At 39.9% G+C, this 72,089-nt stretch overlaps 1 protein-coding gene across 2 annotated transcripts; it reads right to left on the bottom strand.

The window, feature by feature from the left end:
• Positions 1-26,840: 26,840 nt before the first annotated feature.
• TTK (TTK protein kinase) lies at positions 26,841-56,819 on the bottom strand. 2 transcript variants are annotated; one of them, XM_082758089.1, is made up of 24 exons: positions 56,329-56,437; positions 55,481-55,685; positions 54,524-54,697; positions 53,585-53,732; positions 53,255-53,477; positions 49,494-49,600; positions 44,634-44,777; positions 43,129-43,234; positions 42,954-43,029; positions 42,782-42,876; positions 41,698-41,797; positions 40,914-41,010; positions 39,265-39,446; positions 39,008-39,141; positions 37,648-37,774; positions 35,627-35,719; positions 34,833-34,990; positions 34,598-34,749; positions 32,989-33,113; positions 32,633-32,716; positions 30,045-30,221; positions 29,247-29,337; positions 28,888-28,982; positions 26,841-27,461 (listed from the first exon to the last, which is right to left on the bottom strand). In XM_082758089.1, exons 4-24 carry the CDS (start codon positions 53,730-53,732, stop codon positions 27,372-27,374), a joined length of 2,604 nt encoding a protein of 867 aa, XP_082614215.1. In that variant the 5' UTR covers positions 54,524-54,697; positions 55,481-55,685; positions 56,329-56,437; the 3' UTR covers positions 26,841-27,371. The 2 variants fall into 2 exon arrangements, with proteins under 2 accessions (XP_082614215.1, XP_082614216.1); XM_082758090.1 differs by lacking the exons at positions 55,481-55,685; positions 56,329-56,437 and adding an exon at positions 56,779-56,819.
• Positions 56,820-72,089: the final 15,270 nt, after the last annotated feature.

A 72,089-nucleotide genomic window follows, 5' to 3' on the forward strand; every position in this document is an offset into this window, starting at 1 on the left:
AGACAACAAACGACATCAACTTGAAAGTAAAATTGCCGAGGTTTCCTAGATCACATCTCCCTCCCGCTGCCCAGACAGAGCCCTCCGTTGCAAAGGAGGGGAAGCCATTTACTCTTTAAGAATTGCTCCCAGCTCACCTAAAGGGCTCCACACATTTGCTTTCTAGGTGCAAAGTGCCTCCCTGCCCTGCTTGTGGGGACACGCTGGCCTTGGACATGGCACAGGGCGTTAGGCTGTCCATGCGTATTCTGCTCATATTTTAGGAGCTCTTTGCAGAGATGCTGTCGTATAGCTCAAGGGCATGGTGCAAAGCACTGAGACTTGGGGTAGAATTACAAGGGCGCTCAGTGGGACTGACTGTGTGGTGTGCCAGAGGGCCTGTTATGGAGTTACACCTGATGGTTAATATTTGCCACCCGCTATCACTGCTCAATGGGAAATGCAGTGTGTTTTTTATATGCTTCAAGAGAAGAGGTGAATGAAGTGTCCTGATTACCATAATCCAGTGACTGCCGGGCAAGGTTATCTTTATTTTCTACACAGTTATTGATTGGGAGGGACTGCAGGCTGACCTGGCTCAGGGAAGGACCTCCTGCAGTAAGGCTTTATTACCAGCCTGGAGTACTTCACACAGAATCACAGAATTTCTAGGTTGGACGAGACCTCAAGATCATCGAGTCCAACCTCTGACCTAACACTAACCAGTCCTCCACTAAACCATATCCCTAAGCTCTACATCTAAACATCTTTTAAAGACCTCCAGGGATGGTGACTCCACCACTTCCCTGGGCAGCCTGTTCCAATGTCTAACAACCCTTTCGGTAAAGAAGTTCTTCCTAACATCCAACTTAAAACTCCCCTGGCGCAACTTAAGCCCATTCCCCCTTGTCCTGTCACCCAGCACATGGGAGAATAGACCAACCCCCACCTCGCTACAGCCTCCTTTAAGGCATCTGTAAAGAGCAATAAGGTCACCCCTGAGCCTCCTCTTCTCCAGGCTGAACAAGCCCAGCTCCCTCAGCCGCTCCTCGTAGGACTTGTTCTCCAGGCCCCTCACCAGCTTCGTCGCCCTTCTCTGAACCCGCTCAAGCACCTCGATGTCCTTCTTGTAGCGAGGGGCCCAAAACTGAACACAGTACTCGAGGTGCGGCCTCACCAGAGCTGAGTACAGGGGGACGATCACCTCCCTAGCCCTGCTGGTCACACTGTTCCTGATACAAGCCAGGATGCCGTTGGCCTTCTTGGCCACCTGAGCACACTGCTGGCTCATATTCAGCTGACTATCCACCAATACTCCAAGGTCCTTCTCCGCCAGGCAGCTCTCCAACCATTCCTCTCCCAGCCTGTAGCTCTGCTTGGGGTTATTGCGCCCCAGGTGCAGGACCCGGCACTTGGCCTTGTTGAACTTCATGCAGTTGACCTCAGCCCATCGGTGCAGCCTATCCAGATCCTCCTGCAGAGCCTTCCTACCCTCCAGCAGATCGACACACGCACCTAACTTGGTGTCATCTGCACATTTACTGAGGGTGCATTCAATGCCCTCGTCCAGATCATTGATGAAGATATTAAAGAGGACCGGCCCCAGCACCGAGCCCTGGGGGACACCACTAGTAACCGGTCTCCAGCTGGATCTGACTCCATTCACCATGACTCTTTGGGCCCGGCTATCCAGCCAGTTTCTAACCCAACGAAGCGTGCGCCAGTCCAAGCCAAGAGCAGCCAGTTTCTTGAGGAGAATGCTGTGGGAGACGGTGTCAAAAGCCTTGCTGAAGTCAAGGTAGACCACATCCACAGCCTTTCCCTCATCCAACAAGCGCATCACTTGGTCATAGAAGGAGATCAGGTTCGTCAAGCAGGACCTGCCTTTCATAAACCCATGCTGACCGGGCCTGATCGCCTGCTTGCCATGCAAGTGCTGCGTGATGACTCTCAGGAGGATCTGCTCCATGAGCTTCCCTGGCACTGAGGTCAAACTGACAGGCCTGTAGTTTTTCTGGGTTTGGCTTTTTTTTGGCAAAAAAGCCAAAAAGATGTATTTACGAGTTAGTTTTACGTGCTGGCATTATTTCCTTGTCTGGTCTTGCATTCAGGGCAAGATCTATCTGGGGGGGAACGTGTAATGCCGTGCAAGGTTGTTTGGTGGTATGAGCGACAACATGACTTTAAAATTTTGAGCTGTTTGTATAGAAGCAAAGAACAGAAGAGTACACTATCCCCGAGGGCAACATAGAAACTACCCGTTGCTTCTCAGGTTTAAAAGTTAAAAGGTGTAAGCAGCTGTTTGAGTACCATACTGACGTATACATGAACATTTTCCTCTCTAATGTCCAAGCTGGAGTGCAACATTTTTCATCATGCTCTCAGATCAGGATTCTGATTCTAACAATGGTTCCTAGTGCAAATTTCCAGAGAAGGGGGAAGCAAACCATTCCTGACTGCTTTGAATGAGATGGAGAGAGCAAACAAACGTAGACAAAGAAGATAAACCTATAGGAATGTTTTCAGATAATTGCCACTGTCCAAAAGCTTTAGAGTGCTTGATTCCTTCAAAGTTCATTACTGAAAACTCCGGCAGCATCACTGAATTTGAAGGAGTAAGATAGACTTGCACCATCGCAGAGCCTCAGCCACAGTTTAAATGGGCACTGCCTCTAACTTCACAAGAATGAAAGAGAAGAGGTCATCTTTCTACCTTGTCAGCTACTGGCAGACCTAGAGAAAGAAAAAACAAGAGTTGTTAACATTAGGACGTAATGCTTTTTTTTAGGACATCTCACCAAATGTGTAATATTGAATAGTAACCGGACAACAAATGAAAGGGAAGAAGAAGGAGTAGAAGGTACTTGCATGGCCATAATTTCCATGGCAATTGACAACAACCACAATGCGCAATGATTTCTAAGTGCCTTACACCATTGACCCTTGAGGCACAAAAACGGGATTCCCACATTAGGTAAGGGGAGTACAATCCTTCTCAGAACACGAGAGTCTGAGGCCCGCGACTGAGTACTGAAAATCTTAAGGCTAGGATGTTCACATACCAGAAAGGAAACTCACATTTTAGCACTAAACAACTACCTTTCGAGGCAGGCTGGGAACCGGTTCTTTTTAACCCAGGGTCCATTTCAGCATCTTCAAAGCTAAAGAAATGGTTGACTGCTCTGTTGAATTGTGCTCCAGGCAGAAAGACTCACATTCCTATTAACAGAAAGAGCTTAATACCTTGCTTCTATCCTAAAGATGAGTTTTGGATTCAAACGTATCATCTGACAATGATCTCCAGAAGCCTAGTGTTTGTTTTCAGTCTGACCATCAAAAGTTAAACCAAACTGCCCAGATGTAATTGCAAAATCCAAGGATGGAGGATTATATGCAGGCTGACTTCACAGGCAGAAAACAACTGATAAGAGACAATATGACATCTGACTGTAGTTAACCCTTAATTGGGATCCAACAACAGCATGTGTGTGCTAAACATGATGTTTCAAACACAAACACACATGTAATCTCATCTTGTTTATGCAATAAGTAAAATTAATGTAAAACATTAATCTTTGATCTAATTTGATGATGTTTATATTATAAAACTACTCTGCAGTCAGTGCCATTTGATACCAAACCTCAAGTAGGATTGCTTTTTGTCTTTATTTCACCCTCCGTGAAACCAGGCCCTTATTAATCCCATTTGCGAAGACAGCAAAGTTTAAGAAGATGAAAAGCCATGATTTACACATACCTATATTTAAGCACAAACAGTCCTCTTTGATCAGGTTATAGCATATGCTTTGCTGTGTTTTAGACAAGTCTTGAGAGAAAGCCCAGGGGCAGCTTTCCCCAGCTATCATCACCTATGGCTGATCCCTTGCTGCACCTCTCTCCAGTGGTGTAATTTTGATTTCCCTGCTTATGTTCATAACAGACAGAGAGAGAAGAAAAATGGGAAGCAATCCATTTATTTCCACCTAAATTTATTCACAAAGTCCTTCACACCTTCATCCCTATCTTTCACCCTATGGAGAGATTTCAGTCAGGTTGAATAAGCCTACAGGTAGGTAGAAATATTCCTCTCCACGCCCTGAAAAAAAAAAAAAAAAAAAAAAAAAAAAAAAAAAAAAAACTTTTTGAACCATTATATAGTTCTTTCTTACATCCTGATGGATGGGAACCACTTTCTTTTAATACATATGACAATCTGCATTAAAATGATGTCCCAGAAATATTCCTGAGGTATGTGGCCACAGATCTTAACTCTGAACCCTCTGCAGAACATCAGCATGACCAACAGTGCCAAACCTCCCAACCTGGTCACCAGCCTCGCTCAGTAAAGCTAAAGTCTCGGAGGATTTATGCACAGCAGAAAATATTTAGGGAGCAAGCAACTGATCCAATGACAACAGGCGTTCATTCTCCACATCCCGTTAGACTCACGTCACTCAGCCAAACTGGCAAAAAACATTTAAAAATTTGCTTTGCATATCATTGAATTTAAGCATGAGCAGCCCTGTTGACTCAAGCTGGCTCTACTGAATTAACTAAAGCCTTTTATCCGTCTGAAATTTCATCTGCTGCAGAGGAGCACAGGAAGAGAAGAGTCACTGAGAAAAATAAGGTCCTCGGTGAGGACACAAATAAGAGCAAACAAAAGCAACGTCACCCTCACATTTTAGACTGCTGAATTTGTGTTTAATTAAGCATTTTGTGTACAATTTGTGTACAAGAATTTGTGTACAATTAAGCATAGCACACAGAAAGTGAAGCAGAGGCTCGGAGAGGCCCTGCAGCTTGTCATATGGGCAGCAGTAGGTTTGAGATTCAAAATCATTTCTCCTCATGCTTCACCTCACAGCCTGCCAGCTGGGGCCCTTAGGAGTCACAGAGTGAGCCCAGAACCAAAGCTCTTCACCTTCTCTGTAGCAGGGATCCTGGTACTGCGGCTTTATGTCTTTGGGAGCCTGTTCCTGTGCTGACAAGCCTGAAGTGGCCCAGCCTCTGAAATACAGACAGAAATACTCCTGGGGCACAACCTTAAGGCCTGCAGCACTTGCCAGAGAAGCACACACCTCCTCCGCGTTCCTCCAAAGTAACAGGCTTAAACCTAAGTGCCCCTCGGGAGGTTTCCCTGGGCAGGGCTCCTGCTGTGCTTTCGGGCCTCGCTCCCTGGTCAGCAGTGTCCATAGCAGGAGCCAACTCTTCCTCTGTTTTGGTCAGACGCTAGTTCAAGCCGTTGTCAAAAATCAGATTCTCCCAAAAAAGCAGCACACAGCCATCCATTGGCATTACCCAGCCCGCCCTCCCTTGAGTGACAAAGCACAGAAGCCTCCTTGCTGAGCAAGGCCAGGGCAGCCAAGGACACTGACCACGGGACCTGCTCAGGAGCTCTGCTGCTTTTGGGAACCGTGTGACACCAAGCAGATTCACTCAGCCACGCAAAGGTGTCCTTCCCCTTTATTTGGCACAGGTGAGGCCGCACCTCTAGTACTGTGTTCAGTTTTGTGGCCCTCACTACAAGAAGGACATCGAGGTGCTTGAGCAGGTCCAGAGAAGGGCGACGAAGCTGGTGAGGGGCCTGGAGAACAAGTCCTACGAGGAGCGGCTGAGGGAGCTGGGCTTGTTCAGCCTGGAGAAGAGGAGGCTCAGGGGCGACCTTATCGTTCTTTGTAAGTACATTAAAGGAGGCTGTAGAGAGGTGGGCATTGGTCTGTTCTCCCACGTTCCTGGTGACAGGATGACGGGGAATGAGCTAAAGTTGAGCCAGGGGAGGTTTAGGTTGGGTATTAGGAAGAACTTCTTTACCAAAAGGGTTGTTAGACAGTGGATTGGGCTGCCCAGGGAAGTGGAGTCACCATCCCTGGAGGTCTTTAAAAGACGTTTAGATGTAGAGCTTAGGGATATAGTTAAGTGGAGGACTGGTTAGTGTTAGGTCAGGGGTTGGATTCAGTGATCTTGGAGGTTTCTTCCAACCTAGGTGATTCTGTGATTCTCTTATAGGAGACTGCCTTTGTGCTCAAATCTGGACCTTCCACTGTCTGCAGTGATATTATGGAGGGCTGTAAAGGGAGGGCAATGTGGGCATGAAACTGTGGCACAGCAGCAGCCTTCAGCTTTCAGGCCCAGTAACTGGCAGCCAGTCCCTCTTCAGATAAGTATTTCCTGTTGTTGTCACAGCACTGGCTCTCCAAGAAAAGAGCTCAGAGCTAAAACACTCCTTATTTTGTCTCTTTTTAGGTCTGTCAATTGACAACTCTCATCACCCTACCAGGAGTAACTGGAAGGACTGGTGATATATATACCATATAGATAGTTTTGTGCACTAAGGCACAATGCCAATAATCCAGGGAAAGAAAAAAGAGGTCAGAAATAGGTGATTTCACTAGATGGCTTTTTTTTTTTTTTAATATATATATATATTTTAATAAATTTCCTTAAAAACAAAAACAAAACAAAACAAAAAACCTCAGGGTACAGTCCACCCACTTAAAGTTTTTACTATCAGCAATACTATGGTGCCCTCAAGTGGCTGCAAGCACTGTGATATGTGCTATAAACCGAGGTTTCCTCATGACCATGGTACGTGCTGCATGGCCTACAACCAGGGCCTGTGAGCACAGCTCCTGGGGGCCCGCCCTAAGAGCCCTCTGCGAGGCCAGAGGAATAAAGGCGTTTCAGCATTCAAAGCGTGCCAGACCCAAAAGTCTAATCAAATCTCTAATTTATGGTTTAATGTAGTAGAGGCATGTTTGGAAAAAATATAGCAAAAATGTTTTCGTCTGTCAAATGGCATTTCTTTTCTCACTTTAATAGATGCTCCTTCCCTCTCCCCTTAACTTCCCAGCACTGGTCAGCTAGAACTTTCTATAATAAAGGTTTTCAAAGTAATTATTGAATTTAGGGACACAACAACAACAACAAAAAAAAAGATTGCAGCATTACCTTTCTGATGTTTCTAAGGGGTAAAGGAAAATCAAGGGGCTTCTGAGCCCCAACCACAGGCCAAATACCATGGGACTTGATTCCCCTTCCAGATGCAGTACCGTTTTCCTTCCTCTGGAAATCAGCAATTGATGCCGAATTGCCCAACGTTGGTCCTTGCTGATGTGCTGTCGCCAGCCTGCTCTGCCAGCCGTTGTGCAATCCTTGTTTTGTTCCCCCACCAGAAGACCTCTCAGTCATGACTCCAGCAGACAGGGCTCACAAACACTTCTCCACCCAACCCTGGTGTTCTGCAAGAGCCTGTCCTTTCCCACCCACCAAACCCGGAAAACCACCAGGGAACTGCTGAAACACAGGGTCACAGAGGTGCCACCACAGGTTACAAACTCTCGTCCCCTTCTTCCAGTCCTCCAGAGATCAGGACAAGGACAAGATGGTTCAAGAGTGGTCATACTGGTCAAGACCTTCATACTAGCAAGTCAGGCCAGTGACACGACTGGTGAGCTGGTTTGCTGCCAGCTGTGCTATTTCACTGATGGCAAGCTACCTACCAAATATTTTGCCAGACAGCAGACACAGCCATTGAGCCAGAGGAGCATCTCTCCATACCCTTTGTGAGGTCCATCTCATGTAAGGGGGAATGAATGGGTAATTAAGATAACCTAGGCACTGGGTGAAGCAGATCCGTGAGACCAGTAACACAAATATCGCAGCAGAACATAGAACAGAAAACAGCAAGAACTTAAAGGTAGTTAACAATGAACTAGACACAGGAGTTAACAGCACACTAGAAAAGACACAGATCCCATTTATGGCTTCCTCCTTCCCATTTTCAGTTTAGGAATGTACCATGCTCTTTGTCACATCAAAGAGTTACAGGGGCAGCACGAGCTCTAGCAAACACCCCTAAAGAAAACAGGGAAGATCTCAGGAGGGTGGAATAGAAATACAAAGACTCTTAACACCCAGTTGACATAATTTTAAAACAAATCCCTCATTTTTAACTCAAAGATCACACGATGAGCCTCACTGAGCTTCGTGCTCAGAGGTCATAGGGCAAGCAACACCACCACTAGAGAGGACTTGAGTCATGGTGGGCACGGTAGATTTTAAATTAGCTTATCATAGCAGCTAAGTTACCTCAGCTATATGCTGCACAGGCAGAGGGAGGTCTGTTAGAAGAACAACACAGGTGTGGATGCACATTCACACGCCTGCTCAGTTCACTGCTCATCACAGCCCTTTCTACAGAGCTGCTCCCAGGCAGGCAGTCCCAGCCTGTCCTGGCACCCAGGGCTCTTTCTCCCCAGGGGCAGGGCTTAGCAGTAGTCCTTGCTGGATTTCACGAGGTTCCTGTTGGCCCATTCCTCCAGCCTGCCTAGGAAAGGCAGCCCTGCCCTTAAGCAGCTGTCATCTCCAGGCTTAATGAGGGCGCCTTGCATCGCCTCCTCCTCCAGGCCGTTCATGAAGATGCTGAACAGGATGCACCCCAGCACCTGGAGGCCAGCACCAGTGGAGAACTACAGGAGGCTGCGAATTTAAAACAACCCCTACTCTGTGAGCCCACTCATCAAACCCATGTTTCACCCATCTGGATGTCCATCCACCCAGCCCCTCACTTCCTGCTTCAGACTGTGGGAAGCAGTGTCAAAAGCCTTGCTAAAATGAAGATAAATGCTGCTCCCCTCTTGTCCACAGATCCAGTCATCACATCATTGAAGGCAATCAGGTTAGTGTACCATGACTTAATGTGCTGAGCAGCTTTGGGAAGAATTGGCAATATAAGACTAGAGCTACAGCAAACTATATCTATTAGAAGGAGCATTCCTAGGTACACAGAGAAATCGTGATAAGTAGGAGTCAATCAAAGCCACAGCTGTCTAGGCAGGAAGGATTACAGAATTCCTTACAACAGTAAGTCAACTACAGAAATTGGCACCTAATTTAGTTCTGAATTATCTGCTTCAGAGCATTCTTATGCAAAAGCACCCATTGCACTGATGGAAGTATTAGTAAAGATAGTGGGGAACTTGGAGTTAAAGTTTATTACAGCAAATGTGAGGTCTTGGAGTGCACAGGTACTGTACTCTTAAACTACCAGCACATAACTCCAAACAAGGAGCTGATCATATCCACATATGGCACCAGGCACCACCAGCCCTCAGTGTATTTGAGCAGAAATGGCAGGTCTGTACATATTATAGTCAGGACAGATTTTAAATCTGCTTAAGGGAGTCCAGCACTGCCCAGCTCTGGGCAAAAATTTATTTGCAATCAGTGGCCTCAAGAAGTGTGCCTCTCAGATACTGCTGAAACCTTGTTTGCTTGAAGTCATCACGTATAATTTGCGAATCAAATGCCAACTTGGGGGAGATGTCATAGTAGTCCAGAGCCAGTGGTGTGTAGGGTTAGGTATTCCACAGCTCAGAGAACAATTACTGGGACTAACTCAGAACAAAACCATACCACGAAAGAAAAAAAGTTAAAGGATTAAGATCAACCTCTTACTGGTATATGAGGGAACTGCAGGTACAAGTAGAAACCTGTTTAAAAGAACCTAGCCTCAGACTAACAAAACTAATTCAAGATATAGAGAGATATCTAAAGGAAGGCTAAAGGACATTTCATGAAGTGGTGGATGGAGTATATGGCCAAGTCCTGCTAGTCACATACCAGAACACAGGCCCATCCAAAAAGGAGAGTGGACTGGTACCACAGCTTACACAAGTTTAGCAAGCAAACTGGCAGCAAGCATCCATCCCAGCCCCGCCTGAAACAACTTCCCCAGGGCAGATCTGTGGCCATGCCACATCATCAGTGCAAGGAGGGCACTGATTTGTGATCAGACAGAGCTCCTCAGGCTTCTTCCTTCCTTGTCAACGAGCAGGTGACATTCAAGCCTGCCACCCCAGGCTGTTCATTCTAGCAAGGAACAGAAGAGATTTATCAGGACCTTAGTGCCAAAATCATTTTGGATACAAGTGGTCAGAGTGGTTTTTACTACAGTAGTAAAGCTGACCCTGAAGGAAGATGTGGACAGAAACTAAGTATTATGAGGTACTATATCATTACAGGAGGTTGGCAGCCTAGGAAAGAAATCAGAAGAAACAATGTTGTAGTGACAACCTGGAAGTGACATTTCTCTTTACCAAATCACCCCAAAATCTGCAAAATCAGAAGCCAGTTGGGTTTCCTTTTAGAAAAGGACAGAAGGGCTCCACAATTTTATTTGAGAAATAGCAAGTGATCATAGGTTAAAATAAAGTGGCAGGACAAAAAACGAAAGTAGATGTAACAATATTATACCTACTTCTGATGTCTTCTGATTTTTGAAGTCTGAAAGGGCATGAACTCCAATCATAAAAAATGAAAACCTTTAAAAAATGTACATTTCTCAAAAAATTATTCCTCATCTAAAAATGTAAGACTGACTTTGCAAAACTTTGCAAATGCTATTAAAACAAATAGCGTGTTCTGTCATACAGAAAAGACAACAGAAAGATAAAGATTGCCAAATTTACGTGTAACTTCAGAAGAAGTCTTGGTTTTATTACCTTTTTTTCTTACCTTCTTTGTCTTTGTTTTCAGTGAGGACCACATCATCTTCACAGATGGTCACTAAAATTGGACACAGTATTACAGAACTCCATCTCTTTTGGGACTTGGAAGGACAACTTCATATGAACTGAAGGGAAGGTGTCAATCCCAATCGCAGAAGCATCACTGCACACTTGCCCCAGGCTGCTCTTTTCTTAGCATCCACTGTTGGTCAGAGACCAGATTTAGGCTACAAGCACCTTGGTTCTGACCTCACAGGCTTATGGAGTTGTGAAAGGACCAGCCTATGAAATTGCAGACAAGGTACTTTCATCTTAAAGTGAATCTTAAAGTGAAAGCAGTTGAAGATATAAAGAACTGCTGATCTATGCAAGACTTATCTCAAAGTATGCCCAGATGCATTGCAATGTGTAATGATAATGATGTACATGGAAAATGACACACAAACAGTTTAAGGAAGACAATTTCTTTCCTTCTGACAGTCAGATCAGGTTATATAGCATTTATCTTGACACAAAGCTTCTGGCACAACAGCCTCTTACTGGTGGAAATAGGAAAAGGTGAGGGCAGTCTGTGAACCATTGAGACAGATGACAACATGCAGTACTAACACTAGTACTAGGTATATTTGGATACCGTGCTGTTGCTCTGGGAGAAATCTGAACTCTCTAAGGAGCTCTGTGAAAAGCTAAAACAATTTCAAAAGGCGGAAAAGGCTCTTCAAAGGTGAAGAATGACAGCTAGTACTTTCATTAATTACAAGACCAGCATTATAATGAAGTTTATTGCTGCATCTGCTTTATACCATCCATTCAAGGGCAATAATTCAGCTCTAGGTGGTTATCTTCACAGATGGGACTAAAGTGAGTTGCCATAAATTCAAGAACACAAGGTATGTCAAGCACCTATAACCAAAGTCAAAAATCTCACCTGAGAGCTTAGCAGTAGACAATGAGAAGAAAGTTCTCTCAGACATTTTTGGTTAGTTGTCAATGATAACTACTTAAGACAACAAAAGGGAAACAGCCAAGGGATTTGTACTCTGAAAAGTATTCCTTGAAAACAAGATATTAGTATTTTCTTCTAAAAGGTTCCCGTTCTGACCTCTGGAATGCAGCTTTATTTTCCATTTATCTTTCTTGACTGTGGCTAAACAGGATGTGCAAAAGGGCAAAGACAGGTTATTGGGTGGTTATTAGTTTTCTACTTAGAGTAGTAGCTTAAGAGGAAGATAGGATATCTGGAAGACGTACGAAGAACGGCTGAGGTCACTGGGCCTGTTCAGCCTAGAGAAGAGGAGGCTGAGGGGAGACCTCATCACAGTCTACAACTTCCTCGTAGGGGGGTGTCGAGAGGCAGGAGACCTTTTCTCCATTAACACTAGTGACAGGACCCGCGGGAACGGGGTTAAGCTGAGGCAGGGGAAATTTAGGCTTGACATCAGGAGGGGGTTCTTCACAGAGAGGGTGGTTGCACACTGGAACAGGCTCCCCAGGGAAGTGGTCACTGCACCGAGCCTGTCTGAATTTAAGAAGAGATTGGACTGTGCACTTAGGCACATGGTCTGAACTTTTGGGTAGACCTGTGCGGTGTCAAGAGTTGGACTTGATGATCCTTAAGGGTCCCTTCCAACTCAGGATATTCTATGATTCTATGATATTTTGGTTAAGACAAATGAGCAAGACTCTACTTATAATTGCAGTATACTGCAAGCATGGAGATGAATAAGCTGTTACAGAAGGTGTGCTTGGGATTGTACCTTTGGATGCACAATGCACTCATGCATTAGCAATGTTTATGGATTAACACATTACACAACCAGTCTTTATGCACATCCCTCCTGGGAAAACACAGGTTTCCAGACAGTCAAAAACAGGACGTCCAATATCCAGGAAAAATTATTTTTCCTTAGTCTTACATGAATCAGAACCTCCCCAAACATAAAAATATCCTTGACCAGTAGTTGAAAGGACAAGGGAACCCCATGAACCCCAAGTAATCAGGCACAAAGGGTTCTACAAATGCTGTAGGACAAGCTCCAGGACACGTAGCCCTCATGCTAGGACCTAAGGCAGGAGCCCATCCAAATTATACCATTATATCAAGCACACATCAAATAACAAAACACAAGAACTTGAAGGGAACACTCTGAACTCCTTGAACTGGTGTTTCCCCATGAAACCACGGCTGGAAAGCTTCCAGCTATTGCCCTGTAAGAGTGAATAAGTACATCCATATAGCAAAGCATGAGGCAACGTGCTGTGGGAAGGCTGAGCACATGGGGAACCGTGAAAGGAAGGGCTGGGCAAACAAGTTTTGTAGGACTGGTTGTAGACCTGCCCATGCAGGAAAAAATAAGTGTGCCAAACTGCTTATTGGAACAGGGCCACCTGTAGCGACCGAAGCTGCTGGCAGGAGTTGCTGCCAGCATTGCTAACAGGGTATGTGCAAAACGTTACCTGGTGCCAACTATGTCAGTACGTGGTTACAAGCGGAGTCAGGAGAGCTACAGTGCATACACGGGACCTACAGGTGAACTTTTATTCACCACACCAAACCTGTAAGAACTGAGCCCTGCCACAGAACATGGTACTTAATTTCCTTCAGCCTTGCTCCCATCTCACATCAGAGCAAAAAAAAAAAAAAAAAAAAAAAAAAAAAAAAATATATATATATATATATATATATATATATATATATATATATATAAAGAATATATTTGTCCTGTTCCTAGCTTCCAGGTGAGCTTGTAGAAGTATGGCTTTAAATGTATGGTTTATGATCTCAGCAGGGAAGCAATCAAACTGGCATGACAACTTGAGGCACTAACTCAGAAGCTGAAGGTGGGATGTAAGATAACATTGTACAGATATGGCCAAGCCATTGCTGGCATACAAAACGCCTGCTAAAACATGTTTGTTTTTCAGATGACACCGATGCACCTGATCACATGCATTTGAATATTGCTTATGAAAATTGTCATGTTGACAGGCACAGAGATTGAAAATCAAGTATCTAGTACCCCAAAAGCCCCAACTACAGGGCTCCATTTAACTCCAAATTTAGCTCAAAATGTTGCCAAATTAGGTCAGAGCAAGAGCCCGCAGTCAGATAGGCTCTTTCCATCAGTGAAGCCCTACAGCAAGGCAAGCGATTCCATCTCTGGCAAGGCATCCCAGGTGCTTTGGAACAGAGGTTTACAGGGAAATCCCAAGGCAAAGATTGCATCTACGCAATTCTATTCAGTGCCAAGGATCATCCTAACCTCCTTGAATGTGTCTAATCTTTTTAAGCATGCTTATGCATTGGGTTTCCACAATAGCCTCATTTTAAAAGTAATTGCATTTTGCATATTAAATCCCAGTATTTTCCATTTTTCCTTTTACATGTTTAAAAAAATTGACTGATCATATCATTAAGTGCCTCCTAGTGTACCCCTAAGCCTACACAATGCTCGTCTTTCTTCTCCACCATCCTGTCAACAATCTATCTGCTCTTTAATGCTAAGATCACTTGGCTATATGGATTACCACAGCTCCTTGACCCACTTTATTGCAATCTTTAGGTAAGAATGACTCACCACTCATTTGATAGTTTTGTCCTACCTCTTCATCTCTTGGATGGGACTAAGCAACCTGACCTAGTGGAAGGCATCACTGCCAACGCCAGGGGGTTGGACTAGATGTTCTTTAGAGGTCCCTTCCAACCCAGAATCAAGAAATGGTTTATCTGTGATCCATGAGCAGACCTTTCTCCTTCTTGGCATATTAACTTCTTTGAGACATTAAAGGACCTTGCTTTTGGAAAATCTAAATATATTGTACCTGAGTATCACATACTCAGACTCATTGCATAGAAGAAAAATGCTTACAGCTCTTAGTTCTTTCCAAAATGTTCCTTAGCATTCACCCAGGGGTCCCCCAATTCTGCTCTGTAATTTTCTCCGTAATTTTCTCTGTAATTTTCTGTAATTTTATTACTGAAATCTTGTTAGTCTACTTACTTGTTAGTCTAATCCTCAGTCTCCACATTTTTTGAAGACCAGTATTGCATTTATTGCCTTCTATTTCAGCAGTCCTAAAGCTAATTTAAGAAACTCACATAGTACAATTTCTAGCACAGATGTTGCAAACTCCTTTAGAACTCCTTCAAATGGCCAGGAACTGGACAAGTTAGTGCCTTGAGAAAGCTGCTCTTGGCACAGCAACTCCAAATGGTAATCTCTTACAAATAAATGTTTTGACATTAAAGCTTCTGAGTTCCTCTCCATTGAATACTAAAACAGATAATTTACTTCTGTCGTCCTTTTCATCCTGGAAAAGGATAAGCAACAAGAGCAGCAACAGAGGCATTCCCAAACTCATAGCAACATGCCAAAACCCAAGGTTTCTTTGAAATTTTCTTTGAAATTTTCTTTGAATTGTGGAGAATTCAAAGAATTACGATCTCTGGAGATCATCTGGTCCAACCTCCTTGCTCAGGAGCACATCCAGGTGGGTTTTGAGCATCTCCAGAGGAGGCTCCACAACCTCTTGGCAGCCTGTTCCAGAGCTTTGTCACCCTTACAGTAAAGCTTTTCATATCCAGACAGAACTTCATTTCAGTTTGTGCCGACTGCTTCTCATTTTATCCCTGGGCACCACTGAAAAGAGTCCAGCCCCATCCTCAACAGGTATTTAGGTATCCCCTTCAGACATATATAAAAATTAATAAGATGCTCTCTCAGCTTTCTCTTCTCCAGGCTAAATAGGCTCAGTTCTCTCAGCATTTCCTCACAAGAGATGCTCCAGTCCCCTAATCATTTTCATCTCTCTGCTGGACTTGCTCCAGATCTCTCTCCTGTACTGGGGAGCCCACAGCTGGACACAATAAGTTTTCAGCTGCTCTCCCTAAAACCAATTCTTTGTTAGTATTTGCATTTTGCATTGCCTAATACACATCACTGCAGTTAGGAAATGTCTTCACCTTCAGTGCTAGACCTCTGCTAAGACCCCTAAATCAGACTTAGGCAGGATTTAGGAAGACATTCGCTTTTGAGTCAGGTACCCAAGTTCAGCTCCTCTCATTCCTGAGGTCCCGTAGTGTCTGTGAGGACCTTTATCCATAAAACTCACTGGCAGCCTATGGTACCACTACTGCATGTGCCAACAGGCATCACGGTCTCAAGACAAGGCAGCAGCTGCCTGCCTTTTACACAAGCCACAGGAATTTGGAAATCCCATCTCAGCAGCCAGGTTCATTGAAGTGCCCAGGCAGTCACACGGAGCAGAGGGCAGCCGCAGCAGTTCCGATTTGCCTTGCAGCGCGGCAGTGGGCGCGTTCATCAAAGCAAACACGTAGGTTGCAGGCCTTCCCTTCCCCTGCCTGAGGGGTAGATTTTGGTCAGTGCCTCCCGTCGGATGGCTTTGGAGTCCTTCCAGGGTACGGCAGCTCCTGCAGTGCCCAGCGCTCTTCTTCTGCCACGGGAGGAACATCCCCGCCTTCTGCTGCCTGGAGCTGTGCATCCAGAAAGCAGAGACCTATTATATGAGCATCCAAACACACCACGTGGATAACCAGCTTCGTGCCCTGTTGCGAATGCTTCCAAGCACAGTGCTGTTCTGCAACAGCAGCATTAAGAGCTCGCTCCTTCCCACAAGAAACCAAACGCAACAAGCGGTGTACGAACTCGTGGCAACTGTCGCGTCAAGGGGTGTAGCTGATTAACCGTTACGGGCCCGGTCAGATTCAGGTTACTGAACCAGTCGGACATTCACCAAAAACACATTAACCGTCTGGGGGTCCAGTTAGATTCAGAACACTGAACTATCACGGATAACCACCCTCACCCTCATTGCACTCAATGAGAGTTATCACAATGCAATCAAGTATGGTTTATTACAGCAACAGATAATCAGGTTCTTTTGGATTGCCGGCGATAGTGACTGTCTGCAAAAGCAAGTTAGTATGCATAAAATACACAGGTGTTACAGGTGTTATAGGTGTTATAGGTGTTATAGATGTTACAGGTGTTTCAGGTGTTATAGATGTTACAGATGTTATAGATGTTACAGGTGTTACAGGTGTTTACAGATGTTACAGGTGCGCAGCCTAGAAATAAACGCATTAAAAGGATCAAAGACTCTATAGAGGTTTATAAGCAAGTATTCAGATCTCACCCAAAGGCGTCCCAATGGGGGGGGAAGAGAGGCTCAGCCCGTCGACTGATCCCAAGAGTCAGGAGGTCCTAAGGATGTTGTCCTCGGGATGGTATCTCCCCTGACGGTGGTATCTTCCCTAACATCCCCTTTCTCTTGGGCCAATTTATATTATTTTCTATCTTTTAGGTGGAGCTTGAGTGGCTCTAGTCAAGCATATCTTAGTTATGATTGGTGTAAAGTTTTCCCGTCTCCGTTTAAAGTAATAGGCTCCAAGGAATTCAGAGCGCATGCTCAGTGAGGGGTGGTCGCACCTTGGAGGCGGGTAGCTTTTGGGATGGAGGTGTGTTTTGGTATTATAATGATATTATAATGAGCAAAAAGTACACTAGGGTACAGCATTTGTCAAAACATGACAGGTCTTTGGCTTAGGGTGGCAAAAAGTGCAGCTTTGTGCACAAGAACAATCGAGGCCCCACCTGATTACAGAGCCTAGCCGTGGTGTCTCCACTCCACTCTATGCTCCGTGCTGTTCCTTAGAGCTAGCACACCAAGTTTCCCCAGCGCGATAGCGTCTAAGGCTGGGAGCCTAGGGAACGCTCAGATAAAGCAGTTATGCCCTACCCTGAAAGCCTCTTCAATGCTGTACCTTTTCCTTAAAAATGTGAATGTTAGTTTTATTTTCCTAGTTACTTCAGGCATTTACACCACATAATCCAGCCCATGACTATAGTCACTCAAGCTTCACAACAGTTGGAATATGTCGGGGATATCACATACATTCTCGGATTGAGGTTTATCGAGTGTATGTACATTGTGTAGAGATGCTAAACTCTGGTTTATGATGAAACGCTTAACATACAAGCTAATTGTCAGTATAAAACATAATACAGTGAGTATTAGCAGAACAATAACAGGGTGAAGCATCTTGTTGAAGATTCCCTTGGCAGCTGGCGACCATCCAAACAAAGTGTCCCACCAACGGTGTCTCTCATCTCTCTGCACTCTTTCCATCACTCGATGTATTTCTTGTGCATCATGATGGACAGTAATCAGAGTCTTTCGTCCATTTTCTCGGACCTGTGTCATCAGCTGCTTCGGGTCCTCATGTACCAGCAATTTCTTCACCAAGGTAAGGTTCATTCCAATAGGAGTAGGCAGCAGTTCATGAAGCAGAATATAATTAGATGCAATAAGTTGATAAGAAGTGACAGGAGCTGAGTATTTAAAATCACATCCTAGAATTTTGGTAAAATTGCAAACACAAACATTAGAGTGATTACTGATATCTACCACTGCATTATCTATGACTATAGAATCACAATGAGTTCTCATGCAAACACAACCTTTCCCAATATATACAAGTACAGTTTCAAGGGTTTCATTAGGATGTATCTCAAAGTGGCAAATATTTTGCTCAATGTCAAGACAAATGTCTTGGGATTCCAGCGTGTTACTTTCACAGATGAAACCTTTTTGTTCACGCACAATGCATGCTTTTACATCAATTGTTTGCCACTTTCCTCCCTTTTGATGGGCCCATACTTTATGCTCTTTAGGATAAAGTATGGTTCCATTATGATTGAGTCCTAATGCAATGATTGGATATACATTGTATACGGTGGCATTACTTACAGTAAGTATAAAGGCAACAATTTTATCATTTTCTGCATAATGGGTAAAGTTGACTAATTGCCACTATGCTTGAAATTCTTTTTCAAATTCTGAAGCATTATCCCAAATCAATTTTTGAATTTCAGTGGGCAAAGTTCCTCCTTCTCCCTCTCTAATAATAGCTGCTGCTACAGATTGTATCCATAACTGTGCTTGGATACAGCTCAAGGCAAGGGAGGTATTGCCTTGGGCTTTTCCAAGGGCATTTACAATTAATTGATGATCATTTTCCTCAATTTGTTCCCAATGGGGTAAAATATCTGATAGAAGCCATTGATTTGCTCCTAAAGCCAATAAGGATGATTTTATTGGTTGTTCCAGTTTCCTTAGGTCATCTGTAGTAGCAGTTACTCTACTCATTAAAACCTCAGCATCAATGCTATTTAATACACCTAATCCTGTCCCTAATAACCCAGTTGCATCCCGTGGCCCTCTTTTAGGGACCAACTAGGGTCAAAGAGAATTTGTTGTTGAATTATGTAAGGGCCTGTATTGAAGATGGAAGGAGTTAGACCAATGGGAGGCTGAGTCGGTTCGTTTTCAAATATCTGCGGAGGCAGAGGCTTCTTATCCTTTGTAGTCGATGATGTTTCTGTATTAACCATGAATTCAAATAATATTTCTGTGCCTCTGTAACCCCAAAGACAGTACATAATTATAGGTTTGGTGAAAGTAAAATTGTACCAGAATTTTGTGGTCTAGTAGAATCAGTGTATACTGTCTTAATTTCAGTCAGCCGATTATAAGTGGATCGGTTAGTTATTCGGCAACCAATTTGTATTGTCTGTCCAGACATAGCTTGAAGTTCAGCCATTCTTAGAGAATCATTCCAACTCCATTCATCTTTTGAAAATATTTTGTTTCCATGTAGAACTAAAGTAGAGAGATTTAGGTCCTTTCTGTTTTGAGATGTTCCAGTGACTGTGCTATACTGTGACAATACATGGTTAGATGCCATGGTGAAACACCTCAGCTCCATGCACAGCCACAGTAGCTAAGTTTCCTTTAAGGTCTGTAATTGCATCAAGGTCAGGGTAAAGCATGGCATTATTAATCCAAACTGTTGATTCGTCATCTTCCAGCTGTCCATATACAGTTTGCTCAGGGTTCCTGTGAACACAAAAGAAAATAAAATATGCTCGGTTGTATTCAACCGGCAGGGTTAGAAAGAGGGTGAAATAGCAATCTTTGATTTCCCATGCATAGAAATATTTGGGAGTAGTTAGCACTATTACTACTGTTAGACACACAGAGGGCTTTCACTATCTCTGCCATGTTTGGAACTGCAGCAGTCAAAGGTATAGTGTTAGCATTCAACTGTCTGTAATCCACTGTAAAATGCCATTGCCTGGTTGGTTCCTTTACTGGCCACACTGGTGAATTATAAGGTGAATGGGTCCTTTTAATAATGCCTCTTTTTTCCAATTCTGTTACCACCCCGTCAATCCCCGTAAATACTGCTGCTGACAACAGATATTGCCGATCATTAATGATTTTAGCGGGGAATAAGGGTATGGATGTTTGTAACAGGCTCAGTCTCATGGTGCCTGAATCTCTTTGATGTGTCGCGAAACTCCACACAGTTCCATCAGGGAGTTTCCACATGCAACCATGCAGTATGTCAAATCCTAAAATATTAGTATATGCAGCACCAACTAATACTTCTATCCTGGTTAATTTTTGTTCCTCTGGCAACCAGAGTGAAATTTTTGCAGTGGGGCATTGTTTTTCCACACCATTGATTCCCGTGAATTTAACCCTGCGTTGAACAGGTGTTATGCTCAGGGTTTGTGCTGTCTCGTGTAATTACTGACATTTGGGTCCTGGTATCAATAAGAAAATTTACTAATATTTTTGGGGGTTCAACAGGAATGGCAATTATAAGGTCAGAGTGCTCATTAGAGAGCCATTGAATTGCTAATACCCGCTGAGCAGGGTGGCTCACTGCCCTCCCCGGGGACAAGAGTTTTTTTGCCGACACCACAACTCACCTCGTTCCCTATTAGGTTTCAACCTCTCTTTGAATTTGGGATATCTGGGATTTTTAGTGTGGATTTGGCGGACTCGCTGAGAGTGGTCTTGGGATTTAACACTGGATGAATTAATCCAGCCTATTTGGCATCCGTATTTATCTATGTCTTGTACCAATTCACTCCAGGTGGGAATAGGGGAGTTAGGATTTCGCCTGCAACCACTATCATCATCCCTACAAGCAGCTAGTATGTGATCTTGGGTGTTTTCTACAAACATCTTAAGACAATCAGGGAGTCCACGGATGAGAGGGGTTAATTGAACCAGGTCAATAGGAGCTAACATTGGGGAATTCCTTAATTTCTCTCTTTCATATATTGCCTGAATGCAGGCTGCTTTCTGTACTGCTACAGCCAAGTCAGCTCCTGGTGTGGTGGTTAAAAATACTCCAGGTCTCCAAAAGCCTCCTACTTCTTCCTTACACAACATCATTCGATCTCCTCCTTTAAGAGAAACTCGACACACATACTCAACTTCTGATTCCCCTGACCGCCTTGAGATTTTAACCAACTCTGCTGGTGACAACGGAATCGTTCGCACAGTAGTACAGATTTCATCATTATCATCAACAGTAGCCTCAGTCTTAACCAAAGGTCTCAAGGAAATCGATTGAGGTTCAGAATCAGAAATCTCTTCAACACCATCATCACTGTCAGACCAGAAATCACTGTCCCAGCTTTCAGGTTCTACAATATGCAGCACTCCACGAATCTGCTTGACCGGAGCGCAAGGCTGTACTTTATTTAACAGATGACTAACCCTCTCCAGCAATTGTTTAAGATGATTATTTTCACTCACAAGTTTATCATTTTCAGTCACAAGTTTGTCATTCTCAATGGAAAGTTTATTATTTTCATCCAAAAGTTTATCCACTCTGATTCCTAATGTTTTTCCCGTCTCCCTTTCAAAGGCCAATGATGACTTCAACACCTCATACTCTGATTTCAAAGCTGTATGTTCCGCATCAGAGATCAGTTTGGGAGCAGGAGTTTCCTTAGCTTTTTGCCGAGCACAAGACAAACAGGCTCCTAACACAGCACAAATTGCACCTTTACCCTTTCTTTGACCAATCATTCGTGAAGCCTGACAACGCTCAATGCACTCTACAACTTTCTCCTCATCTTTCCAAAACTTTTGGGAAAACTCCTTCCCTGCCTGGGAAGGGGCACATTTGTATTTTTGCAGACATTTATCCATAGCAATCCTGCCGACTACGCCAATTTTACTGTCGCGTCAAGGGGTGTAGCTGATTAACCGTTACGGGCCCGGTCAGATTCAGGTTACTGAACCAGTCGGACATTCACCAAAAACACATTAACCGTCTGGGGGTCCAGTTAGATTCAGAACACTGAACTATCATGGATAACCACCCTCACCCTCGTTGCACTCAATGAGAGTTATCACAATGCAATCAAGTATGGTTTATTACAGCAACAGATAATCAGGTTCTTTTGGATTGCCGGTGATAGTGACTGTCTGCAAAAGCAAGTTAGTATGCATAAAATACACAGGTGTTACAGGTGTTATAGGTGTTATAGGTGTTATAGATGTTACAGGTGTTTCAGGTGTTATAGATGTTACAGATGTTATAGATGTTACAGGTGTTACAGGTGTTTACAGATGTTACAGGTGCGCAGCCTAGAAATAAACGCATTAAAAGGATCAAAGACTCTATAGAGGTTTATAAGCAAGTATTCAGATCTCACCCAAAGGCGTCCCAATGGGGGGGGAAGAGAGGCTCAGCCCGTCGACTGATCCCAAGAGTCAGGAGGTCCTAAGGATGTTGTCCTCGGGATGGTATCTCCCCTGACGGTGGTATCTTCCCTAACATCCCCTTTCTCTTGGGCCAATTTATATTATTTTCTATCTTTTAGGTGGAGCTTGAGTGGCTCTAGTCAAGCATATCTTAGTTATGATTGGTGTAAAGTTTTCCCGTCTCCGTTTAAAGTAATAGGCTCCAAGGAATTCAGAGCGCATGCTCAGTGAGGGGTGGTCGCACCTTGGAGGCGGGTAGCTTTTGGGATGGAGGTGTGTTTTGGTATTATAATGATATTATAATGAGCAAAAAGTACACTAGGGTACAGCATTTGTCAAAACATGACAGGTCTTTGGCTTAGGGTGGCAAAAAGTGCAGCTTTGTGCACAAGAACAATCGAGGCCCCACCTGATTACAGAGCCTAGCCGTGGTGTCTCCACTCCACTCTATGCTCCGTGCTGTTCCTTAGAGCTAGCACACCAAGTTTCCCCAGCGCGATAGCGTCTAAGGCTGGGAGCCTAGGGAACGCTCAGATAAAGCAGTTATGCCCTACCCTGAAAGCCTCTTCAATGCTGTACCTTTTCCTTAAAAATGTGAATGTTAGTTTTATTTTCCTAGTTACTTCAGGCATTTACACCACAGCAACAAAAACTCTGCCAAACCAAAAGCAGACAAAACAGAGTGCAAAGAGCAAAGACTCAAATAATTTGTCCAAAACCACACAGGAAGCAAGTATTAATGCCAAGAACCCAAATTGTATTTCCTTACATATACTCACTACTTAACTAGATGGTTTTCAACAACTACATTAGGAAGAAAAAACTTGACAAAGCAGGTATTCAGTTTCCTTGCACTTACCACGTAACATCCATGTCTTTACAATGCAGTAAGAGTCAAGGCCAACAGACTGATGCTGTTGAAGCATTGAACTCTTCCTTGCATTTGTTAAGGGTTCACAACAGTAGCACCACTATTCCTCCTCAAGCCAGTCATCTCTTCCATTGCAAAAGCTGCCCGATTTTAGCAATTCATCTGATTAGAGCTGGCGTCTTAGAGTTGCATCACTGTTTAGCTGTGACTATTTCACCTGCTAAGGCAAGGAATCAAGGTGAAGAGTCAGATTTTTATCTTGGGTTTCATTTCAGCAACTCCCATGAAAGTGTATGGGCAGGCTGTATAAAGCCCTCTGTTTCAGTACAGCTGTACAGTTCTATATCCTGCAAGTAATCACACCACACTGTTTGTTCCATTCCTTATACCCCTTATCTTGCAAGAAGATTTATCTCTTAATTGCTTTATGTGGAGCAAGCGAACAAATAAAGGCATACTCCGCAAGCTTACTGACAGACTGATCTTGGCAGGTGGGCACAGGTAACTGAGCTTGGAAGTGATACATGCATTCAGCAGGAAGGGAATTCTTGCGTTAACCATTTATATTTAGCTGGAACGGGATCTCTTAGCCATTAGTGTCTAAGATATGAACATAAGACGTTACATTTCTTCTTATTCTTGCTGCTGAGAACCTGTGCAAACCAAGGGAACAGCAAGGCCATGAGAGCACAGACAACAGAAGAAAGCAGCAGTTAGTTTTCAGCACTAACTGTATTACAACTTTTACCTGTAAGGATCATCCTTCCATCCTCAAAGAAGTGACCAGGACAAAACGAGGTTTCAGAGTTGAAATATATTCAAACAACTTCAACTGTTCAACTTTTAATTTAGTACTGACTGCTGTACTCAAGATTAGTTATTTACTTAGCATGAAACTACTATCAGGTGCTTAAAAAAAAAAGAACCAATCCATAAGAAACCACAATCTAATTAATAGTCATTTGCATTTGACCACTTACCTTCAAATCAAGCCACATCCCTATCTGTACTCTCTACCATTAAGGATTTAACCATTCCCTTCCCTCCCAGCTACACATTTGTTAGCATGAGCAGCATGCCTTGGCCAGAGCTAGAAGATAAACAGAAGCCTGAGCCACCCAGGGCCACAGGGACAGATGCAGCTCGTTCCTTAGAAAGGTGTTCTGAGAGCAGGGAGTCACGCAAGAGAACAGCCTTTTTCTCCAAAATACTTTGAGAGGATTCCATTTTGTGCATTGGCACTCCAGGAAAGTCTATCAGATTAGAGCCTTCTGAATTTACACATTAATCCTTTTAAGTATAGTTAAAATTCCAAGCCTAAAGAAAAGCTGTCTCAGCAATTCAGGCTGAAGAATTTATGAATTTATGAATGCTAAGTGCATTCATAAATTCAAACTGCACTTCTGTAGTTAGGCATTTCTTAGTGTTAGCTGCTGAATGAAGGTTTGTGGTTGGTTTTTTTTGTTTGTTTGTTTGTTTTTGACCACAGTATTAGATTTAAAGGTTACTAAAGTACCCAAACCCAATTGAACAAAACTACAGAAAGGAACTTATGTAAGTGCTCTCATTTACCCTTTTACTCTTTATAAAGCTACAGTGTCTCAATATTAGCAGATAGAGCACTATTATCCATGTATCCAGGAACCCTGACTACAAACATACTCTGATCTGGTTTAGCCAATTCTCTCCTCATTCTGTACACACACACTGTCATGGAACGGTGGCCTTGAGACTCGGTGACAGTAATGCACAAGGGGCTTTGTAATCTTGAGAAGCTCTAGGCAGCAACTTCTGTTGAACACTTAAGATGTTTTTTGCCCTTTAAAATTATTCATGCATAGCTATTCTGTGCTTCACACACTTGAAGATCCCAACAAAATCAAAGAGAATCTGAAAAAAAATCTTTAGCAGTCATGGAATGAGACAGAAGATTGCAAAAAGTATGCACTACAAGAGAGAAGATAGGGCACAGCTTCTCTGTATGTCCAATATTAATCAGCAGATAAGCAAAACAGTGAAAAGTCTAGCAATTATAATAGAACAGTTACACGGAAATATCTCAAGGTCTGTAATCTGGGAGACATTTTAGTAACAGCTCCTCACACAAAAGGAGGATTCTACAGAGTAAAAGTTCTCCCCAGTGAGGCTGATACATATTTTGTCTCTTTTCCTGTAGAAGGGAAATGTTTCAGTTCCCACACTACAAGTAGCTTCCCAAACTGCCTAGAAGATGAAAGGTGTAGAATACTGACTTCTTCCTTCAGTAGCTTCAAGCTTTGTCACTCTGAACTTTTTATGTAAGAGGAACAGAGTACAATTAACAGATGTACTCATGCTTGAAATAACATGCTGAACTTCCACAGGAGTACAGAAATCTGGGATAAAAAAAATCAGAACAGGACCATTACGAGGAACAAACCTAACATTTTTCCCCTGGAAACATGGGATAATTGCCCCCTCCAGCAAAAGACGAGTTGAGACTACATTAATCTGTTTCACATCCTGACAATTAGATCAAGAAACTTAGGTTTATCGTTCCAAGTTTACCCTTACAAGAAATGAGGGATTCCTTTGAGATGTGCTATTCCCATGTTATCACCCAAGTGACAGCACATGTTCAGCTTCAGCCCAGACCAGGCTGAGGTGAGAAGGGCCACTCTTAGGAGAGGTTCCAAATTATTCTCCCCATGTAACCCACAGAATCCCTACTGAACTGAAACAAAGGAGGGCAGATGCTGAACAGCCCCAGGAACACCACACCCCAGAATAATTAATGCTCTTTTACGAGTACTCGCTGCCCTGTTGCAGCAGGATGGTCTTAACTGGCATAGGAAGCTGGTGAGGGCTTGGTTTTGTAACAGACATTTTTGTAACAGACTTTAAGCAGAGGCCTGAAAGTTACAGAAACCATATTCTTCATTCGGGATTTTTTAAATTATAGAATTTTGATAATTATTTGCTGCAGCTTAGTTTTTGTTCCTCTAAATCTTGAGTCATAAAAGTGAAAGCTGTGGAAATCAGCTAGTAAGGTATCAGGAAAACCTGATGTTCCACAATCCAAAAGAAAACAAATCAGGTCCATGTGTCCAGACAATCTGAAGAAAAATACTCAGAATGGTGTGCAAACATTTAAATGCATGCTTGTAATGAGACAGCCTCCCTCCTGCCCCTCAATTTAGGCTGTTGTAAAGCATTATATCAAGACATCTTTTCTCCAGTGACTTACACAAAGTTAAACACTGAATATAAAAGCTAAGATTTTTTTTTCAAGTATTTCAATTCTCATCTAAAGTCAAGTAAACATGAATTCAGTAATTAACATGCAGAAATCAAGGAATTCAGTAATTAATCAATAAAAGCTTCCCTAGTACTGACCTTCCACTTTTCACATTACTGTTCAAAGGGTGTAACTCTTGATTCCCAAAAGTTATCACAGAGAACTTCAAAAATAAAGCCATGATCTTCATATGCAGAACTTACAAAAGAAAATGCAAGAACTAATCCAAAAGTGCTTGATCAAGAAGAGAACCTGACAAACTCCGTCTTTTAAAGGCATCCAAGGAGAACATGGCAGCTGTTGTGAAAATGAAGCCCATACCCCCAGTTTGAAACTATTAAATATCTTAATGTCTTTCAGTTAGTTAAAATTCACTCTTGCACCAGAAAAGCAACTCAGTGACAGCAGTCTGATCAAGCCGCTAATAACCATGTGCAAAAACCAGTTCAGTATACTTCAGTGCTTAGTGTTAATACCTCCAAAATTCAAAGAAAGTGATTTCTGACCATTGTGAATCCTGACAGATTTCAAAATTTGAAAGCATACTGGATTTGCAACACAGTAATATTTTTAACAAAACCTATTTTATTCATATTATTCTTTAGTACAGTACTGATGCTTCCACCATGCCATTTATCCACCAGAGCAACAGCTCAAGTACTGTGTGACAGTCACCTACCAGACTTGTAACTGATTGTTCATCTAAACAGTGCTTATTCCCTTAGTTATGGTCAGACCTGGACACAAGAGGCATTTATTTAGTGGCAAAAGATAGAACAGCACAAAACCCTGCGTTGACATCATAGGAGATACTTTAAGGCAGTTGCAGGTTTTACATGTCCACCAACTGGTGTTTTAGGAAGTTTCTTCTTTTACTTTCAGGGGATGAGAAGCTTGAAGAGTCTTGTCCAAGTTTGTTATCCAGACACTGTAGTGCTTTGTAACAAAGACCACAATCACCAGCTAGGAATTCTCATTGTTCTATCCAAGTAGCATACAGATTTATTGTACATACATTTTTACATTTACATTTAAGAATGTGAACTTCTGCTGAGTGTCCTTTTAAAAAAAAAGCTAGCAGCACAAAACATTCTTTTGAACAGACCAGATAATCTGTTGCATCCTGAGCATCAGTACATCACTTTGTTGTCCATGATTTTTGACTCCCAGGTTTTGCAAACGCTGATACATCGAGATTTTTACCACTGTTGCATTGTTCATATAAAGTCTGAAAGTTAATGAGAACACAGGTATTCAGGTAAGCACAGCTATTTCACAAACAGACAAATTAAATCTTTTTTTAACAAATGTTATCACTTGAAGTAACTTACCACACCTGAAGTGTTATGAACTCTGTACTAGAACTTACTAGAAATGAGCCAATAAAGATATACTGAAGATAATGCTTAATCATACCAGTTGTAATGCAAAGTAGTGCCTAAAACACATGCTGACTTAACAGCATAAGCAAAGGTACAGAGCTTCTGAAGTCCGCAGAAAATAAACAAGATTTTACTCCATTAACTGTCTGATGTAGAAATAGCAGCATGGAAGAGGTATTTGCATAGTCGGTGTAAGCAAGCAGGTTTTATATCAGGAAATCAAGAAAACTAGTGGCCACAAACATAGCCACAACACAATGGTGTTAAAAGGATAATTTGTTTACACCCATGAAACACTCAGGCCTGACTAGCAGTGATCCATGAATGGAAGAACCATCTATAGCTACAAAAAAAAAAAACTTCTATAAGGCACAAACTTCTATAAGGCACCCAAGGACTTGAAATAAGACCTCATTCCTGTCCTTACTTCTGCCTTTCATACAAAGATCACAAGTTTGTGGATATCTCTAACAAACAGGGAATTCAGGTAGGACAAGTGAAAGATTCCATACCCTTACTACCTGCATAAAGGAAGATTAAATGTAAGCCATCTAGAATTACACAAGTGATCTTCCAGTGGAAAAAGGATCCTTGCTTCAGTTTTTCTAGTTAAGACAGTTTTCCTTAAATATAGGAAGTATTTACACTTCAGATTCACTTCACACATGCTGCACTTTCTTTATGAATACTGGACTTGCTTTCCTATCCACAAAAGCAGCTTTGCATTCCATCTCAACTTATTCTGAGTTTGACCAATACCACCTCTTCTGATCCCAAGTCTAGAGGCTAGGATCATAATACCTCAGAGATGCTAATTTACATATACAGAAGTAGCAACAGTTCAACTCCCAGAAATTACACTGGGTTCCAAAAGCTTGCACAACAGACAGATCAATTTAAGTCATTTCTCCATAGCATGACTCTCCCCGCAGTTTCTGACTTTGCCAGCTTAAAGGCAAAGCAGCACAGTAAGGACTGTTCTGGAGAGGGCCAGAGTTGTGGATGCTAAAAATGGAGATGTACAGATTTACTGGAAGGTGTGGGGAAGGAGAGTTAGCCAAGATTACCACCACCTTTTCAACCAACCCCTCCTATTCCAGGAGAGAAGGAGAGTTCCTGAACACTTGCAAACAAAAGTACTACTCTGTGCTGTTTTCGCAGCAGTTGTTAAAAGTCCAGCATATTTATCCCTTCCGCTGTCACCACCAAACATTTCGCTTTTTCTGCATCAAGATGTACGACCATACAAAATAGAAAAGCAAATTTACTTACCCTAGCAGCTCTGGAAATAGAGTTAGGAGAATTTAAGCCAACAAGTTGGCCAAGGATACGCTTTACTTCTTCTGTTCCTTTTGCACTTGGAACACCTACAGTTAATTTGAAGTTATATTAAAAGTTGTATACAGTTACATAAAATTAATAGCAAAATTTCTAAGAATCATGCAGGTCAGTTTTGAAATTAACAGTTTAAAGATGAAAATGTTTAAATGTAATTTAAGTAAAGTCTATTCCACATTATACATGGTATTAAAATATATTGTTATTCTAGTAATTGGAAGGTAAATATATAACAAAGTATTTTTTCTTAAACAGAATTATGTTATTTCATAGAAAATAATTTAAAGATGTACCTGTTTGACTGTGGGTTTGAATTTGGACATAGGGATGTACCAGCAACTCTGAAACTGATATTCTCTGTTTAGGATTTCTTATTAAACAGCACTGCAAATGAAAAAAAGAGGAAGAACTTGGTTTTGTCTACCAACAGGTTTCCTAAGAATTAAAATTGTGGATAATTAAAGACACAGTGGGTGTATATCAGAACTTCTTACTACCAAACCACTGATTTGGAAAGACTAATAACTAAGTACTAGAACAGATGACCCTAATTACCTTCATTAGCAATTATCTTCACAGAGTAAAGTTTAGCATCCTGTTTCACTTTGGCAAAAACATTGGAAGAGGTAAAGATCAGAACCTACAATATTTTTCTTCTGAAAAGTCAGAGGATGAATGTTTCTGGATTTCAGTTTGCTCCCTCCTGAGCAACACAATTAAGGCTCTTGAGTAAAGGGGCAAAAAAACAGCTAAGTTTCAAATGCAGTCAAACATGCATGGTGAGGGAAGGGGGTTGAGAGTACAAATACTACTTTATTACTTGGGGTGGTTCAGCCAAAGGAGTTAGACTGCTTTCAGTGTTCACTTACTTGCTACTTATCTGAAAATAGACATTTACTACAGAAACCACGAGATAGCTCTAGTTTTAGTAAGTCTTTTGTAACAAGGGCTGTTACTACAATCGGCACTGAACATTTATTTGCAAGACAAGTTCCTCAAATACAACTCATTTATTCAATTTAAAGAAAATATGCTTTATTTAAAGGTGCCATTTTATGAATCAAAATTAATCTTCAGGGACAATTAATTACCTTTAGCACATCTTGAAGATCTTTCTCAGCAATATCTGGGAATTCTATTTCATGATGAGGATCAACAATAGCATACAGTTTTTTACGTGTATTTGTTATATGCTGAAATGGAGTCTTTCCATACGTCATACAATACAAAATGCATCCCAATGACCACACATCACTTTTTGGACTTATCTAATAAAAAAGAAAAAAACCCACAAGATTTCTTCCTCACAGAACAGTCAGTCCATCATGCAAGTATACAGTCATTTTACTTAACAGCAGTTCTTTTACACTGAATAACAAATCTTGGCAGCTACCACACAATTGCCAGCAGTGTACCACTAATACTGTGCTATAACGTGGCTTCTTTCACTTATATTCAATTAATTTAAAAAATTATATTTCAACTTCAACAACTTAAAACAAAAGCCCTTAATAAGTTGATTATCAGGATTCTATTTGGGTTTACCCGCAAAGCCAAAATCAAAGTATACTGAATTAATTCAATTCACAAACTAGTAAGACATATGTATGCATGTCCTGCTCTTCTAGGCTTAAGGGATTCAGTCCATATTTCAACCACCACACCTGGGATGTTCTTTACAGGAGCATTTCTACTCCTCTTACTAAAACTGAAGCACTCCTAAGAAAAGAACGTAAGGTTGAGGGGCAGGTAGAAGAGAAGGGATGTGGGGAAGGAGACTGTCTGATTTAGCAGCACAAAAGATTTTTGCTAAAGTGAGCTGAGCTCCAGAACAACCCTGAACTTCACGTACAAATTTCTAAAAATTTACAGGTAAATTTTAAAAGGCAAAGGCTATCAACCTTAATAAAACTAGTTGTTTTATAAACTTTCATTTATAGAACATTGTTCTAGATTTAGAAAGATGAGATTGTGTTTCCCTACATATTTCTATTCAACTGTACTACATAAAAATACTTGCTCTCTTGCTCTAGCTGTTAAAAAGTCGCAACCTGAGATTGTATGTATGCATGTACATGACTTCTTGTTTTGTGGTTTTTTAAATTTCCACAAAATTATGTGCTCTTTAATTGAAATTTGACTGTCAATGTGAAATTGCTTTCCTCAAGTATTCTTAGCATTCACATTCCAAAGCCCTGAAGTTAAATATGAAGTACTAAAGTATGCAGTACTCTAATACAGACAAGTCAACAGGATATACAGAACTGAGCAATAGGTCCCCCAAAATACTAGACTGTCGTATCTTTTAAAATGCCTCATTAGGTATCACTCATCTCCTGCCAAACTGCCACTCAACTCACAGGTATTACTGCATCTTGAATCCTGTATCACTGTCATACCTTCTTGTTTAAGCAAATATGTGCTTTATAGCACAGAAGTTTCCTTGCTTTCATGAAGAGATTTCAAAGCAGGAGTTATTTGTGCAGAATGCTAAAATGTAGCTGTGGAGAAGCTAGCAATAGCATATTGAGCTCCACCAATTTTGGGCTATTTTTGGAATAAAGCCAAAACAGAAGGCTATGAGCAGCACAAAAGGCAGTGTGAGTAAGGAGTGATTGTCTTAATTGATCTTGTGGGACACCCTGCCAGAAACATCCACCTAAAAGCTTTAGCCTAGTGTTATTTCACTGGAAAGAATTTGTCAGAGGTATAACACACATTTCTAACACCTGCTGCATCAAGACAGCCAAGTATCAATATTCAGATAAAATGCTAAAATCTTCAGCTACATACTACACTGCTTGTCCTTTCAGAAACACCAGTGCTCACATTAGCTTTCTGACACCAGGATATGGAATAGCTGAGGTTTCTAATTTATCACACACAGGAGCAAAAGCAGAGACGCATCTCCACATGCAGATTGCAACAGAGGAAACTGTGTTAGAGACAATTGGTTCTCTAACAGAACATTTTAAGCTGTAAAGCAGGAAAAGGAAAGAAGCCTCAGGCACTTTTATCGGTGTTCTTTCAAGGTTAGGTACAAGGAATCATTCCAAAATGAATCAATAAAAGCACTGAACACATCACTAAGCCAAAGATAAAGTATATGGAAACCTAGGTGCAAAAAAAATCCACAGCCAAAAATATGAAGAATTAACAGAATAAATAGTCATTTTTAAAAAAGCTTCTGCACTGCAAGTGGTTTTAGTAGCTGTCAGAAAACAAAGCCATCAATAAATTAAACTCAAACCTCAGAACACAGAGCACAATAAATCAAACCACAAAGTTTGATTAAGATCTATTATCACCAATGAATGCCATTCACATCAATAACATAGGAAGACTGGGTGGTTCTGTGTGGAGCCAGGAGTTGGACTCCTTGTGGATGCCTTCCAATTTGGGATATTCCGTGAATCTATGAAGTCTGTATCTGTCCTGTATTCTATATCTGTCCTGTATTCAATTTCTATCAATTCAGCACTTTTCTAAACGTTATCTGTAAAATGCTTCTAGGTAGTTGAGAATAAATACCTAACCTTCAACCTCTGCCTACCACCATGCTGAAACAGATTTCTTCATGTTCTAGTTTCAGCAGAATTTTGAAAAAAAAGTCTTAAGACATACGCCTGAGTTACTTCTTAACATAAGGACAGCAAGAGGAAAAAAGACCATATGTTACCTTAGACTGAGACTTCCCATTTTCTCCATAGGAAGATGACATATCTTGTATTGCTTCAGGAGGCATGTAATTCATTGTGCCAACCTAGTCAAAGTAGAAAAATATTTCTTACTGTACATGAAGCATGCACTTAATTTTCTTACTTGCTAAGTTAGATTTTGGTCTTAAAGTACTGAAAAGCATCCTGAAAGTTTGTCTGTGAAGGCTACTGTTACTCTGTTCAACTAAAACATTGAAAACCCCATATATATTCATTAACTTTAAAGCATGAATTGAAGTTGCTATATTAACATGATCAACAAATACTACAGCAGTGTACAGGGAGATGGCACATCAATTTTCCTTCAGTATTTCACCTGAGAGTCTTTAACGATGCTTGTCACATCTGGCTGCATTTGGTTCGCAATGCCAAAGTCAATCAGCTTTAACATTCCATCAACTATCAGAAAGTTTGCTGGTTTCAGATCACTGTGAATAATACCTGTCAAATAGAGTTTAAAGTCAATCCAAGGTGCTCCTAGTATGGTTATTTATTACCCACACCTTTGCACAGAGAATAACCTCTACCTGGCTAAAACTAAATTGTTCTTTGCAGATTTCATTTAGTAACAAATCTGGGTATCTTTTATCAATGGTTAGACTTGCATAAGTTCATAGTTTGACGTATTACTTATCCAATTCTGCAGTAATCCTGAAATAACTCCATAAGACTCAAGTTGCACAGTTTCTCTCAGTTAGGGATAGGCCCTCCAGCTTATGCTGTTTGTGCATAGCCATGCACATAGATGCTGAAAAAGTCAGCATTCTAGCTTCAGATTCTTGGAGCTTTCTTTTTCCAGTGACATGGACAGCAGCTGTCTTGCAACCTTCATTTCTCCCACTAAGAAACTAAAATAGTACACTACTTGTTTTACAGTAATAGCTTGAATCCAGATGTAAAATATACAGAAAAATCAGGAAAGTAGACTGAAAAAAATCTGAAAAGTAGTGAAAACAGAAAATAGTGAAAGCAGAAATCTGAGAAACCAAGACAAAAACCAGGAACAGAAACAAAATGGGGATGAAAAAGAATAGGTTTCAGTCCTACAGCCTGCATCATATCTACAGACATGAAAACACAGATGGAAAAAAAATATTTCTTTGTAGTTGTGTTGTTGCTCATTAGGCACACTGACATACTGAACTGTTGTGGATCAGTTCAGAGGTGTTATATTTCATTTTTTTTTCCTTAAATAATTAGCTAAGCAGGTACTTGAAGGAAAAAAAGACAAGGAGACTGCTTAGTCCAACGTTCTCTGCTTCCTTGATTTCAAAAGGTACCATTCACTGAGGTTTACCTATGACGCGTCTTTCACAAACCCTGATGACATCATGAATTTTGATCATTCTTATCCATAAAGTCAACTTATCCCTCTTTATATTTTGTAAAGTCTCCACTACATTACACAAACAGAATACAGATGCATACACTTCAGTTATATGGTTAAGGATGAAAGGAAGCATCAAAACATACAAGAGATGAAAAAGCTGAAACATATCAGAAGTGAAAAATAAGAGGTGAAAGCTGAAACATTGTGTTTAAATAAAGATGACAAATCTGTGCAGAAGCTGTCATTAGCATCAAAGCTTCTTTGGATAGGATAAGTAGTCTGAATTTCAGTTTAATGAAGAAAAAAGTGTCAGGAGCATATAATGTAGTGCAATACAGAATAGATGATTTTCTGGCTGTTGCAAAGAAATAGCAAGTTTTTAGTAACAGCAATACTCAAAGATCCCTTTGATCTACCTAAAGTGAGTCTACCCTGATATTGAGACATTCATCTTTTGTTTCATTATCACAACACAGTAAATACTGTCTTCAAAGATCACTAGGCTTACGCCAAAGCAGAGCAGTATCACCTCCAAAATTCAAACATTATCTCTGCCATATAACCCATACAAATACCTAGAATTATTTAAGAGTACCATGCTCATGAATGGTGTGAACAGCTTCCAACATGTTTTTCCAATAGCTCTTCCTTTCCAATGGATCAATGTTTTTTTTCTTTTTCAGCCAGCTATTGAGATCGATATTTCCACACTCCATTACCATGTAGATATGGTCATCAGTAATCTCACTAAAACAAAAATAAACGTTAAAATTCAAGGCAGCTTTTTTGTATCAAGCAGTATTGATTTAATAAAATATGAATTTACTCACTAGTTATAAAGACGAATTATCTTATCACTATGCTGCTGCAGTTTGCTCAAATGAGCAATTTCATTCTTATAGCTGTCAACAGTCTGTTGATCAGCTTCTTCTAGGTTCACATATTTGACTGCATACAGCTGCTTCTTTTCATTCAGTACTTGAAACACCTGCAAAACAGTTAAATCAGTGTTAGGATTGAATGAAGTTACTTTATGGTCCTTCATTTCAACAGAGCCAGAGTGCCAAAGGAAAAGCGTACCTTTTCAAAAGGAAGAAGCAACACAGCAAACTTAAGAAATTCCTACCTGTTTACTGAAATTGAGGCTTTTGAAGTCAGCCATAACTGTTCTTCATGATGATTTGAAGTAAGAAGCCATCAGTTACAACAGAAACAACCACCAAATCATCTTGGTACCACACTGTATTTTAGTAGTTATATTTGATTACAAACCTGAAGTGTTCCAAAGATAAATACGCGGAATAACACCTCTCAGTGATAAGGTTTTAACCTGCCACTGCCCATTCATTTCAGTACACCAAGATGATTTGGAGATTAGACCACAACACAAAAGGCTGAGAACATTGGGTCCATGCGAAAGGCTAAAGGGAATCACTGTTGACTTCAGCTAATTAAAACGAAGGCAAGAAAAAGAACTCTTGAACAATCCAAGCATGGAAGGCAATAAATAAACACTGCTAACTTCAGTGAAAATTCCAGTTAGATACCAGAAGACTTTTTCACCATGCATGTAACTACTAGTGCATAAGTGAGTGACTAGGTCTATAAGGATAATAGATCTTACCTTACTTGAGCCTCCACTACCTATTTGCTTCAATATTGTATAAACTTTTCCTTTGATGGCAATGCATTCATGTGCAGGTATAGAAGCTGAAACCTGTGTATATACAGAAGAGTTAAAAAGAAAGAAGTTATTGGTGCAGCAGAACTTGGTAGCGCTCTACTTCTGTCAAGTTACTATGATTTGTAACTATCAAGTTTTACTATGATTACTAAGTTTGCATTGATCAGGTAGACCAAGACAAGTGCACAAAAGCCAAACCTTAAATCTGTTCGTATACTAAGAGCAAAAGATCACCACAGCAGAAATATTTGTATAATGGCCATCACAAGCTTACTAGGAAGCAAGATTTCACAAGCTTGTCTATCAACACATTGAGTATAAGGCCTCGAAAAAGCCTTAGAAAACTTTCTAGACTGCAGAATAAGTGTCATACTAAAATCACTGTACTCCTGAAAACCAAATGCAATTATCTTTGCTCAAGAGTAATTCTACCAAGAGTTACTATTTAAGTCCACCACACTTGCAGAAGTATTGCCTTTTTTGTTTCACATTTTCATTTTAGACCACCCACCTAACTAGGATTACCTAGTGTATTAAGAAACACATCTGCAGGGAAAACATGCTATACCCATGCTCCACAGCAATTTCCAGGGAAGTGGAACCTAAACTGTCTCTTAAGCACTCATACAATCCAAATTAGGAAACATCTGTTTGCCCAGTGCCAGAATAAAGCATGGTTATGATCACCACAGGAAGAAGTCAGTGGTAATGTTGATAGTGTGATTTTATTGAGCACAGTAATGCTCTTAAGATTGAAGACACTTGCTGTACCAGGACAGATAGGAAAACCTGAGGCCACAAATCCTATTCCCCAGGACAGCCTAACCAGGCTACAGTCTGAAATGACACTGTACCTCCCTCTTCCTGCACAAGAGAGACTGGCTTCAAAGCAACTGAAGGAACTGCAGGGACAGAGCTAGCCTGATTATGGCCCACGATAATGGGCCGGGCTGATATCTTTTCTAGATACAACTTACTCATTCTAGATTGAGAGGTCAGTAGCTGAAATGTACACAACTGCACTGAAGATCCAGAACCAAGTACTTTACCCAAGGTTGGAGACTGTCCTCAGTGTCTTGCAGTTTACATTCCCCTTTTGGGCACCAACATCCTGCCTTCCTTTATAAATCCACAAGGATAGAAAGTGATCACAATCTAGATCACCTAGAGTACTGGTGGCCAAGGCCATTTCTGGGAAATGGTTTCAAAAACCCTTGCAGGTAAGAAGGGCTTACAACCTACTCTCACTAGACGAACTGTAAATACTCAGGTATTCTGGATAGAATAGCCATTTTTCCCATGTAGATCCATCATTTTTATGCCAGCTAAAGGAGCCATGTGTTTTGCCCCTGCTGTAGCTATACCAAGCTGTAAAAACAGCCACAAAATTAAACATTAAATCCTCTGGGGGACTAGGCTTAAACTTCCTACCATTCTGCCTATAACTGGAAAGATTCCTATCAAGATGTGCAACCCACAGGTACTCTATTTTAATACTATTTCATGCCAATATAAATGCAGAGTTTGAAATCTAGCAAAAGGAAAAATAATGTAATTCTTCACTGTCTTTCCTCCCACAAATGTTTATGGTTTCTGACACACACCGCTTTTGGGGTACTCCACTGTAGTGGGTAGTATAGCAGAACAAACTAGTGATTCTAGCTCCTACCCCTGTCATGAAGTCAGGTCTGCAATAAAAGGTTTATATTTGAGAGAAGTACTTCAGGATTTTGACACAACTGAATTGTTTTTTTAAGAGCTGACTTATTTCACTGAAATTCAGGCATACATATGAAGACAGTTACTTGCAGAATAAGCTAAAGACACTGATTTCCATTACTCACCCACAAATATGAGTACCAATTTTTAGTGTAAATATATATATAGACACACCCTAAAAGAAGTTTCCAATGACAATACATGCTGAACAGTTTAGGTGCATAAGAGCCTAAAATTGTTACCTGCAAGCCCATCTGATTTTGAAATGTAGTTGCTGGAGTATGTGGTAGGAAATATGGGAGCTGGCTGTAAGGAGTAGAAATTTGGTATCCTGGTGAAAAGTTGTTCTTTACAACTGGCGTTCTGAAACTGAAAAGAAGTCATTGTGAAGAATATCTGCATCTAGTTGTACTTTTTGAAGTGAAATTTTCTAACACTCAAGAAGCAATGAAGATTTCGGCTTAAAGTTAAACCTAATCTACCAGCAAATTCCCAAGCCTCTGCTGTATTTGCCAATTAGCATTAAGACCTCTTCAACTTTTACTTACAAGTCCTTATAACTATAACAGGAAACATAGGTGGCTCTCCCTATAAGCTTGACAATGAAAGCACCATACAACTGGAAGGACTGCTTGTAGGACATTATGAGAATTCGCATTCTTTAGCTGAGCTAAAGAATTTGCATTCTTTAGATGAGCTACTGCTCTTTCTTCAAGACATTTTTGGATGAAACTTTAAGCTAAAGTGAGACAAGCTTCATTACAGTCATGAGAATGAGAGGTTTATCTACTTCATGCTATTAGACAGCATAGAACTTATATTTAATAAAACTGAAGATTGCAAGAAAACCTTGACACTTTTTGATTTGTTCCCTTAGTGTCTACCATATATATAATTATATTACAAGATACACTTTTCCCATTGTTTCACTCATTAAAGGCACAGGATGAATCATATGCCTCACTACTAAGTACTTAAAAACATACAGATGGTTCCAGGTCTGTTTGAACCTCGAATGCAAAGCCATTAATTTCTCAAATGCTTTGTAGGTTTTTACAATACTAATTTAGGGATTCAGCAGTGTGAATTTATTTGAAGTAACCTAGGCCAAAACATCATTTCGGTATTTACAGACTCAAAATTGACACAATCAAAATTGGCACAAGTTAAGATCAGAACTGAAAAATAACTTTGTGTACCTAGCACTTATTATGTAGGGAATAAAGTGACAAACTTCATTTTTCAGTAGTTCATTACAGCCAAAGCACAGCTCTTACTGAACACAAAAGTACTCAATTCCACTTACTTGCTATCACCATCATACATACTGTGTACAGTGAGTTTGATTTCCAAAAGTTTCCATATTATCAAAGTGTGGAAGAATGAACAATCTATTTGAGGATTACTTTTTACCAAGCTACATCATGAAATGATGTGCTTCACTTGCTACAAACATTCCAACTTCACACCAAGAGTTGGAAGCAACCAGGAGTCCCTTTTGCTATCTAAGCAAGAAACTTTAAAAAACTATTAAAAATCACTGAAGTAGTTGCAGAGATAGAACTGCAGTCTATAATTACAAAGCTCCAAGTAGCAGCTTACCACTCCATGTAATCAGATGTGGTGCTTGGTGTTCCACAAACATACAATGGATCATTCTTCTTAGAAGCAGTATCTGGTGGTGACAGTCTTCTTGAAATGGGATGAAGAGATTGTTCAAGACTTGACCGTTTTTCCTAAAAAAACAAAACAAAAAAAAAAAAACAAGGAGCCACACAAGGAGCCACAATGAAGACTTTTTCCCCAATATGTGAAGTCTGCTGCAACTAGAAAACCACTACATGTTCTTGTTACTTTACCTCTCTATAAGAGCTTTTCTGCATCACTTCTTGAGTTGGCCATTTGTTTCTGGAGTTAACACAGTTCAGTTTTATTTGATCCAATTGCTTTCTGTAGTTTTCAGCAGAACTGAATTCTTGCTGTTGACTCTCTACGCTCATTGGCTCTGGTTTCTTCAATTCTTGATTCTGGACTTTATTTTCTGAATAAATCGGATAATTAAAAAGACAACATTCAGTATTTGAAGTTATTTCTGACAGATTTACCTCAGTTTCTGAAGTTTCACTTCATTTTTCTACATCACAATAAATGAGTACCATTGACTTACCAGAAGCTGACACCTTCCACAGCAATAGTTACTTAAGGCATTAGTGCAGTCTTCAGGGTTGATAATTCAACTCAATGTAGTAACATGGTAACTTTAAAGTGTTAGGGTACTACTACAACAGTAACACAAATAGAACTGTTTTCATCACCAATACACAGAGGAAGACCATATTTATCAGTTGTGCTACAACACCCTGGGACATCCTGAGCAGGTTTATAAAGTGTTTAAGATAAGCTTGTTGCAATACTTCAAATTAGAAGTCTGTTGCCTGTGACAACAGGCAACCTATAATCCAGCGTGATTACTGAAGCCAAAGGCACAAAGGGACAAGGCACACAGTTTCAGATCCTTTTGCAGAGATAACAGGACACTGAACTGCAGCAAAGCAGGCTGCAAATAGCACAGCTTAAGAGTGTTTTCTTCACCTGCTTGTGAAGAGACTACAACCTAACAGGTAAAACCAAAAGTAAGGCAAAAAAAGCCTGACCAAAGCATAAGTAATTCAGACAGCACAATCTTGATAGAGATATTATCTTATGTATAAAGAACAGCAGATAAAAACACCTGGAGTTTCACATACTAATTGGTAAACAGGATAGAAAGCAGAAAGTGCTGAAAGCAACAGATGACATAGACATTCTGTGTTCACAGGAAATGGTGGAGGGTGCTTTGGACTTTTTCCCCCCTCTCAAAGCAGATGACTGAGGCTGTTTCTTTTAAGCTTACTTCAGACAAAATAGTTTCAACAAACTGCAGCAAAAGAAATTAGAGCTATATCATCTAGAGGGTAAGCTACGAGCACATACTAAAAGTCACAGGAGAAGCAAGAAGCAAACTACTGTAATTTGAGTGTCCCAAAGAAAACTAAACAGATGACACTCCAGAAACATTAATCCTTCGTTTGAATTGCTCTCAGCCAACATACACTTTTCCTGTATAAGCAATCATTAACCGATATGCTGGCAGCCTTGTTCTTCACTCAGGCAAGTCTTAATTTGAAACATCACATTGGTGCAATTTCAGTACCAATTTACATTATGTATATCATAAGAGCTAAGGACATTGTGAATTAGCTCTAACCATCATCATTTTACACCAAACCCAGCCCTACACACACAGGATGGCTACATTTGACTTTTGAAGTTCTTGCAAAATTTTTTTTAATTACTTCCACAGGCACCCAAAAGGCAAATTTTAATTAAATGATTAAACGCTCCTGAATTCCAGGCTGAACAGTTTTCACTTCTGAAGAATATTTGCTTTATCAATGCATTTTTAAAATGCAGAACAGTAAATTTTCAATGCTTATTCTACTTCAAAATATCATACGCTAATAGTTACCTTCTCTTTTTGTCACAGGATTTGTATCCATTTTGTTCTTGAGAGTTACAGTTGAATTGGTAGCAACTTCTAAGCTGTTCTCATCCAACATCTGCAACTGTACAGAATTTCTCTTGTAAGGACTTGGAAAGAAAGCATCTTGAAGAAAGTCAAGAGATCCCAAGCATAATGCCCAAACAACATTCTTATAATTAATGACTTGAATACCTCAGAATAAGTACATTTCAGAAAGTAGTGCATGGTACACATAATTATTACTGATCCTATTTTAAAATCCATTAATACACTGGATTTTCATCACAGATTTTATTAGAAAATATTGAGGTCTTTGTTCTCGTTTCCTTTCTGAAGGAACAGGACATGAAAATGCAAGGCAGAGCTCAAAATTATTAGAGGCCATGATTTACAGACCACTTAATGGACTTCACACAATGAACTTCATGAAAATAAATACTTCTGATGACAAAACTCATGACTATAGCTGACAAGTCCTCTAGCAGAGAGGCAGTCTTATACCCTTCTTTATAAATCATCTGACAGGTTTTTAACACACCTCCCATTACCTCTTCCATCAGATTTATTGTGCAGAGAAAGCTTTTTTAGTGTCTGATCATGGTTTTCCAGCCTGAAAGCCACAACGTATCTGTTCGCAACTGATTGCTTAGAGCAATTCTATCTTATTACTTTAATAAGCTGAAAAAAGCATTATTGTTGTCCCTTCTAACATCATAGGACATCCATGTAGGTTTCCTTATATCTAATTCAAAAAAAATACTTCAGTTACCTTTAAGTCTCCGAAGTCATATGAATCACCCCCACTAGATTTTGATTCAGATAGTGGAAAAGGTGGAATCAGGGCGGTACATTTGGAGCTGGATAATTGCCTATTGAAATAACATTGTTAGTTACACTACAGGCCAACATATGATTGCCTTTTTTCAGCCATATAAATAGATGAAGTTGTGGGAAGACTTAGGACTACAAGTTAAAAGATTAGCACATCTACTCTGATAGAGAAGTGACAAACCACAAGTCTGTAGCAATGCTACCATTATCCCATGAAGTGAAGTGACAGATTTTTGTTGTTCTCCATTGAAAACAACAATAAGCAGCAGCTAGGATTCTAAACAGTTCACTTCAAATTCAGTTTTGAAGTATTTACAGAATAATATTATGTGAAGTATCTTACCCACTGCTTTCACAGTTTCAGAATGTGCTTTAATTTACTTTTGAGAGGCTGAATAAGCAGTTTACTCTTTGGTTACATATTTGTCTCAACATAAGTTCAATTTCTATGTGGATTTAATCACACTAATAAGAGGAAGGATGTTAACATAACAGACTTGATTAGAGGGGGGGAAAGCAATTTTCCCCCCTTTTACTTTCAAGCTATGCTAAGCTCAGAGCATGTAGCAAAGTGCTGTTTAAAATGGCAGATCCTTCCACTGCTGAACAGCTATTCACATTAGAATCAGCATAACTACCTTTCTTTAATCTCCATTGTTATGAAAGGTTGTTTATAACATTGGTTAAAAGCGAGGATTTACAAATATTTCGGAAGCTAGGAATGTCTCCATTTGTGTATTCACTTCCTAAAATAGAAATATTTTCAACAAAAAAATATTTTTGCCTTAGTCTCTACCTCCTTTGGAGGCTATTCATTTGCTAGAACAAAGTTGATCTTTCCATACTCTTATACAAATAATCTCAGTAGTAAGGTAGGAAGGTTAATGCAATACCTCTTGCAGTTATGACTTGTCAGTCATCTTTAGACTAATTTTAACATTAACACCTGATATTTACATTGTCCAATAAAAACCATTCTACTGAAAAAAATTAAAACCTGTTGTAACACCCAATAATCATACCTCTTCATAACGCTAGCTGTAAGTGGGACATCTGTCTTCACAGCATCATCAGCATCAGCTACTAGTTTAACAGGAACCCTCCCAAAAGGACAGGCCTAAGAGCAAATTGGAAGTTATCAGATGTGTAAAGAATGAAAAGCTTAAGATTTCAGAAAATTGTTGCATGTTCTACCTGGTTATATTTGTTCAGTGGTCTTAATGGATTGTGGAAGTTAACTGTACCATCAAGTTCTTGTGATTTCTCTTCCCTAAGGCAACAAAAAATAACAGTAGTATGTGTGGTTTTCTTTTTTTAAATGAAATTTGAAGAAATTAAAAAAAAAAAAAAAAAAAAATCAAGCCATTACCCAAGCAGAGTTCTAATAACACTAGAAGAATTTTCAGCCGAATTTCTTTTTATAATTCTGTGATTTCCAGGTATGCTCTGAAGTCCAGACTCCTGTACACTTGATACTGTAGGTAAATTAGTTAGAATTATTCAGATAGTACTACAGATGGCATTTATTTCTAAAAAACATTCTTTCATAACAACTTGAGTAATACATATATTTGCAGTAACCACAATAACCTAGTATCAATATTACAACACGGTTTTCTACTGACCTAGGCAGACATTTCCTACAATTATAGAACAATTCCGATGTTAAGAAAAGACTTACAATCAGAAGAAGCTATCTAGGGCAGGCACAAAATGGTCTGCAACAGCTACAAAAAATACATTAAGCTGCTTGTTTTCTTATACAACTTAGTTATATGTAGTTGTAAACTATATTTAAACATGAAAATGGAGATTCCATATATCCAAAGACCATCTAAGCAATTTAAGTTTCAGCGCAAACCCCTCAATCTTATGCAGAAGGACGAAAATAAGTACCAAAACAGTGGTTTTAGTACAACACAGGAGTGAGGTAGAAACACTGGCTTTAAGAGCAAGCTGAACACCTAAAGCTACATTCCGAGAATAAACCTGAACTCCAAATATTTCACTCCGTACATTTCTAGAAACCACTTACATCAATATACTAAACTACTCAAATATTTAAAAGATAAGTACCATAACACAGAATATAGTTCTCAAAGTTTTTGTTTAATATTCACGTTGACCACTTCTTTGACTTTGCAGTTTATCAGTCCACTACCATCACCTCCATAACATCCCCCACACGAACTTTTCCATATACAAAGGTTTTCTTGCCCAAGCTTACCAATGGATTCACATTCAGTTGGTGACCTGCAATACTTAGAAGCTGTCTCAAACTGTAATTCCTTCAGTCTTGTACTATTCAGGACCTACTTTTAGTACTGACTTTTTCCCCCCCAATTAAATGTTTGATTGCACTCAGCATGTCAAAGACCTTATACTGCTGTATATGAAAGAGAAGGGGAGAAGTAATTTAACCGAAGTCTGTAGACTTGCAGTTTTTGTATTTGCATTATTACACTATAACTGCATATCTCTCTTGTCAAAAGCTTCCTGAACAATCTTATGAGGCTATGAAGAAATGCATTTACGTAGTATTTCTGTTTTCAAACAAACAGCTTTCAAAAGCAGCTCTTTATATGAAAAGATGAAACAGAACTAAATGACTTCTCCATTACAAACCAAAAATGCCCAGTGACAGTCAGGAACATCCTTTGCAGAATTACAGTTTGCCTTCGTATGGCTCCTGAGAAGAGCTGGAACCATGTAAGGAAGGAATAAGATGGAGAATACGTAGAGAGACAACTGGTCACTAGGCAATAACAGATTTTGAGTTTGTATCTAGGAAGGACAAACAGTGGAATATATATTTTTTGATTTAGCATTACAACATGCATAAACTCAATTACAATTGTAAAAGTTTGCAATTACCTGCAAAGTTCTCTTTCTCCTCATCTGAAAGCAACTGCTGTTTTTGTGAATTCAAGTTTTGTAGAGCCATTTCCAACATTTCTAGTGGAACAGCAGAGCACTCCACAGCTTTTTGAAGGAGCTGCTTACACTTCTTCACATGCCCTAGGTAGCAAGGACCACAGAATTAAAACTCAAGCAAATAAAAGCAATTTTACTGTGGTAACACTTTTTTTTTTTGGAAGACATGATCATGCTCATGCTGCTTTATAGTCACTTTCCATCATTCTCTGAAGCCGTTGGATATCTAAGGGGGAAGAGCATAATGAACATTTTCAGGATACTGCCTGGAAGCAGTTAAACAGATCACATAAGCTAGTTTTTCCACACGAAATTGAGCACGGAGTCACAAAACGTTTTGACTTCATGTAACTACATTCTTAGCAGTTGCTTAGTGTTATAAGAACCACAAGGAAATAACACATCACTAGGTTTTTTTCCCCTGTATCACAAGCAAGGAAAGAAGAGTTTTACAAATTTGCATTTACATCTGACCAGATACCAAATTTGTTATGCATTATAAAACACCTTTAATGCACTTTGTAGGAATCAAGGTTAAAGCAGCTGTTAAACCAAACATTGTCACTCTAGAAGGCACTACAATTAAGGAAGTGTGAAAAAGGACAGTGACTTTGCCTGCTTTTGCTTCACTTTTGACTGGGTGCGTTAACAAGAGTTTTGTACGTTACTACTTGCCATAAGCAGAGATGAGAGAACTGGTGGGGCTATGGTTTAACAAGACACTCAAAACATTCAGTTTGCATATATAAGCTTATACACACAGCTATGAAAAATAAGTCAAATAAGGAGAAAAATATACTGTGACCAAAATATTTCCCTTGATTTCTGTTCAGCGAGTACCAAACTGAAGCAGCACTGTTGCAGTTATTAACATTCAGCTGTATATTAAAGTTCCAAAAATCCTTCCTCCTCATTTCCAGAACAGCAAAATGTGAAGCTCTTACAGGTGCCCCACGTCTACTTAAAAGATACAGATAGATAATATTTGAAAGCTCCATGTCTTTAGCACTCACAACTCCACCGGTAACTGAAGGTGGATGTATTACTGAAAGTGGATGTCAATCTTGCCTGAAAGGCTTGAGGAGGAAACTAGATTTAAGCATAGGTTCCTAATATATTTTTAGAACAATCTGTGATGCTAGACACAGGAGCAAGGAAACGCCAAAATAAACTTCACTATGATTTCATTTAGATCTATGTTGTGCATACCCATTATTTCTTGGTTTTTAACCAAGATCAAAACCCACTTATCCCTCAAATTCTTAGCAAGAAATAGAGCTTTTTTTCCCAGCATTTAAGAACCTATAGCTAGCATTCTACCTATGGCTACAGTTAATAACCACAGTCCTTTAAAGTGACTTGTTATTCAAAAGGAGAGTAATTTTCTCCTGGCATTAAGTGCCTCATTGAATAATAAACATGACAGACACCTACATGAAAAGGCTGCTCCATTCTCCTTATTAGATGGGGGAACCCAGGCACAGAAGTAAAGCCAAATGCATCTCAGTCTGTCTACTTCACAAAAAAGCCTGGACGATCCACACCTAGGCACAACGTTTCATATACCCAAACGCAGAGTTTTAATGGCCATGAACTCTAAGCAATTCACAGCAAATCTTACTTCAAGTAGCACTATGCAAGGCACAGGAGGAAAAGAGCTCCTCATCCTATTTAAATGAAGTTTTTACTCATTTAAACAAAAAAGAATATCACCTTTATTATTCTTTCAGGTTATGAGTTACAAGCAAATCAATATTATTTCATCAACCATAATTTCAGGATTGTCACCAGAGTTTTCACTCACATTTTTGCCCAAAACAGAGAAGCAAATGTATAATTTTTCATCCTAACATAAAAGGAAAGACAAATCAATCCAGAAACAATTGGCATGCTTGCCAATGCACTGCTTAAACAGCTTTGTTGAGGAGGCAGAGCACTACACTCCTTTTTCCTTTAGCTATAGCTGGACAAGCTCTATGAAAAAAGGAACCACGCTCTTAAAAAAACAATACAAGATTCACATGTTGCAGCAGTCCTCTGTGAAGTAGGGAAACTAATGCTCTATTCACATCACCAAATGTGGAATTGACCAGCTCAGGGATACAAATCAGAGACTACATGAGAGATAAAACAAAGCCAATCATAAACGGTTTATTCCTTTGGGATTAAGGATTGCATTTCAGGTTTCTACACTTTGACAGCAAGTAGCCAGCTATGGCTTGAGCATGTTCCATAGTTACAGAGTAATTAAATTACCAAGTGATTGTGATAGGATTAATTTAGTCATTGTAATCACTAACAACATTTCTACACTTTTAGTTACACAATGGGCTTTATGATTATTGCATTTATTTAATAATCTTTGTTATTGAAGTACTACCGGTTTACCTTTATTAACATCCAATGCTCATAAGACAAATCATTAGTGTTTTGTGTTTTGTTTTTTTTTTTTTTTTTTTTTTTTTTTTAAAGTACTGTTTTGAAAGTTCAACATAAGCTGACATTAGAGCAATAGATGGTCAGATAACTGACTCATCTAAAAAACTGGAATTTCAAGTCAGATATACAAATTTGTCATCTATCTTCTGGAGCCCCCAGCACAAGAAGGATGTGGACCTGTTAGAGCAGGTCCAGAGTAGGGCCACAAAGATGGTCAAGGAGCTGGAGCACCTCTCCTATGAAGAAAGGCTGAGAGAGCTGGGGATGTTCAGCCAAGAGATAAGAAGGCTCTGAGTTGACCTCATGTTAGCTTTTCAATACTTAAAGGAGACATAAAAAGGATGGAGAAGGACTCTTTACTCAGGTAGATGATGGTAGGACAAGGGGGAATGGTTTTAAACTAAAAGAGAAGAGATTTAGATTAGAGGTTAGGAGGAATGTTTTTCATTCAGAAGCTGGTGAAGCACTGGAGCAAGTTGCCCAGAGAGGTTGTGGATGCCCCATCCCTGGAGGTGTTCAAGGCCAGGTTTGGATGGGGTCCTGAGCAACCTGATCTAGTGGGAGGTGTCCCTGCCCATGGCAGGGGGGTTGGAACTGGGTGATCTTTGAGGTCCCTTCCAACCCAGGCCATTCTATGATTCTAGTAGAAGTAATGTTTGGTATTCCTCTATTAGTTATGTGGCATGAATTTGAGGGAAATTTAAAACAGCCTTCCTGTTGCATTACAGGTATACTTACCAGTAGTTAAGAAAACACAAAATGCAAGAAGCTTACTTCACTACTACTTTAACAACACAGGACACATTTTGAACAACTAAACTGCATCCTAAAATACTGTAAAGCAAGAAAATACTGGACTAAAATCTATTCTCCATGGACAATTATCCTGCCTAAACAAGAAGCAAGCATAAAAAAGGAATATCTAGTGAGAGGGATTTAGGATCCAAAATACAGAACAGCTTAAGCTTCTTCATTTAGGGTAGTTAATTTTGGGAATAATTCCTGATACGAGGCAGTATACAACAGTTTACATGATACTGACAAAAGCTATGAAGAAAAAACAAAACAAACTTAAGATGTATCCACCAAGGCTTCTTTCAAAGAAGATGGTGTAGATCCTGAAATCATCTGAAACAAAGTATTTTTTTTCCAACTGTGCTTGCTTGACCCTGACCAACAACTGGGCATTCACTCATTCCTCACTCCCAAAGGGATGGGCAAAAAAGGGAGAGCAAAAGCAAGAGAGAAATCATTGGTCAGGATAAAGTGTTTAATGAGTGAAAGAAAAAGAGATGAACAGAAAAAGTCATGCAAAGCAATCATCACCTCCTACAAGCAGGCTGGTGCCCAGCCAGTTTCCAAGCAACTGCTACCATGGAAGAGCAAGCCACCAGCTTTTTACTGCTGAGCATGATGTTGCCTGACACAGCATACCACCAAGTTCTGGTCGGCTGTCCTCTTGTCCACCCTCAGCATACTGAGTATGTTAGTATGGGAGGCACAGATGGAGAGAAAAAACTTTGGAAACATGCAGTGTTAAAACACTGGTGTAATCAACACTTTTAAACAATAACAAATCAAAAACATAGCACTTAGACACAAATAACTCCACCCAGGCCAAATGCAGTACACCAAGGAACAGGATGAATGAATTAATCTCAAAAGTCTGATCTCAGGGACAGACAGTTCAGGCATACCTTGAAGTGAACCAGATATGAAGAGATGTTACTCTCATATCAGAACAGCTTGCCTAAAACATGGCTCAGCATCTGTGACTGTCAAGAGATTAGTCTACTACAATTATGAACCAACATCATTCATCCCTGCTGTCCCAGCAGGAAAGGTCAACAGTGGAACAGGAAACAAAAGAATTTAAACCCAATTGCCAGCTACTTAAGAACCTGAGTGACAGAAGGGAAATTTAATTTGACCAGATTGCGTTTATAGTTTAGCATATCATAATTTTAAAAAGAATCAACAGTTGCTTTTTGGAGTGAGAAAATCTCTTCTACAAGCAAGCTGAAGATACCCAAAAGGGAAATTACCACTCAGCTTTGACCATAATTTTTCACCCCACCAAGAGACTCACTCACACCTGCCAATAAAATCTATGCTGAAAAAATCACTGCTAGTGTTCATCTTGTTTGACAGATTTCTAAAAAGAGAAAAAAATAAGAACTGCACATATTTTCATTAACAGTGAAGATGCATTCTAATTAAATCTCAATCATAAAAGAAAATCCTGGTTTTTCATGTTATGATTTGTTACTCCATTTCCTCACAGAACATGTAACACAGCAAAAGTTTAAAAAAACACAACTTAAAACCAAAGAACAGCAACACCGAAGTTTTTCTACACACCTTGTGATAGCTCAAACTGTGCAAAAGCCACATGCACAAAAGCAAATTTCTTGCAATTCAGTCTGGCCAGATGAAATTGGTCCCGTGCCTCCTCTGGATCTTGAAGGCTGTAAAGACAGCACAAGGCTAGTTAAAGACTGAAGAACCTGACTAACAAAGATCAAGTTCCATGTGTTTGGAGATTGCTTCAGGTAATTCTGGAAAAGCAATCCATATATAGCCAAAGTTCTTCTTTTCCTCAGAACCATTAATAAGTACAGGTAAGTAAACAATCTTTATAAAACTAATAACTGAAAGAAATAAAACTGAACTTTTCCAGAAACTATAATATGCTCAAATCTGAAAAGAAAGGCTGTAGACTCATTTTGAGGAACAGTATTAGCAATGACAAAGAATACATAGCTATTTTCCCCTCAAAATACTCCGTAACACCTTCCAAGCCACATGCTGATGCTATCTAGAGAACCATCTCTGGATTTTGTTAGTCCATTAGCATTATTTTAGATGCATCCAATCCCACTAAGGAGGCTGCAAAGGGAGGTGGGGGTGTATTTACTTCAGAATTTGCATGGAAAAAAAAAAGTCTGCCATCAAAAATACAAGATAAGTAGTATTCCAGATTATCTGAGTATCCAAATGATTCCACGTTACATTAGTCAGCAAACTCTACAATCAAGAAATAGACATTTATTCCAAAATTTCAACCTGGTTCAAAGTAAAGGAGTACTTAAAAACATGGATGGAGAAAAACAACAAATGAAATAACAGCTTAAAAACACATCATAAAGCTAGAACGAACATACTTTGAGCAGAAGTCTGTAGAATGGTAGTTGTATTAAAAATTAGCAAAGCCTCCATTGGAGTTTAGGCATGTTACTACTGCCTAGTATGTTTAATACACTGAGCTCTGATCCAGAGCAATGGAACAGGTACAGAACCACCCATTCACAGGCAAAGCCAGAGGTAAGACAAATCAGCCTTGAACACGCTAATACCCTTTCACAAACCCATGTCAAAGGTTGTGTCTGGGGGAAGCAGCACAGACTTAGATAGCAATAAGCTGAACAGGACCTACCATTAGCAACACTGACCAAGTGCCACTCACTTGGTGGCACTGTATTACAGCCAGAAGGCAGGCCTGGTATGGTTAATGCCATGTACAATCAATTCACAGGTGCAGCTGTTTTCACTTTTGCCTGTTTCAGAGTACATTCAATGCTTTTTCAAACAACCTCTGCATTATAATAAGTCAAAAGGTTTTAGTATGGTCAGGCTACAGCAAGAAAAGAGTCTGTGCTAAGCCAGGCCCAGTACCAAGAATGATAAAACCCACTTTTAATCAGAAGAACCCAGTGCTGGTGCATAGACACTGAGGTCTCATTGTTGGTCGCTGCCTGCTCCTAAAGTTTGTGATGCTCTTGTGTCTGGCTTTTGCTGTTAGGTGGAATATTTGCAAGAACAGCAAATCAGAATATTACCAAGGGGCACCTTTCTTCTCCCAAAGGCACCACCATCAGAGCACCTATGTATCAAAGAGTTACTTTATTCACAGTAGCTAAGAAAAATCAGAAACATTTTAGGAAGTCATAAGGTTCTTTAACAGGAACTAGAAAAGATCACAGAAACTAGACAGTACTAGGCAAACTGACAGCCAGGAACAGGGGAATCTGAAACACCAGGGAAATCTCAGACACAAAGGAAACCGCAAGCACTGAGCAAACATTGACATCCTACACTCAAATAACCACTCATTGAATAACTCCATCACCAGGAATTGTGGACAAGCAACACCAGCTGCATGGTTGGGTTTGTCTGCTTTTGTTTTTAAACCTGATTAGTCAATCTCATGTTCTGGTGAGATTACACATGTAGTTCATACACAGCTTCATATAAATTTATACATTTATAATTTAAATGTAAAATAAAATTTACTCTTAATAGTATATGCCAATCTCAGTTATTATAAGCTAATGCTTTCTCATTAAGTAAGAATTGGATAATCTATGGAAGTAATTTTCAAGTGGGAGAACAATCATTTATGGAGACAATTCCAGCAAGATTCCATTGGGATTAATGCCAGATTTTAGCAGTTTTTTTTTTTTAAAAAAAAAAAAAAAAAAAAAAAGAGGGAGAGGGTCCCCAGTCAGGAAACATGACTGACTATTCACCAATTGAAAGATGAAGCAGAAAAATTGAGAGTAGACCCGAACTCCTCATCACTCTAGGTAGGTTCCCTAGTAATGTTGGTTATCAAAGCAGAGGGTATTCTAGTGTAGCTATTGACAGGGCATTTTAATAGCAAAATAAGATCCTAGCTACTCCCAGGAAGGCATCCCCAAATACTGTAGCAGTGAGTCAGCTAGCACATTCCAATGAGTTGCTGAAACTAAAAATGTTAATATGCATTCTAGCTTAACAGGCTACTGCCTGTGCCTTCAGCTTTGCTTTTTGCAATACAACACACAGAACATTGAAGTTCCAGTATCTGTACCTTCAAAGTCACTTTTTAAATATGAAGTGGAAAGAGGTACAAGAGTTTTAAAGTCATTAGGAAGGTAGGGAAATATTTCTAAAGTTAAACCCCTGCTGTACATGAGACATATGTGGCTTGGTAATAGGATCCAATCAACGTTTTGGAAAGGAAGTTACAGAAACTGAGCCCGAAGCCTCTATCATATACCTTCTGCTCTGATAAAAAGCAACTAACCATCAAAGAACACCATCTCTCTGTATCTTTCAAAACAGGTCTTTCCCAAATAGATGCTTTACTCCCAACATTTAGACAAAGAACACCATTTTCAAGACACTATGGATTCAACAGGTCATTATTCACTCCTCACTTTTTCTCAACAGTAGATTCAGCAGATTACTAAAACCATGCAATGGAAGTAACTACTAATGCATTAAAACCCATGCAGATGACTGTACAGATAAAGAAGTAGAGCTTATTATACTGTAAGTTTAAGCCACCTGCCAAAAGGGACCAAATAGGTGAATACACAACAAACAAGAAGTACTACTAGCTATATTCACTAGCTATATTTCAAGTGACAAAACTCCTTACCAAAAAAGGTCTATCCATATGTAATAATCCTGCCCCAAATTACACCTGAAAACACCTGAATGTACTGTTTAAAACTGCACCAGACAAGGCAATAAACTACAATCAGAACTAACTTCATAAATCATGAAAGTACTGAATGATATTCTAAGACTTACTTCCTACCCTAAGGCAGGTGTTTAATGTAGCTGGGATGTGGCTTCCATAGCAAGAAAGAAAGAAACCTTGACAAGGAGACACTACTGGAGTTTGGCAAGATGAATTAGATTATAAGAAGCTGTCTACCTCACAGCCACAGCAAGACAGTTACAAGAGTCCAGGGAAATAATCCTAGCTTAAAAGGTACAGTTTAATACACAGATTATAGTTACCAAAGATTGAAGTCATATCAGATTTCATCCATATAGGTTTGAGATTAAGTATAAATCTGAAATAAGGAGAAAGAGGGGTTTCGTGCTATCTTCCCTTTTACCAGAAGTGCCAACATCCCTAAATCAAATAGCTCTGAAGAATTTTTTTTGAGTATAAATGCAAGTACTACAGAGACTAAGGAAGCTGAATAGCCAAAGCTGCTCAGCTTCAAGTAGCTGTTAAAAAAAATCTGTTGCAGAAACCACTAACACAAGACCTGCTACCATCATTCAAGTTCAGAAGTCATCATTCAGAGTTCTTACATTGACAAATGAAAATTCACACTTACGCTTTCAACTCAGCAAATCTCACAAGGATGCGAGCATACTTCTCGTTTTCACTATGCTTTTCTGCAGGTAACGCAGTTACTGCTTGACTGTAGCGACCAATGAGTCTGTTCAGCGTACTAACATCCATATGAGGAACACCCTTTTTCTCCAGCCTAAGCAAAAAAGACAGCCAATCTTCTGGGTTATTTGTCATCATTATTTGATTAACTGTTCCAGAGTTATCTGAAAGAAAAATAACAAAATATATTGATTAAAACTACAACCAACATGAATTAAAAAAAACACTTTAAAAACTTTCGCTCAAGACAAAGATCAACCAAAACACATACCTGTTGTATCAGCTGATATTTTAGTGCAGTTAAGTTCATCTGTGATATTGTCTTCATTTCTGTATTTGTTTTTCAGGTCTCTAACTCTATTCATGATTGAAGCAATTCGTGGCAATCCCCTTTCACTTAGATCCTCCTCCTCCTCCATCTAGAGGCAAGAAACCAGTGAAATTTTAGAACTGTTGCAGTTGACCTTAATTGGAACTTCCATGGTAGAGTCCCTCATATATGTTTTGCAGATTGAGACTCAACCAGGATAAATAGCAAATATTAATACTTTGTCAATTTAGTTATACAAGTAAACTTGTGTTAAAGACATGCACATAATATCTTTGCAGAAAAGCAAGAACACAAAGTTCTAAAATGAACCCTTCCTTTCTTTATAAAAAGAAGTGTTTTCAGTGGTCAGAGAAGAACAGAAAGAAGCATCCCCCAGAAATGTAAACAGAAAGAATTGTGAAAGCTTGAGACAGCATGCTAAAATCACCACCATCTAAAAAATCAAATTTTCACTGAGCCCAGACTAAGAGAACCCTCCCCTCCTTTTTCTTTAACAGTAAAGTACATTGAACAGAAAACTGCCGTCAGGGCTTATTTGCAGCTTCCTTTAATACCCATTCCTCTCCACACTGCATAGAGAAGAATTATCTTTCACTGTCCTGAGACCACCTCTGTACACTATCACATCTTTTGGGGGATCACATTGCTAAAACTGACATAAGTGATTACTGTAACAAAGAGTGTTTACATGCTGGTATTTACTTCACAGGGAGAAAGATCATCTCTTCATAAGGAAGATTTTGGTACCTATTGCAGTTTTGCCCTTGATTAATACAGTAGAGGTAGCTACAGAAACTCAGATCTCCTTATAGGTGAGAATATCCTTTTATGATCATATTTAAGGACAGATCTTACATCTCAACAATGTGTCAAACTTACATTTCTGGTATGTGGCTTCTTAACTGAAGAAGTGTCAATGTGTACAACACAGAGTAATCTTCTCTTGAAGAAGGGATTGTCAAAAAGTTAATTTGGATAAGGGTGAGATTACTTCAGATGATCCCAAGAATCCAGCAAAGGCAAGAAATGTAGCTCTCCATCCTGAAGAAGTTCCTAAGTAACAAAAAGTTAGACATCAAGAAGTAAATGTATGTCAGTATACACTAACAGCTTGCTTCATCTTCACAATTTCTCAGAAATATTTTGATTACTTTTAATGAAAATTAGTAACAAGACTACTAAACAGCAGAAAGTCAAAAATTACACTTGTACTAAGAGCAAGTACTTCCAAATGTGCCTACTATATAAGACATTTAGAGATGAAAGATACGCTAAAATCATAATCGCCTGAGTATTGTCATGATTTGCAACTAACCTTCCCACTCACAGTCAAGTTCAATCATAAGCAAGTATTCAGAGTCTTGCTTTGGCTTAATCTGCTGCATGATTACTTTTTAAGAAAGCATTTGCCATGAATTTGTGCAAAGTATGTTCAAAATTTGACAAGACAATAAAGACCTAAAATAGCAACATGCAATTATAAGCATGCTCAATAGGAACTGAGCAACTAACTGCAATGCTTGCATGGCAGCACATCCTAGATCTAGAAAAGCCATGCAGGAAAGAAGGTGAGGGACAGGGAAGCAAGGAAGAGGGAGAACACATGCAGAGAGCAGGAAAATATAAAACTACCTCTAAAAAAACATAGCAGTAATTTTAACACCTCATACAGACCCAATAAGAAATCAAGGGACAAACTAGAAAAGCAGCATGCGCTGTAAGTGGGGGGAGTGGCAGTATGGGTTAGTCACTGGGTATATTGCACATGGCATCCTGTCATGTTTATTGATACTCAAGAGGAAATAATAGCATCCAGCCCTGAAATAGTGGACTTACTGTGGTATGCTACTCCTGAACAGAGACAGGTGTTGTTTTTACTGAAAGTCCTTGATCTCTGAAGGACAAGGTATCCTCTTCCTGCTCCTGGAAGCTACCAAAGTACCCCATCAGCCTATATCCAAGGAGTTGCCAGGAACAGCCAGGATTTTAAGCAAGTGCCCAGGAGCATGCCTGGCTTTTTCCTGCAAGCAAATCAGTCAGCCTAGAAAAAGGTATTCATGTCATCACATTACCTAGATGGTTCTGCACTGCCAGATCACTGTGGCTGCAGCTATTGTCTAGCTCTGTTCCTATGGCCTAATTAAAATTTTTGCTGAGACTGTGATAAATAACTGAGTCAAGACCTCTTTGCAAAATAAAAACGCCACCTCTCCCACTACATCAGGGGCTTTACTAGCTTGGGTGTTTTCTTGCACCCCCTTATGTTTAAGCTGTTTTGCCCTCCCTACATGCAGAAAGATCCCACACAAACAGGAGAGGGAAACTCGCAGTAGCCTTAATCTTCTACAGCACTTGCATTATTTTATTCATGTGTTCAGACCAGTATTTCAATACTGCTCACTGCTTAAGCACATACTTGCTGGTAGAACAGAAAACAGCGTCAGTTACAGAAAGCAGGGCTATCCCCACAATCCTTTCCGAGTGCAGTTATATCAACATTGCTTAAACACTCCAGCATTGCTCTAAACCCTTCCTGACTGTTCGGAACTACTACACAGACAACGAGGTGCAAAAGAGCTCCTGCCCTCGAGATCTCGCCAGCTGCTCAGCGAGAACAAAAGCAGAGAAGCACGCGATAACACCCGGGCAGCCTGCAGGAAGGCGTGACGCTATCTGCTATTTACCCGTTTAATCTGCAGATGTCAAAGCGGAGCCTATCAGTTACTCTGCAGGAACAGATACAAGCTTACAAGCTGCGGAGCTCGCTTAAAACACATGGGAAGTAGATGTTCCTTCTAAAAGATACGTGTTTGGGGGTTGAGGTCAGAAGAGAAAATTGTAATGGCAGGAGCGTGAAGGAATTTCTGTGCCTTTTGCTACTCTGCTGCCCAGCACGGCCTGACCCTTCCCCTCCCCCTCCATCCCCAAACCACACAGACACTCGCCATTTTCTGAAACTTCTCCCCAGTCCCAGAAAATAACAGTTTTTATTTAAAAAAATAAAGCCCTGAGGCCCCACGGGCACGGCCCAGCCGCGCGGGTCCCCTCCCCGCAGCCCCTTTCTCCCCCTCTCACCTCAGGGAGCCGCGGGGCCCCCAACGGCCGCCCGCCGCCCCCCGCCCCCCCGCACTCACCTCAGCCGCAGCCGCCGCCGCCCGCTCCCGGCCGGACCCGGGCCGCGCCCGCCGCTCCCCGTTTGAATCTCCCCGCGGCCGCTGATTGGCCGGCGGAGGGGAAAAACATCGGAAGCACGCCTTTCTATTGGACGGGGGTGTGTGAGGCCCCGCCCACCGAGGTCGAGGCTCCGCCCTTCGCGCCGCGCGGAGGGGCCGTTGGGCGCCGTTACGCGGCGGGGCGCTGAGGGGGCGCTCGGGTCGCTGTCATGGCGGCGGCCGCTGTGGTAATCCCCGATGGCCGCAAAGGGAGTGCGGGATGCCCGCCCTGCGGCCATGAATACCAAGTGCAAAGCACAGAAATGGGATAGCACAAACATAAAACATACCTGAAAGCAGTTCCAAGCAATACATACTCTATGCAGCCTCACTTACCTCTTACACAGCACTGCGTGCCCTGACCGTCCCCTTATGATCATGCCTTTACCTTTTCCTCACACGGATTCCCCATAAGCTGGTTCATAAGCACAACCCGTTATCTGCAGCGTGCCTACGGCTGCAAACAGCAGCACTTCCTTTGAGCTGCCCCTTTCCTGTTGCAGTTGGGTTACAGCAATGCAAAGCACTAACTAAACAGTTCAGCCTCTTCGCGTTTACATTCTGACAACTTGTTCATTACTGTCTTGTTTTTAGCCAGTGTGGCTCTTCCGATGCTCACAGTATTTTCAAAATTGTTTGCACACTTCATAAAAAGCACTGAGACATATTCTCTATCTATATATATGCCATATTAATTTAATAGCCTACTACTTACCATTAGCTTTCCATGCAGTCCCCATGTGACTTTTAATAGTCATACCTAAACTGGCGCTTAATTGAAGTCAATCTTGCTTGTCTTGTATTCATCTAAAACATAAACATCTTGCCTAATGTAGTGATAAAAGTTCACTCCATAGAGAAAGGGAAGAGGCATTTCAAGAGAGAAATCGAGTCCAAACATCTATTTTGGACTCTGATGGATCATCCTGTGGAGATGGCTGTTTTCCCCAAGCACAGAGGAGTTGCAACTTTTAGCTAAGATGGGAGGAGATGTTCTTTTTCCATATTGCCTATTGTTCTAGTTTGGTTTGATGGTAGAACCATTGCTTACTTGTTTATAAATGTTTATGCATGTTATTCATTATAATGTCGTGGATGTACAGGGAATCTAAGAACTGCAGCACCTGACATCCTCACCTAAAGCTGATACCAGTTTGAATGACAAGAGTCGCATGCAAATCAGAAAAACAAGGATGTGATGAAGAAAAAAGGTGGATGACAAACAAAAGGAGATGTCAGTCTTTTGTAAAGAGTTACATCAGGCAAATCCTGTTTCGTTGTTTTAAATACTTGATTATATGGTAAGATGTTGTATCTTTTTGGATAATCGTATTGCAAATCCAAGTGTGGCAAATGCAAGGGAATTGCAAAAGATTTTTCAAATGTTGAGGAAATCTTTATAACGTACTATGGAATTTTCTGAAATGCATATAAGAGAAAGTCTGTCCTCTCCTAGCTGAAAAATAGGCAGCAACCAACCCATCTTCTTGAGCTCATATTTGAAGTTCCATGTCTCTGGTATGAGGTGATGAGCTAAAGAAAAAAGATGGTGGTTTATTGATTACAACTCCTGGCAGACATTCGGTGTAGCTGTTTTGGTTAAAAGTGCATTTGGAGAGAGCCCTGCTGAGTATTTGATGAAATCTTCATTTACTGGGAGCATGCAGACTTGTCCTGGTTGTTGATGCATTGCTCCAAACTGCAGATGTCCACAAGAAGAAGCAAACAAATATTTTAGATGTTGAGTCACCTCAACAACTGAGAAATTGATCTGAAAATAAGTGGTTAATTAACAAAGCATTAACATTTTCAGCAGGAAGAATAACAGATATTCCCATTCCTCCTAGCAGTTTTGTTTCCATGACAAACTATTTGTCATTATCGATTACTTCAAGCTTTATGTGTAATTAATTGGTTTTGTTTGTTTGTTTTTAATGAATAAGGAAGAGAGAACAATAGTTATTTATATCAGTGGATCTTGTTCCATAGCGCTTGTTCATTTACAAATCTGATACATGCTTTGTGACTGCACTTTTACAATATAATTTTTTCCTTATTGACAGACACGTTCAGTGACTGAAACAATGAGAACCATTTACTTGGCTTCTGTGTGTTGTCTCATAGCTACCATTTGGGGCTGAAAGTCAGTAAAATGCACAGATGTGTACACACACAAAATATCAATTTAGAAACTGACTCAATCAACAGATCCGCAAAAGGATGTGTCAATAGGACATGTTTGTGCTGTTTATTTCAGAAGGATGCTTCAGGGACTGGTTCTAACCATGATGTATTTTAAGTATTATATTGGTGATACGGAGATGAATATGAAATGACTCCAAGTAAACTTGATACCAAGATGGTATTAATGCTGCAGGCAAATAACTTGGCTCTGACCTGAGGTTAAGCTAACTGCAGGACATAGGAATCCAGTGGATGTGACATGAGAAATTGCTGAACGTGAATAACTTTGTGATAAGATGGTGAAAACTACAGACAGTGCTGTGAAAGGTGGCTGGATCTCGCGTGTGCTTATGGGGGAGTTATGGGAAAAATAGACAAATTTCATAGGAATTTGAAGAGGAATATTTTGGAAAGAGCATCTTCTGTCAAGTGCGATCTTACAAGCTCCAAAGCAGGTCTATAACCATATCAGGAACACCCTCACATATGAGATCATTTGGGTAATGGTACCAGATATACCAAATTTGAATACAGACTTACCAAAACTGGAACAAAATGAGAAAAAGGAATTAGAGACAGGTTTTGTATTTTGGAGGAGACTGAAACAGAGAAAAGGAGGCACAAGGGTGGCAAGAAAGACAACTGGGAAATGGGAAAAGAATTGGAAAAGCTCTGGAAAGGAATGTATATATTTTTCTGCTTTTGACATCTTCAGGATAAAGCTTGTAAAATATGTTATATTTATGCATAACTTATTCTGATCAATATTCTGGGCTACTAAACTTATTCTGATCAATATTCTGGGCTACTACGTGAAAATATCTAAGCTGTGCTAAGAAGAGATCAGGCGGGATAATCCAATGGTCCTTTCCACCTTGAACGGTGTGAATCCACAGGTCTCAGGAGAGGCATCCGTGGTGTTTAAGAATCAATCAGCATTCTTTATTGCTTGGAAAACACAGGTCTTATCTTACAAAGTTTTTTTCTATCAGGTTTGTTTCTTCACAGCATCTATTTCATGTGTAATCAGAAAAATAATTTCTGATGAGTCTTCTTACCCCTTACATAAGTCTATACATTTCTTCTTCTCCCACTTTCTGCTCTTTTTCTGTCTTTGCTCTTCTCTTTCCATTTTGCTCCTTAAATGCTAAGTCTCAAATAATACTCAAAATGTATCAAACAAGTTGCTTAATCTGGATGTAAACCTCTGCTACTTGCCAAGAAACAGCTAGGAGTTGCACAAGAGAGAGCTATGTAAAAGATAGGGTTAATTATACTGCTTTTATAATAAAGAAGTTTGAAACACGTCTTTACTCATGTGGTGGTGCAATGTCTGCTTGTTCATTATTGCACTTTGAAACAATTGCTAGCATTAAGCTTTTGGCTACTGCTAAAAACATAACAACCAGAAGTGTTAATTCTCCTCCTTTGAGCAATCTAAAAGGCGGATAGCAATCAAAGCTAGTGGTACATATTCCCTTTGCAGCCAGAGCAGGGGAGCCTGCCTAATCCTACATCCTTCCAGTCCGCAGACAGGTAAGGCATTCTCAGGAGGTTTCTTTCTCCCTCTCTGCTGGTAGTTGAACGTCTGCATTTGTGTTAGCCTAAACATGTAACTCAGTCAATTAAATAAGGCAAAGTGAATTATTTCTAAACTGCTTGCTTCCACAAGCAATGCTATTTCTCCTCATCCTGTCCTCTGCTGTATCTCCTAACCTAGTTTGTTACTAGCCTTCTCCCTTCACGGATATGCTTTTTCACTGGAGGGTCTGTATTTTTATTTTTAAACTAAAAATTGAATGGTTTTAATTCAGCTGTTTACCCATTTTCCTTATTTTAACTTGCTCCCCTTGGAAATAACAAGGCAGCCTGTGTATTTCAGTGATGAATTGCTACACAGGCCAAGCATGCATTCTCATCCTCTCAGTGACTGTTTTCAGATGCTTTTCTGTGCATTGCCATTCTAAGAGAATACCTTGGAAATCTCTGAAAACTTTGTTTTCAACACCTATATTAAGCTGAGAATTATTATTCACATTTTATACTGGAAAGTTAAGACATGAGAAAGCAAGCAGCATACCTTATGCCATACAGGATGCATGGAACAGATCTAGGCATCAGTCCCAGAGATCCTGATAACAATTCCAGCACTTTAAGAACTTTCTCATTTGAGGACTTCTTTGGAACTCCTTTGGCTGCAGTAACCTCTGAGGAAAAGTGTGTTATTATACATACCCACTTCAAACGGTGATAATTGTAGACCTATTATAATGTCATCTTCTACAGCTTGGCACTGACTACAACAAATGTTAGGTGACTGCTCATCTACATATTGGATAATTACTAATCCACCTTGGATGACTTTTCAAGTGGAGTTTTCCAATGTTTTGTTCTGTTATGTGTGAAATACAATGTATATATGAGGCCACACAGGAAATCACTGTTGATATGTGAGTTGTGGTACCTTCAGTGGGAGGATAATACCCAGCTGCATGTATTTATTTCATCAGATCCAGCTGGTGCTGTTGAGCAGCTTACTTCATATTTGACCAGACTGAGTTACAGATTCATGTAGGCTGGAAATAAATGCAAAAGAACAGTGTTGAGAAATCATGTGAACAAGTGTTGTGCAGGTTCAGAACTTTGGGTCATGCTGGATCCATGGGTTCTGTCAGATATTCATATAAAAAGAACAGAAGCAAACATGTTGTGTTTATGTGTGTGTATATATATATATATATATATGTTGGAAATTTTCAGGAAAGGACACTGCTTTTGTGTGTCCATCTTATAGCAGCTGAAGATGGTACAGCTGCCATGTTTACTGCATAAGTGCCTTCTTGAATATTTCCAAACATTCCAGATATTATATATTGACAGCGATAAAACCTACCAAAATTGTTTGGCTGCTAAATAGTGGAATATGAAACGTGAGTTTTGACCTGTAAAACTAGATAATGCTGACTACCTGGTAACTAATACTGTGATTAAAGGCTTGGCAGAAGGGGCCAGTTAGGGAAAATTAGTCAGATAACTACAAGCTACAATCTTCTCTGCCCACATTCAGGTCCAGCTGGATGTGGACCAGGTCCATTTCAGAAAAGACATGATTGTAATAGAATGGTCTTCTGAAACCTGCCTGAGAACCAGCACATTCTAGCTTGCACATGGCATTCTTCTGTGCAGCCATTGGACTGCATTGGGTTTGTGTGACTAGCTTAAGCTGAGTTAAAGAAGTTTTTACTATTTTTCATCGCTTGCTTACTTGCTTAGGAAGTCTCAAGAGTCTGGGATTTAGTTTTGTAATGAAAATAAGAGGTGGTGTTAGAGAAGCATGACCTGTGAATGCCTTCCAGTAGAGTAAGTTTGACATGTCAGTTTGCTGAACATCTATTCTTCACATATTTCTTCATAATTGACTGTCTTGAGACTTTGCTACTATTAGGTTTTGGAGAACATACCTTGGAATATCAGAAAGAACTGAGTACAATGAGTTTTACTTAGGCAACTCAAAGTAGTAAATCTAAGAATGTATGTGAGTAAAAGATGCACTTGATGATGCCAGATCAGGACCTAACGTTATTATGTTACCATCGATCACTACATTATTAGAGTATCTGAAAGAGTAGGTGGCCATAACGCAATAATGTTCATCAGTCATTTTAACATACACCTTTCAAAAGATGTGTAAGAGACACCTAAACAGCAATCACCATTATAGCTGTAATACGACTTATGGCTCTGGTATCAAACACTTCTTCTTTCAGTGTCTAAAACAAAAATATCAATACCAAACCCCATGTGTTAACAGTTAGATCAGAGGACCCTGCAGAGAAAATAAGCTACAGACTTTGTTTCTGTTAATTCACCACTCCACGTGACTGCTATTAACTCCAACTCACAATTTTAAAATTGATTGAGCTTCATCCCATGAAGATGCATCTCCATAACACGAGCTACATCTTCTTTCTTCATTGCCTCAATTACAGTATGCACTGGATAGCCCCCTGTCTGGGGTCTTAAGAAGGTTGGGAGATGTGCTGCTATGGTGGTTTCACACTGGTAGGTAGCTCAGCACCACCACGCTGCTCTCTCACTCCTCCTCCACAGAGCAGGGTGAGAAAATACAATAAAAAAATCCTCAAAGGTTGAGGCAAGGACAGGGAGATCACTCAGCAATTACCATCACAGGCAAAACAGACTCAGCATAGGGAGATTAATGCAATTTATTCTTTATTGATAACAAACTAGGGCAGTACGAACTAAAAGCAAATTAAAACCACCTTCCGCCCATCCGCCCTCTTCCACCTCCTCCCCCCAAGCAGTGCAGGAGAATGGGGAACGGAGGCTGTGGTCAGTCCCTGACGCTTTGTCGCCACAGCTCCTTCATGGTCACTCTGCCCTGGCTCCCACACGTCTCCATCCCATGGGGTCCATCCATTCCCCAGGAGCAAACTGCTCCAGCACGGATCCCCCACGGGCAGCAGCTCCCCCCAGACCCCTGCTCCTGCGTGGGCTCCTCTCCACGGGCTGCAGCTCCGGCCCAGGGCCTGCTCCTGCGGGGGCTCTCCATGAGCCGCAGCCTCCTCCAGGCCACATCCACCTGCTCCACCGGGGGCTCCTCCATGGGGGGGCTGCAGCGTGGAGATCTGCTCCATGTGGGACCCCTGGGCTGCAGGGGGACAGCCTGTTCCACCAGGGGCCTCTCCACAGCCCGCAGGGGAACTGCTGCTGCCTGCCTGCAGCACCGCCTGCCCTCCTGCTGCAGCGACCTGGGGGCTGCAGGGCTGCTTTGCACTCCTCACTCTCCCAGCTGCTGTTGTGCTTTTTTTTTTTTTTTTTTTCCTCTTTCTTCAATCAGCTCTCCCAGAGGCCCACCCAGCGTCACTCATGGCTGAGCCCTGGCCAGCAGCAGGTCCCTTTTGGAGCTCACTGGAGCTGGCTCTGCTCTGACATGAGGCATCTTCTGGGTTCTGCTTACAGAAACAACCTCTGAAGCCCCCCACTACCAAACCCTTGCCATGTAAACCTACCACATTCCACCCCTTTTCTCTCTGAAAAACATATTTAAGTATTATCATTAAAATATACATTCATCAACATTCATCACACAATCTTCATAAATACTAACAGCAACAATAAAATTCCCCTAACCAAAGTCAACATAATATCACAACACCGACAAAGGTGGACAATTTGCTTCCATTCCACACCTTGTCCCTTCACCACATTACAACATTACAACAACAAAACTTCTCAACAATTATTACTCTTTGGCAATGTGTAGTCCATGTTTTCCTGTTACCTCTCCCAATTACTGTCCTTAGCTCAACCCACAAGCTTTCTTTCGTCATATTGTCTCCTCCTGTTCTGCTGAGGAGGGGGAGTGAGAGGGTGGTGTGGTAGAGCTCAGTACCTGCTGGTATTAAACCACCATGTCTACAAATTGTACAGCTGTGACAATTGTAATTGCCTCATTTGATGACTGCTTTACCACAACCAGTGAAAACAAAAATAGATACCACATATAGTTTTGACCTGTCCTGAAAAAGTGATGGCAAATTCTAGATTTAGATCATCTAAAATGTTACTCGTAACTGAAAGAACATGAAGTGACTTTAAATTTTTAAACACAAAGTCAATTCCTATCATACTGGTTTCATATGCAGCTTCTATAAGTCCACGGAAATATGGCATTTAATGCCAAGAAAGAAAAAAAAAATGTGGTGGTCTTCCAGAAATTTCGTGCTTGGAAAAAGAACAGACCTAGAGAATTAGAGGGTTCTTGAGGAGGATTGCATAGCAAGTCTTTTTGGGCAGCATCAAGATGGTATAGTCAAGGTCCAACAAACCTAGAAAGGATCAGGCCTTCAGACACTAAATCCAGCAGATCAGAACACTTTCTCTGCCCCTCAGGAGTAAGTTCATCACTACATGTATGCCAGCTGTGACTTGCCAGGTACTTCTTTTCCCAGCATCACTTTTCAACATCTTTACAAAAACCTAGCTGATGAAAATCCACTTTTTTTTCTTGCCTGTTCTCTATAAGTCTTCTACCATCTTACTGACATTTAGCGAAGTCCCAAGGCTTCTTTCTTTCTTCTTCCTTATCTATGAAAAGTGATGATAGTAATGCACTTTTAATTACTGTGGTTCCTCATGTGGAAGATACTATTACAAGCATGCAAATGCAGTTATTGTCATTATTGCATAAATAATAATATATTTGTACTGGAATGAAGTGTCCCCTCATGACTGGAAGAAATAGGGTTCAAAATTTACTTAAGTAGCCAATCATTATTAATACTCCACCCTCTGAATTATCAATACAGACAAACAATGTATTATTGTGCCACAAAGATTGTACTTGTCACCAAGCTTTACCCTTAGTGATGGTCTTAAGAAGGAAGCAAATAAAATATTAGTTTAAAGGGTAAGTGAAAGGGTAAGGGAAGGGAGTTGGAACAGAAGTAAGATATAACAACCTTGAGTGAACACAAAATAGAACAGAAAAGAAAATGATGAGAAAAAGACGGAAGAATTCAAAAAGAAGGACTAAGTGGGTAGTCACTAGAATTGCAAGGGTAGTATAGATGATGTTGTACGAGGATATAAGTTTTTCATAACAGCAACCCAGAAGCAGCTGTAGTTTTAAACATTTAAGGACTCTGACAGACAAGCTCCCACACGTTTTTCACCTCTTTCCTGCTCTTCTGTTGGAGGTCCCTGTTTTTGTAACAAAGATGAAGAATGCAGCATACCTCTTAAGTCCCAGTGAAAATGGGATGCTCAGCTAAAATGATACAGCTCAAATACACTTTCCTTTTTATTGCCTTTTAAAGGAAATGTATCCCCTGGCAGTGGGATGAAGGGAATCTCACAGATTGGCTCACCTCTTGTCTCAATAATGTGGTCAAAACGTTCAGGCCAGTTACTATCAAATAGTCTCCCATCCCTGGTAATGGATAAATTCATTCCTATATTGAAAGTTCTCATTGTTTTTACCAATAACCATGTAAAAACAACTCAAATGCAGCATTTGGCATTTGTCTTACACTTAGCATGAGCGGAAGACTCCAACTAGGCTAAGCATTCATTCATGTGCTCATTTCAACAGGATTTTGATGTGGTAGATGAACTGTGAGCAAAAGTCTACAACAAATTAGTGATCTACTAACAGAGAGGCCTGTCATTTCAGCCAGGATGTCAGGGACACAAATTCAAACACGTTTGCTGCCAGAACTATCAGAGAGATCAGATTCAGACTTGCCTATTTTCTTCTTCTTAACAGCGCTGGATGGACTGCATCAAAAGTGTTACTAAGGCTCTCGATTACCATGTTACCAAAAAAAATATATTGCTTACAAATTGGAAAGAGTTTGGAAAAAAAAAAAAAAAAAAAAAAAATCAGGCAGTTTAATAAAAAAATAAATAAAAATGAGGAGAAAATTGAATGAATTTTATTTATGAAACTGAACAAGAAATAACAATATAATAATACCATAATGTTCATTTAGAGTTATTATTAAAATTGCATACAGAAACAACAGATTCTAGTACCACAGAGATAAGTCAGGTTCATGTTGCATCACCTTGATAATAACGTCGTGAGTGCTCTTTGGAGGTACATTGTAATTACTGTTCATTAGTATTGTTGAGAAAATGGACCCTGTTATTTCTAATCATATACAGAATATGAATTAATCAGACCTTGGCAGAGAGGAAGATACCCTGATATATGAACTCTTTGTGCCTGTCTCCGAGAAATACCTGCTAGTTGATGCTGCTCAAACTGAAGTTACCTAGATTGGATTTTAATTACCAATACAACCAAATAATCTCATCAACATTTCATTCCACAACATGCACAGTGCTGAAAACTTTTTCTTTGATTTTCTCTGCTGTGCAATTATTTTCCTAGGTTTATTTTCTTCAAAATAGTAGTTCCCTTGGGTTGAAATTTGTAGTTTAGTCATAGCTGATAAGAACATTAATAAGTAGTTTCTCTCTGAGTTTTAAATTGTGATAGATTTTAAATGAAGGCTTATTTTCCTACTTCTTTTTAAGGAAAAAGGAAAAGTTTGATTAACTAAAGAGTAAGCATTTAAGGGAACTGGATGTTTCTTTGGCTGTTTCTGGAGTATCTTTCAGTAAATGAAAGTGAAGAACTTTTCTTTTTCCATAATATGAGCTCATGTGAACAGGGAAGAATGATAAGATTTGAAATATAAATAATTGTTTACACAACTGGAACAGAAAAAAAAAAAAAAAAAAAAAGTTTTAAACTTCAGCAAAACAGAAGGAAACCGAAGATGCATAATTGCTTCAATGCTGCTTCTAAAAAAAAAAAACATTAAAATTCAAGCTCAAGTTCAAAGCCTGGTTCCCAATAATAAGGCATTAAAAAAGGCTGAAATAATGATGTTTTTCCACAAAAAGACCTAATCTTTTAAAATGTGGTTCAAGTTGACACAATGAAAGAAAGATAGTGGAAGCTGCTTCTAGGCAGATTGCCCAGAACTGAGCCTCAAGAGATACTTAAAAGAAAAAAAAATAATAATCTAAATTTGCTAAAAGTGAGGTGTACTTTAAGATCTTATTACTAGGAATAAATATGTAATTGATTTTTATCGCAGCTGTAAATAGCAGCAAGAGAGCCAAAACATCCACCTCAGGACACGCTTGTTAGAGCTCTTAATTTTAACCTGGTTATTGAAAGCAGTCCAAGGGCAGTAACAGAGAGCAACGTGGACTCCCACACTCTGCCCAGAAATGCTGAGCTATGAAGCTATGCACTATCTTGCATTGTTTCCATGCTCTCACTGTTGTTTTTTTTTGTACCCAAATAGCATTTTTAAGGAATACCTACAATATATGGCACTGTACGGGCTAAATAGGCCGTCTGATAAAAACTATTGTTTGCTTCTCAAGAATCTGACTGTAACTTAAGATATGATCCTGATTTTGCACACAGCCAGTTCCTCTATTCTGTCCTGACAGACAATGAAAAATCAGGTTACTTCCTTGGGAACCAGATCTTGTGTGCCACCCTGCACAATTCTCTAATTGGTGGGGTATGAATGCAGCAGAAAATTAGGAAAGGAACCATTGCTCGGGTAGCAAAGCGTGCTGGTGTTAACTCACTGAAGCAACACCTCCTCCCAAGGTTTCTCAAGAAAGGAGGTTACTCAAAAAGCAACCAGAGCTTAATAGCACAAAGGAGCTAACCACCAAGAATGATTAATGAAAGGTATGAGAGCTGAAATTAATAATTAGCAAATGTCCAGACACATGGTACTGATAAAAAGAGATGAGCATTTTGTCCACCCTGCTTTCAATGGGAGTGTGAGCAGCATGAATAGACATGCACCACTTAGCTTTAATTTAATAAGCAGAGGTAAAATTAGCAATGGAGACATGGCAGCACAGTGTGGGCCAGTAATCAACATATTCTGCTGTCATTGTCTAACCCCTGCTACCGCTGATTTTACTGTTATCAATGCTAGGGTTACCTGAGCTAGCCAGATTTTGCTTTTACTTGCCAGTGTTGCTGCCATGCATCCCATTTGTGGGGAGACATGTGGAGGGGCAACTGAGACACTAGGAATGCAACCTGGGGTCTAAACTTTCCAGGACGACTCCAAGATCTTGCTGTGGTCTTACAGTAACACCTGTTTTCATTGGGCATGTATTATCCAGAGGTAAGACAAGACTAATCATTTTTTTTAAAAAAAAGCAAAGAGAATAACCAGTTACTCAGTACTTACAGGATTGCATCACAAGAGGATTTCTCCCAAGGGAAAAAAATATGGGAACAAAAGAAGAGTCATTGTGGCAGTGCAGCAGTGCACATTTCTGATGTCATCTAGGAGAGAAACCACTCCACTGTCTTTTTTTTTTTTTTTTTTTAACCTTATGTCTTTGCAAAGTGTAAATTCAAAGATTATGAGACCTTAGGGGACCTTAAGTGAGCAAATGATCTTAAAACTGCTAATAACAAAGCCTTCAAAGCTGAAGTAGTCTCAGGTAGGTATGTAAAGTTGTTGACATTTTGACACTACCTATGCCAGCCAGTTCATACACACTAGGGGAATTTGATTATTAGCTACAGTAATCACTTAGCACAACATTAGCACTTGGCTTCCTTCTCAGTGAATTATTTTCTATTCTGATGAAGCCAAAGGAAGCTGTGGTGTATGCTTATGTAGACTGCATTAAAACTATCATGAGAAGTTTGTGCCTGTTGGCAGTAGGAAGGGAATTTAATTATGACCAAATGAAATATCTTGATTGTCAAAAAGGAAGATGCTTTATGATCAAGAAAATGCTGCAAGGGCAGCCTTCTAAATAAAGACAGCTTTCAGAAACCCTTCGAGCTTAACATTTTGTTATGAATTATGTTGAAAAATGTTAAACATTAATATCTGAAATTCTAGTAGATGTTTAGAAAATATTGAACCCTCTAAAGATGGCCTGAGCATTGAATAGGTAACAGCAATGATTGAGAACTGAGCTAGCAGAGAGAAAACCCATGGGCAGAGGACATGGCTGGGATATGTTTGAATTTTGAAATCTGACCTAGCAATACATGATGTAAGAGAAAACTACCCCACAGATGTAGGAAGAGGTTTCAACAGATGATCTCTATTGTTTTTGTAAAGAAAAGAGAGATAAAGCATAAATCCTTAGTGTTTATAGGTACTCCCACTTATACAGCCACTAAACAATATAGGCATGTCTCATACCTTTGTACCAACTCCTTCATATAAAACTGTGAAACAATACTTTCAAGAAGCCTTATAAAAACAGATTACAAATGAAAGTTGTCTTACCAATGTTATTCATTACAAAAATAAATGATAACTTAAGACCATATTAGTTAAAAAACAAAGCAAAACAAAACAACAAAAAAAAACTTATCAGAGTGGGAATAGTAAATTATTCACTGTAGTCTTCAAATACAACATATTCTAAGTGGTTAAGGAGGTAAATCTTTATTCTTTGTCTTAAACTGAAAGAATCAAACATTTCTGGTTGAACAAATCCAATGCCTTATATTTTACATTATTCTGTGAGCTCTCTGTGAAGCATTCATATTTCATATTGTGTCTAAAAATAAAATAAAAGGTCCATTTTTGTACTGAACGCATGGCATCTGAATACTTGATTTATGGCACTTCTTCCTCAAAACCACGAAGTACCTTAAAAAAATCTGCTCTGAGTTCTCACACCACTTTAGACAAATATAGTAACATTTTCTCACATACTAAACCATGACGCTCTATGATGACTTTTACATTGGAATCTATATTACCATGCCTAAAAATCCCACAGTCTTTTAAACTGGCAGAGCAACCACTATCACATCTGGTTTTGCCTTAGTCTTTATCTTATGTGTTTTCTAAGAAGAAACCAAGTGTGGTCTCATATTAATACGAGGCAGGTTAATTGACGATATGAACGTATCAGACAGTTACTGTGGGCTAGGGTAGGGTATGAACTTACAATGCATCAGCTGTCACTAATTGCCTGTGTTACCATGCATTATTTTCTGGTTTGATCTCTGAAGATCGTGGCAAAATACGTCACCCCTCAGCAAGCTCCCTCTTACCACAGGGTTAGTCCAGGCACATAGATAGATACCAATGAGTAGATGACATAAAGGGAGTTCAAATCCCTAGATGACTGCCTGGCAATCTGTCCACATGCTGTTATCCTAATTTTGATTGCTTATGGGTCAGGGACAGTAATTGCATTTGGGAAGAGCAATTATTTTCATTCAGGAAACCCGGAGTGCCTACCTTGAAGGAGGGTGCGATTGGTGTATTCAAGACTCATCCGCTAGACAAAAGCCTTCCTTGTGTATTTACAGAGATTGTATATTAACCTGTGATTTTATGAATTTCACTATGTATTAAAGATTGAAGGACCAAATGATTTTAAGTGAAATGCTTTCTAGTACTATCTGTGGAAAGATTTTCAGGTTGATGTTTTATATAAAGTGCCCATTTACATGAGAAAATGTGGCAAGAGAATACCCTGAAAAAGTCAGCAAAAACATTTTCTTAGACTGCTTGGATATATGAAGAGATAAATGTTTCATTTTTATTTTTTTAATGGCAATACAAAATTTCTTTAACATGCTAAATCATGAAGTCTACCACAGACTGTTCTATAAGTAGTTTTGCAACTTGGAAGCATGGTCCAGATTTTGCTGAACTTTTTCACTGCTCGTCTAGGGAAATAAATACAAAAATCAAGAGAATACAGGAATCTTTCTGAAGATTTCTGCCCTGACATGAACAAGTTATTGATTAGATCTGTATAAAAAGGGAAAAAAAACAAAAGTGACAGAATATGGAGAAAATCCAAAAGCAAGTATGTAAAACTACTAAAGGTAATGGCATGCCTCTAAGGAGAGAGGAAAAGAAATAGATTCATTAAATACTAGTTTCAGTAAACTCCATGGAGCACTGCTTTAATCCACTGTAGTAAAGCAATCCAGTTACAGAGAAAGGCTTTATCAGTTTGTGGTGTTAGGTTGTGATTAAGTTAGCTTACCACCAGCAAGTTCAGCAAGTATGAAACAGATAGGATTGGTCACATTTTTTATTTTTAATCCAGTTCTTTGCAAATTTTCAGTATAACCAAGGTATGCAGTTGTCATCTGATGACATATTGGTTATCTGATGACATAATTTTTAGAAAATTTTTATTTTTAGAAAAGAGAAAATTGACATAGCATTTAAAAGACAAGAACATAGTTCACCATATGAGATATAAGAAGCTGTAGAAATGAAGGTGGTGAGGCACTGGAACAGGCTTCCCAGAGAAGCTGTGGATGCCCCATCCCTGGAAGTGTTCAAGGCCAGGCTGGATGGGGCTTTGGGCAACCTGGCCTGGTGGGAGGTGTGGCATTGTGTGATTTGATGATTCTGTACAACTCTCTGTGTCTTCTTACCTTGAATATGATTCAGTTACATACATTGCAGAGGATGTCAAAGGGGTGAAAGATCCAATAAGTAATGCAGATTGCTTTTGTTGTCCAA

This window comes from Aythya marila (genome assembly GCF_965140915.1).
Source record: "Aythya marila genome assembly, chromosome: 3".
Classification (NCBI taxonomy): Eukaryota; Metazoa; Chordata; class Aves; order Anseriformes; family Anatidae; genus Aythya; species Aythya marila.

Bases quoted from the DNA above. Each gene is read 5' to 3' on its own strand.
- TTK (XM_082758090.1), bottom strand. From the start codon at position 53,732: ATGGAGGAGGAGGAGGATCTAAGTGAAAGGGGATTGCCACGAATTGCT. The intron at 43,235-44,633 runs GTAATTGCAAAC...ATTTACCTACAG, and splicing joins GGAGAAAGAGAACTTTGCAG to TATCAAGTGTACAGGAGTCT. The intron at 39,447-40,913 runs GTAACTATTAGC...CGATTTATTCAG, and splicing joins TCCTGTGACAAAAAGAGAAG to AAAATAAAGTCCAGAATCAA.